The sequence below is a fragment of the Panthera tigris genome, chromosome X, assembly GCF_018350195.1.
Source record: "Panthera tigris isolate Pti1 chromosome X, P.tigris_Pti1_mat1.1, whole genome shotgun sequence".
Lineage (NCBI taxonomy): Eukaryota > Metazoa > Chordata > Mammalia > Carnivora > Felidae > Panthera > Panthera tigris.
The window spans coordinates 92,715,881-92,787,969 of NC_056677.1; the positions used below are offsets into that span (position 1 = coordinate 92,715,881).

Here is a 72,089-nt window from a genome sequence, read left to right on the forward strand (position 1 = left end):
GAATATGCCTGTTTTCTTTTTCTTTTGCCTAGTGCCTAGAACAGAACTGTGTCAGGCTGCATAAATATCCCTTGGTGGTAAAGAATGTAGTTATTTCCCCGGAATATGTTTATAACAAATTTAAACCTGTAACAGGGAGTCAGGTGTGTCTTAGCGAATTTCTAATTATCTTGGGCTAAATCTAAAGACTTCAGGTGAGAAATAGGAAAAAGAAAATCAAAGACTACAAGTCATTCTTTTTTCGTTTTTTATTTTTTTGGAAAACTTTAAATTGCAATTATTGTTTGCATTTTCCTGATGTAAAAAAATGAAACTCAGGGAGATTTAGAGTTTTTTAATGTGTCTATAGTCAACCATTCCAATTGTTTAATGCGTAGTTTTGTTTGTATTCTTACAAAATGTGTATTTTTATGTGTGCATAGATTTTTATGTATTTGAAGTTTAAGTAAATGGTACTGTATTACACATCACATTCTCTTTCTTACTTTTGCTACCCAGGATTATGTTTATCTGTATATCAGATTCATTACTTCTAAATGATGCACAGTACTCCTGGGTGTATCTCTTACCATCATTTTACTCCTCCAGCTCTCTGCCATCAGAAAAATATTTGCCATCTTAAGGACATATATGATAGCTTTTTAGGAATATGTGCTTAGGAATAGAATTGATGGGTCCTTGGGATACATCCTTTATAATTACTTCAGCCACAGGCACAAATTAATCCTTAAAGTTTTATCTAGGACCTGTGGCTAAAAACCCTGTATATTTTGATTGGCCACGGGGTAGGTAGAGGAAGCAACCTTTGAATTGCATTTCAATTTTATCAAAAATTGTTAATTTATGTTTTCTTTTTTTTTTTTTTTTTGAGAGAGAGGGCATGAGCAGGAGAGAGGGGCAGAGGGAGAGGAAGAGAGAGAATCTTAAGCAGGTTCCACACTCAGCAAGGAGCCCGACACAGGGCTTGATCACCACTGTGAGAGCCTGACCTGGGCTGAAATCAAGAGTTGGATGTTTAATCGACTGAGCCACCCAGGCTCCCCTCAATTCTATTTCATTTGGAGTTATTCTGATCATCGGTTTGTTTCCTTGCATCATCATCTCCTTCATCAATTTTTTTCATACTCCCTTCATCACAAGCAGTCTTTTAATGTGTTTGTTTTCTCTAATTATTTAGATGTGCTCTCACAGAATGAAGAGTACAGTTTTGTGCATATTTCTATTTACATGGATGGATTTGATCTCTCTCTTTTACATTTCTTTTTCACTAAGCACTATGCATTTCATATCTGTTTATGTTGCTATGTGTACACTTAATTTGTTGCTTCTAAATGATGTGTCATATTTTGTGTGGTTCCTTATCCCACTTTACTTATTCACTCACCCATTAATGGACATTCAGTTGCATCAAACTCCCCAGCACCCACAAATACCATAGCAAAGGATATAGAAGTATAGGTCTTTTTATGAACCTATGTGAACATTTCTTTGTGTCCTATACCCAGGAGTGTAATTGTTGAATCATAGTTTGTGGATATACATACACATGTATATGCACACACACCTATTTGATTAAATATTACTAGATTGCTTTTTAGAATACATGTACCAGTGCACTCTCCCACTAACAGTGATTGGCCATATTTGCACATATACAGCGTTCTACTTTTTTAATTTTTATTTTATTTTAAAAATTTTTTAATATTAAATATACTTTATTGTCAAATTGGTTTCCATACAACACCCAGTGCTCATCCCAGCAGGTGCCCATCACCCGCTTTCCCCTCTCCCCCACCCCCCATCAACCCTCAGTTTGTTCTCAGTATTTAATAGTCTCTTATGGTTTGCCTCCTTCCCTCCCTGTAACTTTTTTTCCCCCCTTCCTCTCCCCCATGGTCTTCTGTTAAGTTTCTCAGGAACCACATATGAGTGAAAACATATGGCATCTGTCTTTCTCTGTATGGCTTATTTCACTTAGCATAACACTCTCCAGTTCCATCCACGTTGCTACAAATGGCCAGATTTCATTCTTCTCATTGCCAAGTAGTATTCCATTGTGTATATAAACCACATCTTCTTTATCCATTCGTCAGTTGATAGACATTTAGGCTCTTTCCATAATTTGGCTATTGTTGAAAGTGCTGCTATAAACATTGGGGTACAAGTGCCCCTATGCATCAGTTCTCCTCTATCCCTTGGGGTAAATTCCTAGCATTGCTATTGCTGGGTCATAGGGTAGGTCTATTTTTAATTTTTTGAGGAACCTCCATACTGTTTTCCAGAGTGGCTGCACCAGTTTGCATTCCCACCAACAGTGCAAGAGGGTTCCCGTTTCTCCACATCCTCACCAGCATCTATAATCTCCTGATTTGTTCATTTTAGCTACTCTGACCGGCATGAGGTGGTCTCAGTGTGGTTTGAATTTGTATTTCCCTGATGAGGAGCGACGTCGAGCATCTTTTCATGTGCCTGTTGGCCATCTGGTGTCTTCTTTAGAAAAGTGTCTATTCATGTCTTCTGCCCATTTCTTCACTGGATTATTTATTTTTTGGGTGTGGAGTTTGGTGAGTTCTTTATAGATTTTGGATACTAGCCCTTTGTCCAATACGTCATTTGCAAATATCTTTTCCCATCCGTCAGTTGCCTTTTAGTTTTATTGACTGTTTCCTTTGCCGTGCAGAAGCTTTTTATCTTGATGAGGTCCCAATAGTTCATTTTTGCTTTTAACTCCCTTGCCTTTGGAGATGTGTCAAGCAAGAAATTGCTACGGCTGAGGTCAGAGAGGTTTTATCCTGCTTTCTCCTCTAGGGTTTTGATGGTTTCCTGTCTCACATTCAGGTCCTTCATCCATTTTGACTTCATTTTTGTGAATGGTGTAAGAAAGTCATCTAGTTTCATTCTTCTGCATGTTGCTGTCCAGTTCTCCCAGCACCATTTGTTAAAGAGACTGTCTTTTTTCCATTGGATATTCTTTCCTGCTTTGTCAAAGATTAGTTAGCCATACATTTGTGGGTCCAGTTCTGGGTTCTCTATTCTATTCCATTGGTCTATGTGTCTGTTTTTGTGCCAATACCATACTGTCTTGATTATTACATCAGTGTTTTAATTGACATTTTTCTGATTATTAATAAGTTTGGAAACTACTGAGTATGTTTATTAGGCTTTTTAGAATTCATTCTCCCATTTTGTCTCCTTTGCCTATTTTTTTTTTACTTTTATTCCTGTATTTTAATGGTTGGATTTTATTATTTTTTATTTATTTAAAAAATTTTTTTAATGTTTATTTATTTTTGAAGGAGAGAGAGAGAGACAGAGTGTGAGCAGGGGAGGGGCAGAGAGAGAGGGAGACACAGAATCGGAAGCAGGCTCCAGGCTCTGAGCCGTCAGCATAGAGCCCCACACGGGGCTCGAACTCAGAAACCGTGAGATCATGACCTGAGCCGAAGTCAGACGCTTAACCGACTGAGCCACCCAGGTGCCCCTTAATGGTTGGATTTTAAAAGAATCACATATATTCCAGATATTAATCCCTCATTAGTTTTAGACATTGCTAATAAATTTTTTCTATTCTATCATCTGTCTACTAACTTTGTCAATATCATTGGACAGAAATCAAATTACTGAATTCATAAATTTAGCTTTATTGTATGTGCTTCTGAATCATGTTCTAAGAGCGTCCCCAGACCTAGGGAACACAAAATATTCACCTACATTTAATATGATGAACTGTATATTATTTTGTTTTATAAATGGAACTTCAGTGAATAGTCCATCTTTTATTTTTTTTTTATTTAAAAAAAAATTTTTTTTAACGTTTATTTATTTTTGAGACAGAGAGAGACAGAGCATGAACAGGGGAGGGGCAGAGAGAGAGGGAGACACAGAATCTGAAACAGGCTCCAGGCTCTGAGCTGTCAGCACAGAGCCCGACGCGGGGCTCGAACTCACAGATCGTGAGATCATGACCTGAGCCGAAGTCGGATGCTTAACCGACCAAGCCACCCAGGCGCCCCAATAGTCCATCTTTTAAAGTATTTTTAAGAGATACAGGTTTATATTTTGCTTACAATGAGACGGACCTTCCTACATAATTTGCTGAACCAATTTTTTCTTTTGATTTGTGCTGTTAATTCTGTCATGTATTATGTTATATTCACATTCTTACACATATGTGAATCTATTCGTATTTGCTTTCCTTATTCTGTTCCATCAGAGTATTTGGTTTTTCATTTTTTTCCCTTTCTGAGTACAGTTTACATTATTGGTGGTACATGACAATGCAGGGGTCCCCAAGCCCCTCCCCTTCTTCAGGGGATCTGGGATGGAAACTGTGTAGAGGTCAGGAGATTCTCAGTGTGTTGAGGGATGAGTTGGGGAGAGGACTCCCCAGTAACTGAGGGCCTCTGTTCTTCTTGTCACTGGGGTCTCTCACTCCTTGGAGGCCTTTTGTACCATAAGGTCTACCACCTGGTTGCTTTAGCAAAATTCATCGTCATACTTGACAAAGTGGTCATTGAGAGCAATGCCAGTCCCTGCATTGAAGGTGGAAGAATGGGTGTCACTGTTGATGTTACAGGAGATACCTGGTCCTCAGTGTAGCACAGGATGCCCTTGAGGGAATCCTCTGATGCCTGCTTCACCACCTTCTTGATGTCATCATATTTGTAGCTTTCTCCAGGTGTCAGTTGGGATCCATGACTGACAGGTTGGGGGTGGGGACACGGAAGGCCACGTCAGTGAGCTTCCTGTGCAGCTCAGGGATGACCTTTCCTGCAGCCTTGGCAGTTCCAGTAAAATCAGGGATGATGTTCTGGGAAGCCCCTCAGACATCATGCCACAACTTCTCAGAGGGGCCGTCCAAGGTTTTCTGGGTGGGAGTGATGGCGTGGACTGTGGTCATGGGTCCCTCCACAGTGCCAAAGTTGTCAGAGATGACCTTGGCCAGAGGACAATGCCAAAGTCGTCACAGATGACTTTGGCCAGAAAGACCAAGCAGTTGGTGGTTCAGGAGGCATTGCTGACGATATTGGGGGAGTTGGCATACTTCTCATGGTTCATGTTCCTCACAAACATGGGAGCATCAGCACATGGGGCAGAGATGATGACCCTCTTGGCCCCACCCTTCAGGTGAGCCCCAGCCTTCTCCATGGTGGTGAAGACCCCAGTGGATTCCACAACATACTCAGCACCAGCATCACCCCACTTGGTGTTGGCGGGATCTCCTAGAAGTTGGAGATGGGCCTTCCGATGATGACAAGTTTCCCATTATCAGCCTTGATTGTGCTGTGGAATTTGCCATGGGTAGAATCATACTAGAATATGTAGACCATGTAGTTGAGGTCAAGGAAAGCGTCATTGATGGTGACAATAACCACCTTGCCGAAGTTAAAAGCAGCTGTGGTGACCAGGCACCCAATAGGGCCAAATTGGCTTTCTCCAACCCTCACCGTTATGTTAAGCAACATGGTTAGCACTGCACCCAAAGATGTGGCTATCTGTCAAATGAGGAGGTGCAGAGCACCTGGAGTATTTCTTTAATATGTGTTCTTATACCAATGCTATCCTGTGTTGATTGCAATGATCCTGTACTCTGTTTTAAGACATCAGAAGGCAAGAACTTTAGTTTCTCCTTTACAAGATTGACTTGCCTACTTATAAATCTCTACTTTTTCCTATAAATTCTACTGTAATTTTACTGTTGTTAAAACACAACTGCAATTTTTTGGGGGGCTTGAACTCTATAGATTAATGAGAACTGATTTTTTAATTGAGGCATAATTGACATAAAACACTATATTAGTTTTAGGTGTACAATGTAATGATTTGAAACTTGTATACACTGTAAAATAATCACCACAATCAGTCTAGTTACCATCCATCACCATAAAGTTATAAAATTTTTTTCTTATAATGAGAACTTTTAAAATTTACTCCCATTGGCAACTTTCGAACATACACTATAGTATTATTAACCATAGTCACCATGCTGCACGTTGCATCCCATGACTTATTTTTACATGGAAGATTGTACCTCTTGACCTACTTCATTCATTTGACCCAACTCCTAACCCCCTGCCCTGTGACAGCCACCATTTTTTTTTCTCTATGAGCTTTGCTTTTGTTTTTGTTTTGTTTGTTCATTCATTTTGCTTTTGAGATTTCACGTGTAAGTGAGATCATGTGGTATTTGTCTTTCTCTGATTTATTTCACTTAATACACTCAAGGCCCATCCATGTTGCTACAAATGGCAAGATTTCATTCTTTATTTGTGGCTCAGTAGTAGTCCATTATGTATGTGTACATCTTCTTCATCCATTCATCCATCAATGAACACTTAGGTTGTTTTCATATCTTGGCTATTATAAATAATGATTCAATGAACATAGGGGGTGCATACATCTTTTTGCCTTAGCAATTTTGTTTTCTTCAGGTGACTACCCAGAAATGGAATTGCTGGATCATATGGTGGTTCTGTTTTATTTTTTTGAGGAACTTCCCTACTGTTATCCAGAGTGGCTGTACCAATTTACATTCTTACCAACAGGACACAAAGTTTCCCTTTCCTCCACATCCTTAACAACACTTAATTTTCTTGTATTTTTGGTAATAGCCATTCTGACAGGTGTGAGGTGCTATCTCATTTTGGTTTTGATTTGCATTTCTCTGATGATTAGTGTGGTGTTGAGCATCTTTCAAGTGCCTGTTGGCCATTTGTATGTCTTCTTTGGAAAAATGTCTATTCAGGCCCTCTACTCATTTTTATATCAGACTGATGGTTTCCTTACTATTAAGTTCTATGAGTTCTTTATATATTTTGGATATCAACCCTGCATCAGATAGATGGTTTGCAAATATTTCCTCCCATTTAGTATGTTGCCTTTTCATTTGGTTGATGGTTCCCTTTGCTGTGCAAAAACTTTAAATCTGTTATGTTTCTATATGCTAACAGCAAAGTATCAGAACAAGAAATTAAGAAAACAATCCCATTTACCATTGCACCAAAAAGAATAAGGTACCTAGGAATAAATTTAACCAAAGAGGTGAAAGACCTGTACACTGAAAACTGTAATACATTGATGAAAGAAAGTGAATAAGACACAAATAAATGGAAAGATATTCTGTGCTCATGGATTCAAAGAATTAATATTGTTAAAATATGCATATTACCCAAAGCAACAAATTCAATGCAATACCTATCAAAATCTCAACAGTATTTTTCACAGAAGTAGAACAAACAGTCCTAAAATTTGTATGGAAACACAAAAGACCCTAGGTAGCCAAAGCAATCTTGAAAATAAAGAACAAAGTGGTTAAGATAGTAAGTATTCTATAAGTATGCTATACTTATAGTATTCTATGCTTTAGATGTAAGAATAAGTCCATTCCATACTCCAGAGTGTGGGAAATTAAGATCTAGCTTTCCAGGGAATACTTATGCATATTTAGAATTCTTATCTAAGGATTTGTCCCATGTAGCCGGCTTATTTATTTATCCAATAACTTATTTATGTCAGTATAGGATCATGTATATTTATTTTATACTTTTGATTAAAATCTAATGTTGTTTTGCTATTCCAAATAAATTTATATAATATATAAAACATAATACTGTATATAATGATCCCTAATTTATATTTTATATAATAAAACATAAATATTAAAATATTTTTGTACATAGTACTATACTGTTTTTTTTTAACTTGTTTTTTTTAAATTTTTTTCTAAAATTTACTTCCAAATTACTTAGCATACAGGGCAACAATGATTTCAGGAGTAGATTCCTTAGTGCCCCTGACCCATTTAGCCCATCCCCCCTCCCACAACCCCTCCCACAACCCTCAGTTTGTTCTCCATATTTATGAGTCTCTTCTGTTTTGTATACTGTTTATTTTATCCCAATTTTGGCCATTTGGAGTTCCTTGAGATTGATTCCTGTGTTCCTTTGACATGCTTCCATCCTTGTGTTTCTTGAGCACAATCTTGTTTTCTGGCACTATAAGATGCTACAAGCCCATTTTCACTTTCACTTACTGCAGACATAAAATCAGCCATTTCTCCAATGAGCTCTAGTTTCTTTCATTGGAAAGTGGTATTTAGAAAGCAAGATCTAGGCCAAGGGTATGCTTTGCTACTGGGTTGTCATTGTGTCTACGTCTTGTCAAAGGACCCAATTAGGAAATGTCCATATTTATACTGACCCATGCTTATGTTTTTTAAAAAAAATAAGCTTAGTGCCCTGTTCCCCTGTTTTCTTATTTAACCCTTCACTCTCTGGTTTGGTAGTTTGCATTTTTGGTTTGTTGGTTTTGGTTTTGTGTGTGTGTGTGTGTGTGTGTGTGTGTGTGTGTTTTTCTCCAGTGTTCTTTAAAACCCACCCATGCTATACAACTATAAGCATTTTCTATTTTCCTTTTTCCTCTCTCTTTTATTTTTTAGATGCATAATTTTAATTGTTTTGTAATACATAACATTTATAAATTAATTTTTTACCTTCATCTTCACTCAGGTTTAGTTTTATATGTATGTTTTAAAATATTCAACATTAGTCCTTTTGCTGAAGTTATCTCTGTCATCACTTGTATAAAAATTCATCCTCTAGTAGATGCCTCAAGAAAGGCTAATGGGCGCAGAATTCCTTAAATTCTTTTTAAAAATGTTTCCATTTTTATTGTGGTATACTTGGCAAATAAACATTGTAAATATTTAAAATATAAAATATCATGGTTTGGTATATGTATTCATTGTAAAATGATTACCACGGTCAAGCAAATTAACACATCTATTGCCTTTCATAATTACCTTTTTTTTTTTTTGATGTGGTGAGAAAACTTAAAATCTAGTGTCTTAGTAAAGTTCAAGTGTACAATTCAGTATTATTAACCATAGTCACCATGATCTACATTAGGTCTTTAGAACTTATTCATCTTATGACTGAAAGTTTGTGTCCTTTGACCAACCCCTCCCCATTTTCCCTGACCCCTAGCCCCTGGCAACCATGGTTTTATGTTTATTCTTTTATGTTGAAATTTTATTTTAGTAACATTGATATTTAAAGAAAACCTTGGCTGGATATACAATCCTTGAGTCATACTTTCTTTGTTAAATAGCTTAGTACTTTAAATAAACCTTATATCTTATGGGTGTTTTAAATTTATAGCAAAATTAGGGAAATAGTATGGAGTTCCTATAAATCCCATACCCAGTTTCCTGGTGTTATATCTTTCTGTACCATGGTATATTTGTCATTGTTAATAAGCCAATATTATTACATTATTATTAAAAGAAATCAATACTTTATTTATATTCCCTTAATTTTTATTTAACATTCTTTCTATATTCCCAGATCACATCCAGAATACCATAATATATTTAGTTTTCATGGCTCTTTAGGTCTGATCTTAACCTCAGCCACCTAGCTGAATTAGCTTTTGTCATGGTTCTCCACTGGAAAGTTACTCCTTTTTTTTCTTTTTTAGAAAGAAGTAATTATGTGCAGTCCACTCTCAGGAGGGGGGAGTAAAGTCATTCTCTGCCCCTCCTTCACAAAAGTCCTGTGGTTCAGCTATTCAACCCTCCCCACGGTAAACACATGGCAACCACTGATCCACTTGCTATCTCTAGAATTTTGCTTTTATTCAGCATGTCATATAAATGGAATCATACAGTATGTAGCCTTTTAAAGAGTGGCTTCTTTTACTTAATAATGTGTACTTAAGGTTTATCCATGTTTTTGTATAGCTTCATGGCTCATTTCTTTTTATTGCTGAATAGTATTCTATTATAAAGATAGAGCACAATTTGTTTCTCCATTCATGTATTGAAGGACTGCTTGATTCCTTATAAGCTTTAGAGATTTTAAGTAAAGCTGCTATAAACATGTGCGTGTAGGTTTTTGTATGGACATAAGTTTTCAAATCAGTTGAAACCTAGGATCGTGATTGCTAGATTGTATGACAAGACTATGTTTACCTTAGTAAGAAATGGCTAAATCACCTTCCGAAGTGGCCATATCATTCCATTTTTCATTCCAAGCAGCAAAGCATGAGATTTCCTGTTGCTCATGTTTGATTTTTTTCGTATTCTTAAGTGCTTGTTTTAATATATTTAATTCTTTTTGTAGTGTAGACTTAGACTTCTATTCTGCTTCAAGGGTGTTTTTCAGGGTTAATATACTCAGTTGAGTGAAATTTCATTCCTAATTTTGTAAATATTTCGGCATGGATATTACTTTCCTCTTGCCCGCTTTTATGGCATTGGGGTGATTTATAAGATTCCTAGTTTAACATTGCCCTTTATTGTCAGTCTAGCAAAGTCTAGGTTCTGTAGTAGTGTTTTATTTCTCCATTATTTCTCTATTTTATTTTATTTACTTTGATGGCGAGAGAGGGGTTTTGAATGTTGTGAATCTTTGGTTTTAAGTTTACCTTGTATTTTTCAGGACTTTAAATTTCCATTTTTTCTTTCTTCATTCCCAACGTCATGTAGTTGCCACGGACTGATTTTTCCTTCCCTGTAGCCTTTATTCTCCCCCCAGGAGCTAAGGGATTGTAAAACTGTCCTTTTTAAATATTACGTAGTTCTACAAATTGCCTCTGGCCCTTGAAACCAAATTTATGTTGAAATTTCCTACCTGTACTCCGTACTCTGACTTCCCTGAACCCTTTATCACTGTGTTCAGACTTAGAGCTGGTTTAATCTGGCGACAGGTTGTCGCGTCACGACAATCTGTCGCCGTCGTGAGGCGGCCAGTGCACCTAAAGGTGCACATTCCAAATCGCGCTGAGGCCTCTCTAGCCACAGTACCCCTCACAGCTTTCCCCAGTCTGCACTGCTCATCACAAAGCCTTGTGGCAGGGAAGAGTCATGGAGGCGTGAGTGTAAGTAACTGTGTGCTCAGTATTGTTGATTTCACTTTGCTTCCCTTGGTCATTTTGTAATTTCAGCATTCCGTCTTGAAGTGATGCTGAGCTGTGATTTTGGTGTCAAATCTTCATAGTTCTGAACTCACTTCACATATGTAGAGGAGGAAATTTTGGGAGTTGATAACGACACATTCTTTTCAGCTCTCTGGAAGTTCCGGCTCTTTCTACCCGTCTCTCTGTCTGTCTCTGTTATTAATGCCCATTGCAGAGTATTGCACTTTTCAGAGATAATTTTAAGATAAAGAATGCAGTTTAGAAGTTGTGAGCAGGAAGCTTGGAGTCAGGTTTGAATTATAGTTTTGGCTTTCCTATTTATCTTGGGCAAGTTATTTAAATGAATCTGTTTTGTAATGTTATTGTGAGGAATAATAAGAAAAATATAGGAAATGCCAAGTGTAAAGTATGCCACCTGTAGGAGTTTAGTGAATATCAAATCTTAGTGGCAACACATCAGTGTGACAGTTATACTTGGGTTGCATTTCTTCTAGTGTTGGATTATCTCTACATGAAGAACTCATAAGATGCATTTAGTAAGTCCATCCATTCCTAAAATATTGTATTAGAGTCCAAAATGCATGTTGCATTGTAGATAGAAAACATTATAGGTTTGTGAACCATAGGAAACTTTGTATTTAAATTTAATTTCATAGACTAAACTACAAAATGATAGTAATAATCAGCCATTACCATGAGAAGTAAAATCTGTTAAAACCAAATTTCTTAGGAGGGAGTAAGACGGCGACAGAGTAGGAGAACCCTAGGCTCACCTCATCCCACGAGTACAACTACATAACTACCAAATCATCCGAAATACCCAGAAATTGACCTAAATACTGACAACAAACTCCATAGCTAAATAGCCAAAGCGACCTTGAAAAAGAAAAGCAAATCTGCAAGCATCAGAATTCCAGACTTTATATTACAAAGCTGTCGTCATCACAACAGTATGCTAAAACTGGCATAAAAAATAGACACATAGATCAGTAGATAAAATATAAAATGCAGAAATGAACCCACAGCTATATGGTTAATTAATCTTTGGCAGAGAATGAAAGAATGTCCAGTGGGAAAACACCACTTTCTTATACCATACACAAAAATAAATTAAAATTGGATGAAAGACCTAAATGTGAGACAGGAAACCATCAAAATCGTAGAAGAGACCACAAGCAGTAACTTCTCTCTAGATATTTCTCCTGAGGCGAAAGATAACAAAAGCAAAAATGAACTATTGGGACTTCATCAAAATGAAAAAGCTTGTTCACAGCTAAGGAAACAATCAACAAACTAAAAGGCAGCATACAGAATGGGAGAAGATATTTATAAATGATAGATTTGGTAAAGGTTTAGTATCCAAAATATTATAAAGAACTTACAACACTCAACACCCATAATGGAATACTCCAATCAATAAATGGACAGAAGGCATTAATAGACATTTTTCCAAGGAAGACATACAGACGGCCAGTAGACACATGAAAAGATGCTCGACATCACCATCACTCATCATCAGGGAAATGCAAATCAAAACTACAATGAAATATCACCTCACACCTGTCAGAATGGCTAAAATCAACAACAGATAAAACAACAGGTGTCGGTGAGGATGTGGAGAATGGGGAACCTCCTTGCACTGTTGGTGGGAATGCCAACTGGTGCAGCCACTGTGGAAAACAGGATGGAGGTTCCTCAAAAAGTTAAAAATAGAACTACCCCACGATCCAGCAATTGCACTACCAAGTATTTGCCCAGAAAATAGAAAGATACTTCAAAGGGATACATGCACCCTGATGTTTATAACAACATTATGTATAATAGCCAAAGTATTATTCATTGATTGATGAATGGATTAAGAAAAGGAGGTACACACACACACACACACACACACACACACACACACACACACATACTGGAATATTACTCAGGCATAAAAAAATGAAATCTTGCCATTGGAAATCTTGCAATGGCATGAATGGAACTGGAAAGCATTATGCTAAGTGAAATAAGTCAGAGAAAATCAAATACCGTATGAGACAAGGGGGAAAAAAGAGAGGGAAACCAAGAAGTAAACTCTTAAATATAGTGAACAAACTGATGGTTACCAGAGGGGAGGTGGTTGGGGAGATGGGTTAAATAGGTGATGGGGATTAAGGAGGGGTCTTGTGATGAGCACTGGGTGATGTATGGGAGTATTGAATCACTATATTGTACACCTGAAGCTAATATTACACTGTATGTTAACTAACTGGAATTTAAGTGAAAACCTGAAAAATATAAAGTGATCTAGCAAACAAACAAGCAAGAAACCAGTTTCTTCCAGTAGATGCTTAACTGGAAAAATAGAATAGATTATTGATATAAAACATTTATTATTTGTTTTCATTCTATGTCTTTGGAATCAATATTTACATGAAAAATTGACCAAGAGAAAATTTCAGAGCCTCTTCCTATTTGACTAATGTTCTGGGACTGAAATTTCCTGTTCATGGATAAATTTGTTCTGACTTTTTATTTATCCTAGTTCATTTGAAATTAGCATCATTTTGCTTTACTGATTTTATTTAAATTCTTATTCATGCAGTAAGGAAATAAGTAATGTCCTAGTTCCACAATTTTGTTATTTGGTTCACTAATAGTTCAACAACTAAAATATTTTTTTTCTAAGGGCACTTACGTGGCTCAGTCAGTTAAGCATCTAACTCTTGGTTTTGGCTCAGGTCATGATCTCACAGTTTGTGTGTTTGAGCCCCACCTTGGGCTCCTTGCTGACAGTGTGGAGCCTCTTTGGGATTCTCTCCCCACCCCCACTCTGTCCCTCCCCCACCCTCTCAAAATAAATAAACATTAGAAAAATAAAACAGGCACTACTAAATATTTGTGACTCTAAGCTAAGGCTTTATTGCCTACCCCATGAAGGTATAACAAAGTACTTGGATGTGATGTGTTCTATGAACACAGCACAAAGAAGATAATTCCGTAGGATATTGCTAAGTAACTTACTAAGTCATGGTACTGAAGGGCAACATGGCAAAATTGTGAACATTGTAACCCTGTTCTCATATTAATAGCTTCCATTTGTTTTTTGTTTGTTTGTTTGCTTATTTCATTTTAAATCCTGTCGTCAGTGACCTCATGATACCTGCTCTGCGCCAAAGTTTCTTCAGTAAACCAAACTTCCATTGGGAATTCCATAGAAGAGCCTGAATAATGTCCCTTTTTAATGAGTGCATATTTAACAATTAGAGTACAACCCTATTGACATAAAGAAGTTGCAATTAATTACCTCTCAAGTTGTAGCTTCTTCTGCCGGTTTATGTCCCTGCACTTTTCAAAGTTGCATTGTATTTCAATTAACTGGATCTGTTTGAAATGAAAGATCTGGTCTGATTTGCTGCTAAGAAAGCTAGGTTTTCCCTGTTGCCGGTAAACTATGCCAAATGAGATGGGAAAAAAATGAAAAGCAGGTGGTGGGGGGAGCTGCCATCTGTCAGGTTTAAAAGTCAAACACTTAGTTTTAGAACTTTAGTAAAGACTAGCAAGAACATTTAAACATGTTTATTTTTTTCAAAAGATACATTAATAAGAATTCTGTTTTATTTTGTTCCCCAAAGAAAATGTTTTATATATGTATATGTGTATGTATATATGTATGTGTATATATATAATACAGCAGAAAATCATATTCATTAGCCTGAATATATCATGAATGAATTACCTTATCCAAAGCAAAATAAAGCTCTTTCTGCAATTTATAACATGAAAAATTTTGTTGGCACTCTAATAAGAATGATACCGATTTCGATTTGGCAGCTGACTTAAGATCCTACTAGCACCATTAAGGTTGTGACTTTTATCAGTATCTTGCCCTATTGTGAGATAAAAAAAAATAATCTGCATTTTTTTTTGTGGGCTGAACTTGTACTTTAAGGAAAAGTTGAATGTATATTACTGAATGCCAACCTTTGTGGTTAAATAGATGCTATGTGTAAAAATAGAAGCTAGCTAGCACTGGTTGCAATTTTAATTTTTTTTTGTTTTTCTTTTACAATTTCCTGAACAGTGATGAAATTTTGGGAAAATTACCAAAGGTACAAGCCAATTCTCTTTAGAATATCTCTCAACTCCTTCACAGACTAACCCAGTTAATGGAGTACTCCAAATCCTGATTCAAATGTTCACTAATAATTGATGTGACTACAACCAAAATATATTTCCAAGCTAATAAGGAGTAAAGTACATCTTCTAACTTGATTTTTCCCTACATAAAGATTTGAGCATATGAAGTAGCAGGTGGTTCAATGCCTAATAACTGTTTTGGGGCCAGGAGATCTTAATTTGGAGTTCATGGATCCTGGGTTTCTGCTAATTAAATTCAACTGGTATGTGAATTTGGGAAGGGAAAATTACATCTCTTTTTCCCCCATCTCCAAAAAATTAGCATTTCCTTTGATTTTGAAAGTAGGCAACAGAGCACTAGAATAAAGAGACCATACCTATGACTTTGTCAGCAATAGACAACGCAGATAATTCCATGTGCATAAAAAAGTGGTAATTATAGTGAAATAAAATTTGAGCTCATCTTATGTCAAATTTATGATCCTTGTAGACCTGATGATCATCTTGTACCAAATTTGTTATAAGGAAGAAAATATATTACTGTATTGTATAAATTTGAAAATATTTTGACAACTATTTCAATATAACTGTTTTTTTCATTTGTGAATATATTAAAAGTACCTACTTCAACTGGTTATTCTAAGAATAAGTGGGATAATATATATGAAGTGCTTAGAACAGGGTCTGAGACACAGTATATGCTGTCGTTACCTGCTTTTAGAGATTTCATAATTCTACTGGAAATACAGAGCATGCTTCCATGAAACTTACATATATGTGACAGGAGGTAATGTGTACCAAAATAAATAATAGAAATGAAAAGTATTTTAGGAATTCAAATAAAGGGAGAAATTAGAGTTGTCTAGGATTCTTCTAAGATGGTCATGGAGGAAAGAGATTGAGTTTAGCTGGGTTTGCCTTCCAACTCATAAAGGTTGATTATAGTGTATGTGAGCATTGCTGAGTGTAAGCAGGGGCTCTGGAGTGGATTTTAGGACCGCTCTGGGAGACGCTTGCGATGGCACAAAAAGATGAATTACTTCATCGACAGTCTTAAAGTTTACCTACGTGATTCCTGCTGGTGCTGTTATGGAAAGTGGATACAGTTCCACAGGCAAACAAGAAAAGCGATGTGGCAGCGTGTGGAAAGCATGGGCTCCTGAAGCAGGTTCGGCTTTCCATCCTGCCTCTGCAGCTTTTGGAAAATTTCTTAAATTCTCTGCGGTTTTTTTTTTCGCATGAGATTCTGTTTGCTTACTCATGAAGCAAATGCTTATCGCTTGTTTATTTTGTGCCAGGTACTATGCTAGATTCTGAGGATAAGGCAAATAAGATACATAACTCCTTGTGGAATTTAAAGTCTCTAAAATGAGAAAATTATACCTACCTCATAGGGTTCTGTTGAAGATTAGGGATGTTATGAATTCATGTTCTAATATTGTAAAATGTAAAGAAAACAATATATGTAAACCGTGTGTTACCATCCCTGACCTATAGCAGGTCCCCAGTACGTGCCCGCTGGTTCTGGAACAAACTCTGAAAGGTATTCAGGTGAGTCTAACACAGTCAGATTTGACGACCGCTAATCTAGAGCAGCAGTTCTCAAACGTGATTGCATGTTGGAATCACCTGGGGAGGTTACAAATTACTGATCATGGGTCCCACACCCAGAAATTCTGATTTACTTTGTCTCCAGTATAGCTTGGGCGTTGGGATCTTTAAAAGTTCCTCAGGTAATTAGAATCTGCAGCCAAGGCGGGGAACAACCAAGGAAAATACCAAGCGTCCAAATATGCCAAATTTAAAGCTTTTGACTTTTTATTTTCACTCTCCGTCCTAAATTTTTGGTGATAGCACTCACTAGGGATTTCGCCAAATGCAATTTTACAATGGCCAGACTCCTTCTGTGACATAAAATTGGAGAAAAGTAAGCAACGTGAAGATGTTCGTTTATCACATATTTTATAGTGCTACAATGGAGGAATGTGTGAAGCCAGGCTATTTATTGGGTTTTACAGCCAGACATTAAGGAAGTGTGTGCGTGTGTGTGTTTGCATACTTCTCGTAACTACCCTCTGGTACAATATTATCCCATTTAGATATGCGTAAAAAGAGGTTTACGATAAGTAACTTGACTGTCGTAATAAAGCTAGTATGTTTCAGTACCTTGGTTTAAAACCAATTCTGCCAGACTCCAAAACATACGCGTTTAACTAGTTAGTCCTGTCTCATAAAGAGGTGACTCTTGGCTTGTATTTTAGAACTCTTTCCTTGCTTTGGCCAGAAAATATTCCCTCGGGCTCTTGGTTGTCATTTGGCTTTTGACTTGTTGCTTTTCTAGAGTCCCAATGTCTGTGTACTGTTTATGTATGCTATCATTGTGGCTCTCAACCTAGTTCTGACCTGCAACTTTATCCGACAGTTAGTATCTCCTTTAATACTTACACCGTGGTAAACACAGTGATTGTGTATTACAGATGAGAAAACTGAGGCTCACCAGTTAGGTAATTTGCCAGAGGGAACAACTAGTTAGTACTGAAGCCAGTACGAGAATTCAGGAATACCAAAGTGCATTCTTTCAACGACCACAATGGAACCCTCCCACTAGTCCACTCTGCTCTCCTTTCCCTATCATTCCCCATCTCCCTCCATGGCATCCAACAGCTATCTGCAACATAACTACACATTCAAGGGGGGAAACCTCTCCATCAAGACCTCAGCAGCCGCTTAGGAGAAACTAAAGCCCGTCGATTTAAGATCACATGCAAATTAAAGTTAACTTGATAGGGAAGCATTGAACCCGACGTTCTCAGAAAAGACACCTGCTCAGAAGAAAGGAAATAGTAGGCATAGTGGCAATAGTGATATTGTCAAATAGTGATATCACTCATTTTGTGCCTCAAGTAATCAAGAAAAAGGTGTAATACAATTTGTTAAACGAGTTGAATTCTAGGAAGATTCATTCCAGAGATGACTAAATAAGGGGGAGAAATAGTTTTGGAGCTTAAATGTATAAGTTTCTGTCATTTAGAAAATTATATATACCACTTTATTCTCTAATAAAAAAATAAAAATAATAAAATAAGCATATGTGTAATTCACCAGCTCCCTTTTGGTAGATTGTTATCTCTGAATTGGAATTTAATGTTGTCTGCCCAGCTTTTATCTGAAGATGCTATTAAAAACAATTCACAACTATACTTGCTCTGGTATTTTTCTGGAGGACATATCCACAACGTTATTTAATGTGCTGTATAAAGGCACTCATTTCTAGTTTAGTCAAAGCTAGGCTTCCCTTAAATAATAGTATGGTTTATAATCATGAAACTGTCTCACATTTAGCTCAAAATTGTTTAAAATGCCAGCAGTATCAAAAGTGATTTATTAGAGACGCAAGTTCGCCCATGGAACGTACGGATGGCTTTTCAATAAAGTGATAATAAAGTAATTAGACCCTCATATCCCATAGCTCCTACTAGAGAACATTAATTTCATGGGATATTTAAAATTGGTATGCAAAAAAATTTTCTTAGTAAGCTTGAAAACACTGGGTTCAATGAATGTATATCCATTTTTTTCTTATAGGACTTCTCAGTGCCTTTAATGTGCTTTTGATTTCCCCAAAGGAGAATATATTCTGCAACATTTCCCAAGCTTATTTGACCATTTAACCATTTGTTTACAGGGTATCCCATAAACACAGCAAATGTGCATTAGATATTTTAATGAAAAATGAAGGTTTGGGGAATCTGTAATTATGCTGAATTAAAGGGAAAGAAAGGAACTAGAATTATAGCAAGGCTTGCCTAGCCTGCTCCTCTCTAGTCTGAAACAGCTGGATTAATGGTTTTGAGGGGCATTAAGATGTTTGGTGGGGGCTGATCTGGATAAAAGCCAGATCACAGGTCCATATGGGATAGACACAACATAGGAATGAAAAACATCACAGGACTTCATCTCAAAAGAATGGAAGGAACATTTCTAAATACAGATTTCCCTTTTTTTTTTTCCTTTTTCTTTATTCACTATGTGATTCAATTTATATAATGAGCAAGTCAGAAAAAAGCTAATCTATCACGGGGATAGAGGTTAGGCTAGTAGTTCCCTCTGGGGGTTAGGTATTGACTGGGAAGGATGCAAAGGGAACATCTAGTTAATGGAAATACCCTATATCTTGATCTAGGTGAAGATTATATATATAAACAGCTATATATATATTATATATATTATACTATATATATTGTATAAACAGCTTGATACATTTTTCCATGTATATGTTTATACTGATACATATACATGGAAAACTGTATCAGGCTGTTTACTGAAGATGTATATACATTATAGGCTGTAACATTTACACCAATAAAGAGGAAAATTTTTAAGTGTAGGTAATAAGTATTGATCTATATACACCTCCTCTATATTTTTGCTGCCTATTCAATACAGATTTCTTCATAGAAATTCCTTTTTAAAAATTTTTTAATGTTGATTTTTGAAAGAGCACAAGCGAGTGGGGGAGGGGCAGAGAGAGAGGGAGACACAGAATCCAAAGCAGGCTCCCGACTCTGAGCTGTCAGCACGGAGCCCAACACAGGGCTGGAACCCATGAACCGCGAGATCATGACCTGAGGCAAAGTTGGATACTTAACCAACTGAGCCCCCGAGATGCTCCTAGAAATTTCTTAATACAGATATTTCTTTTTTTTTAATATGAAATTTATTGTCAACTTGGTTTCCATACAACACCCAGTGCTCATCCTAACAGGTGCCCTCCTCAATGCCCATCACCCACCCCCCTCCCACCCCCTATCAACCCTCAGTTCATTCTCAGTTTTTAAGAGTCTCTTATGGTTTGGCTCCCTCCCTCTCTAACTTTTTTTTCCTTCCCCTCCCCCATGGTCTTCTGTTAATTTTCTCGGAATCCACATAAGAGTGAAAACATATGGTATCTGTCTTTCTCTGTAATACAGCTATTTCAAGGGAACTCTGCACTGCCCTGGCAACCATATCAACACAAAGGATGGAAGGATGGCTGTACATTCATAAGTAATATTTACAAGTTAGCACAAATATTTACCACTTACTGTTAGAGAGTAGCATTCTAAAGGAAGGATAGGCAATGGGAGCAGTCTGGCTCAGGAAGATTTTATCACTGATGTCATTCATAATCTCCGGTGCATGGTGATATTAGAAAAAAATAACTTTGGGGAATTTTATCGTTATTTTTAAATTCTCCTACAGCGGTATGTTCCCTCGGTGCCTGCACCTGGAGTGAACCACTTCTATACCCCATACTCAGTATCTTGCTGCTATTAGAAGTTATCTGTAAATAGATCCCCACGTAAGACATTAAATTGCTAGCAAACTTTTACAAAACAATGATTCATTCGCATGTCTTTTGAAAACATCTAAAACAGATTTCTGCCAATACCGGACATTTTCACGTGTGCTAAGATTTATTCAAAACTAAATATACATATATATTTGGAAAAAGAATTCAGTAGAGTTTCTAAAATGTGGCATGAGTATGGCCATAGAAATGAGTAGTTATAAACCTTGGCAGGCTTATTTTGAAATTCACTCAATAAATCTATTAAAATCAAGTGCCCTGGAAATTTCAGTTGCATAAATTTACCTCCAGCTGATCATCTTCTTCATTAAAGTCATACTGAAATTGATTATAACCTGCGTCTCTTATCTCTTGTATTTTGAATGTGCAACATATTTAAAGTGAACCAAAATGATGTCCACCAAATTAAAAGGGCCGTTATTAACTGGACTCCTCTAGGATTTCTATTTCTACCTTGTCTCTGTTACAACTCTAATTCTGCTTGGAGAACTTATATTTCTTTCTCTCTCCAGAGGTTTTCCCTGGCTTTGTGTTATGCCCTCCAGCCTCTGATCCAAAATTACTTGTGCCCCTATGAGTGTATCCTCGTCTTTGCATCTCAGAAAGAAATGACACACTATAAGCTTATGACTCCTTTTATCTGCTGAAAATGGAAATAACACCCAAACCACCTCAGGGCCTGTTAGAGAAATAGAGGGTTCAAATGTCTTTCAGCAACATAACCCATAACCCAGAATGTGAAAGGGCATTAGTGGTACTTTACTGGAGGCAGTAGAAATGTAGAAAATATCATTGCTAATTGATGATGGGATGACGGCCAATGATCACTAAAATAAGACAAAAATTCATGTGTATTCTGCATTTCATTTCTTGTATTGCTATTAAAAGAATGAAAATTCTGTCTGGTCTACTTAGATCTAATATTAACATATTATTATCTAATAGATCAATATTATAATGATTTCCAAGAGAGCATACTCCAGATATTTATCAAGTTAAGGAACTTGGCATTTAAAAAGTTTTGAGCCCAACTTGCAACAGTATACAAAAACTAAGGTATATTAGAAACTGATAATTATGCTTTCAGATTCTAGATGCAATTGACAGAGGTAACGCTATTTGGAAAATAGCAGGATAAATTGCTTCTAAATTACCACACACATGGGAAACCTGGGTGGCTCAGTCGGTTAAACGTCTGACTTCAGCTCGGGTCATGATCTCGCAGCTCGTGGGTGGGTTCGAGCCCCGCGTCGGGCTCTGTGCTGACAGCTCAGAACCTGGAGCCTGCTTGGGATTCTCTGTCTCCCTCTCTCTCTGCCCCTCCCCAACTTAGTCTCTCTCTCTCTCAAAAATAAATAAATATTAAAAAATGTAAATTACCACACACACATAACATAGATATCATCATTTAAAATAATTCAATAAAACAATAATAAAATGTCAACTATTCAAAAACACAAATAATCACTTCTTAAAAGACGATTGAACTGAGCAAGTGTGGTTCTAAACATTCTGTCTGTAACCAGCTGTGGGACCTTGGTCTTTTAACTGCTCTGGCTTTCAACTTTCTTATCTATAAACGAAAGGGTTTGAGTAGACCATCCTTAAAGTCATTTTCAATATGTCATTTGTAATGTGACCACTGTTTGACCTGCTTAAAGAAAAGGCTGCCACCTCCTTACATCTGTGATTTCAATTGTGAAACTTCACAAGGGACACGAAGCTAATCCAACTACAAATCTTCCATGTGCTTTAGAGGTGGCATGGCTTAATTCTTCATACCTACCACCTTGACGGTTAATGATATCTGGCTTAAGTGTCCTTCAATTCAGAAATTCCATCAGACTCAAAATTGTCTTTATTAGCAATCAACTTTTTTTTTAATGTTTTTTTTTTTTTTAATTTTGAGAGAGAGAGAGCGCACAAGCGGGGTAGGGGCAGAGAGAGAGGAAGACACAGAATCCGAAGCAGGCTCCAGGCTCCGAGCTGTCAGCACAGAGCCCCGACGCGGGGCTCGAACCCACGAACTGTGAGGTCATGACCCGAGCCGAAGTCGGACGCTCAACCGGCTGAGCCACCCAGGCGCCCCTCAACTTTTTTTTTTAAGTTAGGTCTTTCTCATGTACTTGTGGGAGAAGTGTGTTTTATCAAAATGTTGGCAATATGAACATACGTATTAGAAATATCGCTCTTCGTAGCTTTGGTTCAATGTAGCAAGCAATTACTGAAGATCTTTCTGAGACCCTGGGGAAGCTCCAGTGGTAAATGCAGGTATGTCCTGCGACTGCACATTTTCTCTCTAGCCATTGCATCGAGTTGAGGTGTTCCCTCTACTGCGAACGTCGGTGTTAGGAATCATAATTCTCCCAGCTGTCCACTTACGTTTTGAGCACCAACCAATTGCTATTGCTGCATCTTCGGATGACGTTAAGGTGGAAACTTTACTCAAAGAATCAGATCTTAATATAGCTTCTAATGGGGAGTATTCAAATTTCCTGGTAATTATTGTTGTATTTATATAAGAATATGCTCAGAAAACATCTGGAAGTTGTTAACAACCCCTCTTCAATTAGAAGTCATAGCTTAGGATTCTGTGAGCATGCTTGTCAAGTGTTTTCTCTCCCTCGGAGAATAGTAGTATGTGGAAACAGAAACCCAAACCAAACAAACAAAGCGTGAATTTTTCACTAAATTCCGGGGGTAGAAAAAAAAGTGATGGTTATTGGCTTCAATTCTATAAGTTACTGGCAATACACTTCTCTAGATAAGTGAAAGTGACTTCTTTTGCAGATCCAGGCTTTGGGATATTTCCTAATCAAGTAGGATAGGATATATAAGTAGAAACACACACACACACACACATGCACACACACACATCACAGCATAGGTCTTTGGCATCAGAGTTTGATTCTGTTCTTGGATCTGTGATTTTCCAGCTTCAAGTAACTTTATTCATCATTAGTTTTCCAATCTATAAAATGGAGACAATGAATGATACCTAGTTCATTGGGTTATAATGAAAAGTAAACTAAACAAAATATGTGTAGCAGAGTGAAAATACACCATTTAAATAGTTGGTAACAGAATTCTTCTTATTAAGGGAACTGTTTTTAATTAGAAAAATAAGCTATTTAGGCTGGGTACAGTATACTTTGTTGGTGGCCCATGACAAAGTAGGGCTCCCTAAGCCTTTCCCCTTCATGAGTCTGGGATAGAAACAGTGTCAAAGTCGGGATATTCGCTGTGTGATGTCGGATCCAGTTGAGACAAGGACTCCCCAGCAGGTGAGGGACTCTTCTGTGCTCTTAATGGGGCCGGTGGTACGAGAAGCATTGCTGACAGTCTTGAGGGAGTTTTCATTCTTCTCACGGTTCATGCCCATCACAACCATGGGACATCACTAGAAAGGACAGCAAGGATGACCCTTTGGCTCCACCCTTCAAGTGAGCCCTCCAGCCTTCTCCGAGGTAGTGAAGACCCCAGATTCAGCACGAGCATTACCCCATTTAACGTTGACAGGATCTTGTTCCTGGAAAATGGAGATGGACTTTCCACTGATGACAAGCCTCCCATTCTGAGCCCTGACTGTGCCATTGAACTTGCCACATGAAGAGTCATACAGTAACATGGAGACCATGTAGTTGAGGTCATTGATGGTGACAGTATCTACTCTGTCCGTTAAAAGCAGTCCTGGTGACCAGGTGCCCAATATGGCCAAATGTATTTACTCTCACTTTCACCATTGTGTCTCAGAGGTGCGGCTGGCATTGCACAAGAAGGTACTCCTGTCTGTTGAATGGGGCAGAGCAGAGAGCCTGAATTATTTAGCTATGGAATTATGGTCCTGAAACCATGGTTTAGGAAAAGTAGGAAATACTTAACTTCTCTGCTTGAGAATTGAATAGGATTTTTAGTCATGAGGAGAAGGAAGAGAGAGAGATAAGTGAAATTTTGCAAGTCTGAACTATGAATAAATAAGTGGCTGGAAGTGTTCCGTATTAGGGTGGCTGAAGGCTTAATACCACAAATGAGTACTTTTGATTTCTTGGTATTCTTGCAATGTAAAATTCTTCTACCTGCTCATATGCTACCCACACAAATGTCTTTTGTAAATAGTTCTTATAAATGGTTTAGTACAAAGAAGAGAAGGGTGGTATGATATTAGAGAATAAGGTTCAGACATGAGTGAAATCAGGGGCTTGGAGCTAAAAGTGAAAAAGTAAGTCCCTAGAAGAGCAGAAATCTTGGGGAGAACGATAGGCTGCAAGGAATGAGTAATACGTGCTTAAATTAATTTATCTAAATGTCAAAAGCCAGAGTTACCTCTGCCAGTATTCGGGTCAGTTGTATAATTATTCTGTAGAGCGGCATATATTAAGTGCTCAGTAAATATCAACTGCTATTGTATAAGACGTAAGTAAATGTTGCATTGTGTTCTAGGAGTGATTGAACTAAAAGGAGAAAAAAGATGAGTAGAGTTTCAAATACTACCTCCTGTTTACCCCATAGTTGAAATTAATTACTCTTTCCTTGACACTTCCAAAGGAAAATTCATATGCGTGGCTGCCTTCTTCAGAACACTATGAGTTTCTTTTTTTCTTTTTTAATTTTTATTTAATTTATTTTTTTAATCTACATCCAAGTTAGTCAGCATATAGTGCAACAATGATTTCAGGAGTAGATTCCTTAATGCCCCTTACCCATTTAGCCCATGCCCTCTCCCACCACCCCTCCAGTAACCCTCTGTTTGTTCTTCATATTTAAGAGTCTCTTATGTTTTGTCCCCCTCCCTGCTTTTATATTATTTTTCCTTCCCTTCCCTTATATTCATCTGTTTTGTATTTTAAAGTCCTCATATGAGTGAAACCATATGATATTTGTCTTTCTCTATGTTCGCTGAGCATAATACCCTCCAGTTCCATCCACGTAGTTGTGAATGGCAATATTTCATTCTTTTTGATTGCTGATTAATACCACATCTTCTTTATCCATTCGTCAGTTGATGGACATTTGGGCCCTTTTCATACTTTGGCTATTGTTGCTAGTGCTGCTATCAAAATTGGGATGCATGTGTCCCTTCAAAACAGCACACCTGTGTCCCTTGGATAAATACCTAGTAGTGCATTTGCCGGGTTGTAAGGTAGTTCTATTTTTAGTTTTTTGAGGAACCTCCATACTGTTTTTCACAGTGGTTGCACCAGTTTGCATTCCCACCAGCAGTGCAAAAGAGATCCTCTTTCTCCACATCCTCGCCAACATCTGTTGTTGCCTGAGTTGTTGATGTTAGCCATTCTGACAGGTGTGAGGTGGTATCTCATTGTGGTTTTGATTTGTATTTCCCTGATGATGAGTGATGTTGAGCATTTTTTCATATGTCGGTTGGCCATCTGGATGTCTTCTTTGGAGACATCTTTTGCCCTTTCACTTCTTTTGCCCATTTCTTCACTTGGATTGTTTGGTTTTTGGGTGTTGAGTTTGATAACAGAACACTATGAGTTTCTTAAAGGTCGAGCGCATTCAATATTAATTGCTAGATTCCTATTTCTCACTGTAAGAGTTGGCCTGCAGTAGATAATCAAATGAAACACAGTGACCAAATGCTTAGAATGTTACCTCAACAACATGAAAAGATAGAGAAAACCTAGAAATGCAATGGTAAGAATATATCTTTATAATATATTATCTTTGCCTCTCATAGCAACACTGGAATGAGGTCATTTCCTTGGACTCTGAACCATAAACGCCATAGCCATCCTTTAGAGCCTGCCTTGGAAATGGAGGGAAGTGTAATCTTGTGACTTTTATTCATGGGTAATAAAAGAACAGTTACCTATGAAATACGTGGTAAAGGATAAATACTTTTATTCTTTTAATTTTAGGATCACCATTTTATTTATACTTTTGAATTATCTTCGTATTAGGTGAGTAAACCTGTGATATTTTGTCCCTTTTATATTTCATTTATGTGGCTTAAAACCTTGTTTCAGTGGTGGCTCCAGTACTCAGATTAAATCTTTTCAATATTGAAGTGCCATTTTAGCCTGGCTGTCAGAGAAAGTTAAACACATGTATTGAGAATATGCAGGAAGTGATTTATAACTACTTCAAATTTTGCTTGTCATGTGTTTGGACTAATTAAAATAAATTATCAAGGTAATTAAAAAAATCTTCCAACAAAGAGAAGCTCAGGACCAGATGGCTTCATTAGTGAATTCTTCCAGAAAATTAAAAAAAACAAAAAGAATTAATATCAATCCTTTTCAAACTTTTCCAAAAATCTTTAAGAAGAGAGAACACTTCCAAACCTATTTTATGAGACCAGAATTATCTTGATATCAAAGCCAGACAAAAATACTACAAGAAAAAAAAAAAAAACTACAGGCCAATATTCCTGATGAATATTAACACAAAAGTCTTTAACAAAATACTAGCAAACCAAAGTCAGCAGCACATTAAAATAATCATACACCATGACCAAGTGGGATATATCCCTGTGATGCAAGAATGGTTCAACATATACAAATCAATCAATGTGATATACCACATTAACAAAACAAAGAGTAAATATCACATGAGCATCTCAACAGAAAACACCATTTGACAAAATTCAATATCTTTTCATGATAAAAACACTTAAACTACTATAAAAGGAAATTATCTCAATGTAATAATGAAAATATATTAAAAGTCTGTAGCTAATTTATACTCAATAATGAAAGACTAAAAGCTTTTCCTGTAAAATCAGAAACAAGGCAAGGATGCCCACTCTTGCCATCTTTAATATAGTACTGGAAGTCTTAGCCACAGCAATTAGGGAAGGAAAGGAAATAAAAGGCATCCAAACGGGAAGAGGTATAATCATCTCTTTTCAAGATGGCGTGATCTTGAATGTAGAAATCCCTACAAATTTATGAAAAAACCTCTTAGAACTAATAATTCAATAAAGTTGCAGGATAGAAATCAACACTCAAAAATCAGTTGCATTTTTATAAACTAACAACAATCTGAAAAAAAATTAAAGTAACAATCCCATTTATAATAGCTATAAAAAGAATAAAATACTTAGGAATAAAGTTAACCAAAGAGGAGAAAGAGTTGTCAACTAGAAACTAAAATCAATCAGTCAATCAATTACGCTGAAAGAAATTAACAAACACAAATAAATGGAAAGATATCACATGTTCATGGATTAGAAGATTTAATACCGTTAGAATGTCTGAAGTACCCAAAGCAATCTACGGAGTCAACATAATCCCTATCAAAATTCCAGTGACTTTTTTAAAAAATAGAAGACAAATCCTAAAATTCATACAGAATCCCAATGGAACTCTGAAGGGCCAAAACAGTTTGAGAAAAAAGAACAAAGCTGGAGGCCTCACACTTCCTGATTTCAAAGCATATTATAAAGACAGGGTAGGAAAAACCATATGACATTGGATAAAGACAGACATCTCCACCATTGGAATAGAAGAGTGAAAACAGAAATAAACTCTCACACGTATGGTTAACTGATCTTCAACAAGAGTGCCACGACTGCCCAATGGGGAAAGGATAGTCTTTTGGGAAACTGGATATCTACATGACAAAGAATGGAACTGGGCCCTTGTATTATACCATATACAAAAATTAGCTCAAAAAAATGAATTAGGAACCTAAACATAAGCTCTGAAATGATAAAACCTCTAGAAGAAAACGGGGAGAAATCATCATGACACAGGAATGGGCAGTGATTTGTTTTTGGATATGACAACCAAAAGCACAAGTAACGGTAGCAAAAATAGACAAATGGGACTGCATCAAACTTTAAAACTTCTGCACAACAAAGGAAACACTCAAGAAAGTAAAAAGTCAACCTATGCGATGGGAGAAAATATTCGCAAACCATATACCAAATAAAGGGGTAACATCCATAGTATAAAAAGAATGTGTAAGATTCAATAACAAAAGATCAAAAGACCTGATTAAAAAGTTGGCGAACGAGTTGAATCAACATTTATGCAGTGAAGATCCACAAGGGGCCAACAGGTATATGAAAATGTGCTCATCATCAGCATCAGGGAAATGCAGAACAGGGGCACAATGATATATCAGCTCACACCCGTTAGCATGACCACTATAAAAAAAAAAAACAGGAAATAACAAGTGTTAGTGAGGATGTATAGAAATTTGAGCCCTTGCACAGTGTTGGTGGGGCTGCAGAATGGTACAGCTGCTTTGAAAACAGTACAGAGGATCTTTAAAAAATTAAAATTAGAACTACGGTTTGATCTGGCCATCCCATTTCTGGGTATGTATCCAAAAGAACTGAAAATAAGATCTTGAAGACAGATTTGCAACACTATTCACAGTAGCCAAGATGTGGACGTTGGAATCTAAATGTCCATTAATGGCTGAATGGAGAAAGATAATGTGGCATATATAGAGAATGGAATATTGTTCAGCTTTCAAAACAAGGGAAATTCTGTCATATGTTACAACATAGATTAACCTTAAAGACATTGTGATAAGTGAAATAAGCCACTCACAAAAAGACAAACATTACATGAACCCGCTAAGAGGAGTTATTTCTTTATTTATTTAATTTTAATTCCTGACTCTCCCCACATAAATGTAATTTTCATCAGAGCAAAGGTATTATATGTCTCGCTCAGTGTGTAAGTATTGAGTAAATCTTTGATGAATTAGTTTTTAATTTTTGCTGAAAAATAATCCATTGACTGGAAATATATTTATTCCTTTATTTGACATTATTTAAGAAACATTGCGGTCAACATCTTCTAGGTTTCTCTGTATTTGGAAATAGTCCACAGAAGTTGATGGATGTATCAAAGGACATTAATTTTTGAGTTCGAAAATCATTTAGCTTTTCAAAAATTTAGCATCTTTATGCATAAAATGTGTGAAAATGTATACCAACATCATCATCTGGTCTTATGAGATGTGCAAATGAGGTTAATAGGTGGGAAACGCCTTGTAAATTCTAGAGTAACATGATCATAGAAGTATGATTATTATGTCTTGAAAGTATTTATGAGCATATATTCCTTTCTATATGTGATATTGATGAGGTAAAATGGAACTGTGATACTGCAATATAGAAGGATCCCCCAGGATACCATGATTTAAAAAATCTTAACACTATTGCCTAATTAAAAGTTGTGGGTGGAGCAGGGGTCCATATTACAAAGTAGCTTATGGTCTTTTGAAAGAAGCACTGGTATCTGAATATATACTATTAGTGAGCCAAAGACTAACTGGTAGTAAGGCATCGGTATGTGACTGGGGCTGGTATGTTTATTGTTTTAGTGTCCATAGGAGAGAGTAAAAGGCTGTTGTATCGTTGGGCTCGTAGGAATGGATGGGTAGAACTGGCATGACATAGGGTTAGGGAAGCGTGGTTATTTAAATTTGTGGTCACAGCATGAGCTGAGATATTATTTCGTACTATCATGCGCTGAGAATTTGAAGGTGGGAACTATAGATGCACACGAGAAATGAAGAGGAAGGATTGGCAGGTCTAGATAACTGAATCATTAGCTAAGGACTGGACCAAATGGATGAGCTTCCCATCCCTGTCTGAGAGAAGTAGCAGGGTCACGGGAAAAATGAGGACGTTCGTAGGAATGTTCAGTAGACAATTGACGTCAGAGAACTTGAACTCTGATGAAGGAATAATTCAAACCTATAGATCTAGAGAAGATAACTGAGGGTATAAGAGTTCACCAGGATAGTTTAGAAGAGTAATTCCACGTTTAGGAACCACGGCCCTTAATAAATGCTTACATTTGGAGAACGTTTGGAGAAAGCTAAAACTACCAAGGATAAAAACAACCAGCAATTTGAGAAGTAGATCACGAAAGAGAATAATGAAATATCTTGCAGACTGAAAGAGTGAAAGCATTCCAAGGTAGCATTGAGGGGCCAGTCGATAGTATCAAAGGCTGCAGAAAATTTGAGTTAAAGTATGAAAAAGTAAAAGAATAAAATAAAGTACCAAAACATGGCTAGGTTTTATACTTATGACATGAATTGCCTTCAACAAAGCAGCTTTGTGGAACTGGAGGGTTAGAAAGAAATGTTTTTAGGAAGGTATGGTGTTGTGGTTTAATGAAGACAAGGAACATAGTCAATACTTATAAGAAGTATTTTAATATTTCAATTTAATATTCATACACACAAGCTAAATGAATTCTAAAGCTCTGGTAAGTGGTATGAGGGGGAAATATATGGTTTCAGGGGAGTGTTGGGTGTATAGAAATTTGAGTGAGGCTTGGAATGTTATACTAAACAGCAATGTCAGTTTACCTTATTTAATTTTTTTTAAATTTTTTTTAATGTTTATTCATTTTTGAGAGAGAGACAGAGCATGAACGGGGGAGGGTCAGAGAGAGAGAGGGAGACACAGAATCTGAAACAGGCTCCAGGCTCTGAGCTGTCAGCACAGAGCCCGACGCGGGGCTCGAACTCACGAACCGCGAGATCATGACCTGAGCTGAAGTTGGACGCTTAACTGACTGGCCACCCAGGCGCCCCAACCTTATTTAATTTTTAAATAAACATTGGGGAAGCTTATGCATGTTCAATGTAGAAGAAAAGGAGCTACTATGATATTTGTGTGTGTCTGTGTTTCACTGCTTTTAGAACCAGCCTCAAAGAGTATCTGCACTTCGATAGGATTTTCATAATTTCAGGGACAGAAACTCAACTGCATCAGTTTATCCGAGGAAACTCAATTCTTAGCGATTGCTAACTGAACTCCGAAAAGAATGATCCTGAAAAGCAAAGAGTATCAATATATTTGTTAACACTAAGCATTAAAACTGCCCAGTGGAATGGAAGATTCCTATTGGCTAACTTGTGTGATGCCTGTCGAGAGGGAAACCAAATTAATATCAGAGAGTTTCTTGGTGAGAGATCAATGCAATGATTTCAAAAGAGTATGCCCAAGTTTGAATTACCCACTGTGGAAATAGACTTCTGGAGGAGGTGGAAAGAGTAAGGAGAGAAAATACTCCGGCAGCAGAGTTTAAGAGCACTTTCAATAGATTAGGTTGTAGTAACACTTGATTCACTGAAATTTGCCTTTATTTCTAGTGCTGAGTAAAAGTGAATGTGAAATTGAGACTATAGGTTGAGAAAGATTTTCCCAGGGCAATAACTGATTATCACTTTAGGAAATATCAGTATTTGTGCTAACTTAAATTCCTACAGTGCTATTCAGTTTGAAGTATTCACACATAAGTACCCATTTTGTACTGATAATGCACATACACCCACATACATTCATTCCCACAGAACAGCCATAGAAGAAAAGTCCTGAATCTTTTATCTGAATACGTTTAGATCGCTGTTCTCCGTGCCTTTTAGAAGCGATTCAGCAGCATCAGGGCCTAAATGGAATGTAACCACGGACGCTTAAAATTATAAGAAATTCTGATGCTTATTTTTCTATTTCGACTTGAAAATGATAAGAAAATGATAAGACACTTATTTTTCTACTTCGACTTGGGATAACTCACCATTTCCCTCTATTTTGACTCTCTATCGTTGATCACAGGTATGCCAGAAGTCAAGTTCTCCCTTCTGTTAGATTTCCCAAACACGTGCCCAACAGGTATCACATTCACACAGATGGTATTCGTCGGCATACCATATGAGAAGCAAGTTACATTTGAAGAGTCTGTTCTCCCAGCTAAACTTCTCCATCTCATATTTCCTAGTCAAATGAGCTTTTTCTGAGTTTCTTTGGCCTTTGAGATCATAATTAGCTCTCTTTTATTCTAGCGAAGATAAGGAACCATGTCTTTTTTTTTCTTTACACTAGCAAGCACAATGTTGAAAATTTAAAGGAACAAAGAAACATCTGTGCAAAAATGAATTGATGATGTTACAGAATATCTCTCTCAGTAGCACACCTTAGATTGCATGTAGACTTTAGTACTCTTCTCATCCTGGCACCCTGTCTAGGCTGGGTGCAAAACATAAATAATAGAAAATGTATAAGAGAAATATGGGCAAACTCAACTAGGTAGGCTGATGTGAGCCACAGATCCTTCCACAGCCTCTTTATTACTCATATGTTAATGAATGAAAACGAGGATAGACACTAATTTAGCTCTGAACAGGTCTGCAAATGAACAGGTCCTACTTATACTCTAAAATCCCTCATTGTCAAGTTGTCAGAGGCATCCTTGGCTCTGAATCAGAAAAATTACCGCGAACTGAGTTTCAAACTGCCCTAATCTAATTTTCGGCATATTAGCCTTTTCCTTTCAGTAAAGTACTAGTGTCATGCAAATCCTGTCTCCTCAAATAAAATAAAATCAAATAAAATAAATCAAATAAAAATAAAAAGCCATGTTTCTCAACATGTGTCCCATAGACCCTCTAGGAGACAGAGTTGGTGCTCTACCCGGATCACCTTGGATCTCTTTCTCTCCCCCCAGCTTAAACGCGAGTTTGTTTATAAGGATCTTCAGGCAAAAGTCTTCTTTAGGGGACTGATTGGGTTACTAGAGCCACAGAAAACATACGCGTGCAGACAGGAAGTACCAGGGAGTTAATATCTCTCTTGGGTTGCCCCTAAACCTATGATTGAATGGGAGCAGAGTATGAAAACCTAGCTCTCTTGATTTAAGTTGGGACAGACGCTGAGGTATAATTTATGTTCCAGAGCTTTCCAGGGGATCAGACTGAGTCTGGAAGTTGGCCTCTTTTTTTTCTCCCGGGAGCACCTTCTTAATAAATGAATCCTTTACTTAGGGTCTATTTTGGGGACTAAAACCTAAGATAGACCATTTTATCACAGTCACCTGTGATGCCTGTCATAACTGTAGATTCCTGGCCCAACCCTAAAGAGTCACATCTACATTTTTTAACACAAATTCTGGATGCTTACGCACAATAAAAATTAAGAACCAGTGGTTTGAATTATAATTATTAGGCAGTTATAAGCAATTCTCAACCTGGGTTCCTAATCCAGCCTACTGATTTAGCTTCCCTAAATGATCAGCACCACCTTCCCCTAAATACCTGCCTTTAGATCACCCTCCCCAATATCCAGAATGACAAAGTTTAAACATTGTTTGACATATCTTATAAAATGAATTCCAAACTTCAAATCGTTTGCACACATTAGAGGCTTTAAAAATGAAATCTCTTACTCATTCTTGAATTTCTGAATTTATATAAAGTTATACAAAATATCATCTATAAAAGTAGAACAAATCCAGTCCTGATCTTGAATGTGCTTTCAGAGTAAAGTTTAAATTCCTGAGCTTGCTTACTTTTCAAGTTCTTATACAATCTAACATTAATCTAACAATACTATATCTGTATGTCAATCTAATCGTCTACGCATTACTTAGCGTCTTCTGAATTACCGGTGACGATGACCTGAGTTGTATTTCTTGTGAAATCTTTTCAACTACTCTTTGCATAGAGAACTATCAGTAGCCACAAAGTTCTCCAACAGAACATTAGAAAGTGGGAAGGACTATGTCTCAGTTTTGGGAGGATAGGATAACTCATGAGGCTGCAAGGTATGTGAATCTTTTACATGCTAGATTCAATTTAGGTGAAGGTAGCGGTGAATCTTGACCTTCCCCTAAGTATGAGCCTGTACATCATTTTGTAGGGTGAGTCACAAAGAACTTCAGTGGTAGAGAGTAATTTACTATGCTATAAAAAGTCCTTTTTAAAAAAAAAAATCATTTGAACTCTATTCTTTTAGGGAGCAAAACTCCATTCTCAAAGACTTGCAATTGCATTTATAATCAACACTTTTTAGATGGGTCTTGTCTATTTATCTATTCTGTCACCCTGTGTCTTTTGATTGGATTGCTTAGTCCATGTACATCCAAAGTCATTACTGATAAATACATTTATTGTCATTTTATTTGTCTTGTGGTTGTTTCTGAAGATTTTCTCTGATTCTTTCCTGTCTTTCTCTCTTTCATGGTTTGCCGGTTTTCTTGACTGATGTATTTTGATTTCTTTCTCTTCATTCTTTGCATATTTATTAGCGGTTTTTCATATAGATTACCATTTGGTTTGTATATAACCTCTTCTGCATATAGCAGTCTATATTGAGTTGATGGTTGTTTAAGTTTGAACCCATTCTTTATTCCTCTCCTCCCCATGTTTTAGGTATATGTTGTTATATTTTATATCCTTTTATATTGTGAGCTCCTTGACTGAATTTTACAGAAATATTCATTTTTTACTGCTTTTGTGTTTCCTGCCTTCATACTGTCTTTCTTGTTCTCTCCAAAGAGTCCCCTTTAATATTACTTTCAGGGCTGCTTTAGTGGTCACAAAGTCCTTTATGTTTTTGTTTGTCTGGGACACTCTTTATCTCTCCTTTTATTCTGAATGATAACCTTGCTGGATAGACGATTCTTGGCTGCAGATTTTTCCCATTCAGCACTTTGAATATATCATGCCACTCTCTTCCGGCTTGCAATATTTCTGTTGAAAAATCTGCTAGCTTTATGGGTTGTCCCTTGTAAATTACTATATTCTTTTGTCTTTCTGCATTAGAATTTTGTCTTTACCACTGTATTTTGTGAATTTAATTACAATATGTCTTGGTGTGGGTCTGCTTTTGTTGATTTTGATGGGATCTCTCTGTACCTCTGGGATCTGGATATCTGTTTTCTTGTCCAGGTTATGAAAGTGTTCAACTATTATTTCTGTAAATAAATTTTCTGGTAACTTTTCTCTCTCTTCTCCTTCTGGTACTCCTATAATATGAATGTTATTACATTTGATGGAGTCACTGAGTTCCCTAAGTATGTTCTCATTTTGCATAATTCTTTTTTCTCTCTTTTGGTCGGCTTGATTACTTTCCATTACTCTCTACTCTACATCACTAATTCCTTCCTCTGCTCCTTCCATCAAGTGTGTTTCTCAATTCATTTTTTGAGCCCTCTATCTCTACTCTGTTTTTCTTTATCTCTGTGTTAAGGGGTCACTCACTTCTTTCACTCTTTTTCAAATCTAGTGAGTATTGTCATGATTATTGCTTTAAATTCTCTATCAGGCATGTTCCTTATATGTGTCTTGCTTCGATTTCTGGCCATGGCCTTGTCCTGTTCTTTCATTTGGGATAAATATCTTTGTCTCCTCATTTCTTCTACCTCTGTGTGTCTGTTTCTCTGTGTTAAGAGAGCGAGGGATGTCTTCTGCTCTCACCAGTAGTGACTTTATGACGAAGAGGTCCTGGAGTGCCCTACGGTGTGCAGTGTCCCCTGTGACCAGAACCCGACACTTCAGGAGAGTCTCCTATGTGTGTTGTCTCTGCCCTGCTCTTATGTCTGAGTTACTTTTCCTTTTAGCGCCGTTGTTTTATTGACGCTCTCTGCTTGTTGAAGGCTGTGCGTGCTCTCTGTGCTATCAGTGGGACACAAGCAGGCCAGGTCTAAGGGCTGTGCCCACCAGGGGACTTGGGAGTGGCAGACGGTGTTGACAAAATTTGCACTTTCAGCCAATAGCCCTGTGCTGGGCCTGGCAGCAACTGTGTAACTGGCCCATGGGCACAGCACATGGTGAAAAGACATCATTGTTTTCAAACAAACTTCTAACCAGGTCTCGCTTTAAATTCTTTGGAATACTATATATATGTATATAAATATGCTATATACTATAATATAGTATATTATATATACTATATATACTATAAATATAAATATACTATATATAAATAAATATAAATATACTACTATAAATATATATGCATATATATATATTTATGTATATATATATATTTATGATGTTCATTTCCACACAGTGGCTTGATCAAGAGGCAACCACTGATCAGCACAATCGTTGGATCTTTTGGGGGAAGAGAAGAAAAGCCATATTGGATATTGGGCGCTGGCTTACTAATGGGGAGAATTGGGTTGATGAGAGACCAAAGAAATAGGAAGTTCATTGCTGCTTTGGCTTTGTACTTTTCATGCTGATGGCTTACAGCAGTTATAGGAAATAATTTATTTTTTTTTTATGAACAAAGGAGGGTCAGGAATCACCACTAGACAGTTATCTAATTATTAAATTCAACTTGAAGAGGTGAATGCATCACAGGTTTCTGCTTCCCCATTTATAAAGATTTATTACTCCCCAAATGGCCAATTCCTCTAGAAATTGTTCAGGGTTAGCTATATAACAAATTGCTAAAGAAAAGAATTCACTTGGTAGGTTTATTATCTACATGTTTTTATTCTAATTTTCTACGTGATGCCACTTTAAATAAAACCGTGTAGTTATGAGTTAAAACTTAAACACACTAGATTGTATTTGGGACAAGTGATCAGATTTATGATGACATCACTCTACTACACAGGAAATTTCCTATTTTCTGTATTTTAACTGCAGTGCTTTGAAACTGAGGGTAAGTAGGAGAAAGAATGTCCCAGAATGCAATTTTCTCCTTAAAGATAGTCAGGATTTAAATGATGGCAGTTTCTATGGTTTAAAAAAGAGATAATGATTGAAATGGATGACACGCTGGCATTGCCATCTTCAAAGTATCAATCAAATTATTTTATGTGCCATTTGTGGATGGTATAACAAAGTAAAATATAAACAAAGAAATTGATGATTTTTTTTCTGAAACCACAGATTATTGTTCTGTGTTCAGTCAATTCTTTATATGTCACTCTGAGGTTTGAGATTTACTGTGATGTACCTGGGATCCTGTAACTAGATCATGAGGTGCCTTCTCAGTCATTAAGGAATATAAATTGTGTTCAGTGTTGCCTTACGGTGAAATGCCATTTTGTTGAAACAGGGTAATCCATATAATGTATATATGGTAATTGTCACCTAAATAGAAGAGCAAATGAACTGAATCATCCAATTAACCATATAGACAAGTGAAGATATATTTGGGTCAAATAAAGGCACTCAGCTTACTCTCAGGAATCCCTTAGAGGGAGTTTTCTCACTGTGCTGTAAATGAGCACTTAATACTTTCAGAGGTGTCCCCTGAGATGATCTCCATGCTGTCTCAGCAAGGGGCTATATTTCTGTTGCTTAATTTAGATGACTAAAGGCTGTAAGGAGTAATTTGCCCTGAAGTAGCAGGGTAGCTTATTATTATCTATATTACAGTGAGGTTTTTAAAAAACAAAATTAATACTTTAATTTCCATCATTATATTATCCTGATGTCTTAAGCATCCGTCAACCCCTGTACAATGAGGAAAATGGTTTACTCTTTTAAAATACACCTAAGACTAAAATAAAGTTACATAAAATTCCTTTATATTGAACTATTATGGTAACTTCCCAAACTCTGAATGAATGAACGAATGAATGCATGAATGAATGAACAGCAAATTAAACATAGCATATAAGACTGATTGCGTGTGGAAAATAAGGTTTAAAAATTCTGGCAAAAAAAAATATCGTAGAGAGTCATCCCTTCCCATTTCCCCCAGAATTTAGAGACTGCCGAAGAGTGATTATTTTTATGATCGCGTTATTTTATTTTGTGAGTCTTCTTACCAATCTAAATCTCATCTCCTCTCAGATTCACAGTGCTTTTTAAAAATAAGTATGTTATTCCAGGATCAATTTAAGTACTCTGAGAGCCTTTATGTATCTGGCTATTATAGACTGAATGCTTGTGTCCCCTCAAAATTCATTTGTCAAAGCCCTAACCCTCAGTGTGATGGTATTAGAAGGTGGGTTCTTTGGGAGGTAATTAGGTTTAAATGGGGTCATGAGAGAGGGGTCCTTCTGATGGGGTTAATACCCTTATGAGAGATCAGAGATTGCTTTTGTTTGCATACCCTTTCTCTTGCTTGCTCTCTCTCTCTCTTTCCCCACTGCGGCCACTGTGTGAGATGACCATCCATACGTCAGGAAAAGGGTCCCCAGCAAGATCTGAATCAGCTAGCACCTTGATTTGGGACTTCCCACCTTGCAGAATTATGAGAAATAAATGTCTGCTGTTTTAAGTCACCCAGTTTATGGTGTTTTGTTACAGCAGCCTGAGAAGACGAAGACACTAACTTTATTTTCTCGTGATGCAAAGTATATGTCAATTAATTCATTTATTGATTAAGTGCAAAATTTTTTTTTCTAGGAAGTCTGGTAGTTACTGAGAATGCAAAATAACTTAAACATAGTTCTTCACCTTGGGGAACGTACAGATTAACAGGAATGACGGGCAATGACAAATCCAATGTGAGAAGTTATATGATAGGAAAATAGAACATTCTATGAGAATATATAAATCGGGCACATACGTTGAACTGCACTGTATAAATGAATCTATTGTCCCATCTAGCAAGGTCAAAACTGTCTCACATATGTGAGACTGTCTCCACCTCCACACCTTGTAACTGCCCATCAACAGATTCTGGAACTTGTGGTTTTTGCAATTATTTAACTTAACTGAAAAGTTAAGACCATATGAAAATCACAGATAATTCAAAGTCGGTCCTGAAAAGTTAATTTTTGGATAGCAAAGGGTAGTATTTGATATCTGGAATTAATGTTGCGGTGGTATTAAATGGTAGTGTATCCAGATAATTTAGGGCTACCTAAATCCTGCCTTTGGTCCAGCTCATCCCTGGAGATTTACTAGAAAGCCATACGCATGTGTGAAAATGCTGAATTAGATCTGAACTGCCACTGTTTGTTATTATCCAGGCCTTTACAAACCGAAATGCAAGGCTCTGTCATAAGACTAAATTAAAACATGTAACTTAGAAGTGTAGAAAAGACCATACATCTGCCTCATTTCAAATCCTTGGTTTACAACCAGCCTTTGACTAAACTCAAAGTACCATGAAGGCCTAAATTCCAGAAAGCCCATGAGAGAGAATATGCTATGTATCTTTCTATTGATGCTACAGACAAAATGAGGAAGAAGGATACAGAAATTCATGACCATTTATGACAAAATCACTGCTCGTCAGTAATTGCAACCTATTCGGTTCCCTAATCAGATAATTATTTCACGCTCTTTGGCTTTGGGAGTTGTGTCGGAAGGATGTACGGACAAAAGTGGACAGGAAAGCGACCAAAAGGATAAGAGGTTTCTCCCTGATTCTCCTACTTTCCTTTCTTGGTTAAACCATTAAGCTTGATGGGCAAGCCCATGATGTGGTTGTTTCCCTCTGGAAAATGGAGATGAAATATAGAAATCCTATTTCTGGCAGGCCTTTTGCTTATAATTTACCACAGCTTCTCTTGATCCTTCTTTTTTTTAAAAAAAAAATTTTTTTTTAACGTTTATTTATTTTTGAGACAGAGAGAGACAGAGCGTGAACGGGGGAGGGTCACAGAGAGAGGGAGACACAGAATCTGAAACAGGCTCCAGGCTCTGAGCTGTCAGCACAGAGCCCGACACGGGGCTCGAACCCACGGACCGTGAGATCGTGACCTGAGCTGAGTCGGACGCTCAACCGACCAAGCCACCCAGGCGCCCCTCTTGATCCTTCTTGAACTACTACGATAGACATTCTAGTTGTTTGTCCTCTGAGGTTTCAGACATTGGTCAGGACAGGACCTCTGAGGCCTCCCTGTTCCTGGAGCTGAATGGTTAATTCCTATTCTTTAGGCCAACAAATAAAAAGTAAAGTTATACTATCTTACCTAATTCTTCATAAAGGATTTTACAATAGAATAGAAGAGGGCTGGGTTTTAAATACAATCAACCTCTAGCACATTATTATAGTTTCCCAAAGAGACTTTAAAAACCCAAAAATTAATCTGGAAGAAATCCTGTACATAAATGAAACTTCCGCAGAGGTCAAAACCCAGTCATCTCCTCTTTTGTAATTTTTATTCTGGGACTCTGAGCCAGGTTTAGGCATCTCGCCGACCTGCCTAAGGGGACGTGGGCAGAAGCCTGGGTTATCTTCCAATGAAACTGTTGTCCCCTTAGAAATTTGAAATTGTGATTAGCCAGCCCCTTATTACTGAACATTTGCACTTTAAGTGTTTTGTTCCACAAAACGTTACACCTGATCTATTAGAAGCATTTTTCTTTCTTGTGACTATTTCCTCAGCATAAATCTCTTGAAATTAAATTTCTCTGTGTAAAGCTATTCATATTGTCTTAGCCTGGGTTTCTTTCACACAAAGTTAGAACAGGGGCTTACATGAGAATGTTTTCATGGAAAGTGAACTGAGGTTGTGGGATTGAGGGTCCATGGAGAGTGAAACCTAGGACAAAGGAAAAACAATTCTTGGTCGCCTGGTGCTTAGTTCCACGGAAACTTCTGAGAAGTCCGTACCAGATGCATTTCTAAAGCTTCTGCTTGAAGGTAAAGGGCAAAAGCACCTATCCATGGACTCCCATCTTCTTTTGGTTAACAGTTGTCCCATGGGGTGTTAATTCTCCCACATTTCTTGGTAGCGTATATACAAGTGTTGAGGGTTCTCCCGTAGGTGACCCACGCTATAGCATCAGACAAATCCTAGGGACATAAATGAGAGAAATGTGGGACCCTCTTAAGGAAGTAGGATGAAGCCTGTACAAAACTGTTTGCCAGAGGTGTGGCTAGGCTCAGAATTGATGTTGAGACTTAAGTGAGGTGATACACAAGCAGTGCCTGATACTATTATGCCCTCTATTTTAAAAAAAATTTTTAACGTTTATTTATTTTTGAGACAGAGAGAGACAGAGCATGAATGGGGAGGGTCAGAGAGAGGGAGACACAGAATCCGAAGCAGGCTCCAGCTCTGAGCTGTCAGCACAGAGCCCGACGCGGGGCTCGAACTCATGGACCGTGAGATCATGACCTGAGCCGAAGTCGGCCGCTTAACCGACTGAGCCACCCAGGCGCCCCCTATTATGCCCTTTATTAATGTCAATTAGTCTCGAAGTTGATGGCCAGTCACAATCTCTAAAAAGGTTTTCATACAGGAGGGGTAGTGGAAGAAGCTACAAGTCTCACTTGTTGTCATGGATTCTAAGGATGTAATTAACATTCACCCTCGTCCTTTGCTACACATTCTAAATTTCTCTCACCCACCACCAACCCTTCAGCAACTCTAATTTTCTTGTCTGGGGGTGGTAGTGATGAAGATATTCACCCCTGAGGCAACTGAGACATTAGTTTCTTCATCCTTGTTGGGTCATGTTTGTTATAATTACCTATTTGTTATGAAGTGTTTTCCTTTTTATTAATCACCAGAGAGAGAGAGAGAGAGAGAGAGAGAGATAAAAACTATGCCACCCTACATTACTATCAAAAGTGATGAGGGTGCATTTCCCAAACTCTTATCAGTAACACATGTTGCTAGTGAAAACAAAATTGCCAATATCATTGATGAAAAATAGGATCTTCTTACTTTCGTCCTGTTATTTGACTTCTAGGGAGTTGAGTATCTTTTCACACAGTTGTCACTCTTTTGCATTTCTTCATTTTTGCAGATCCTATTTCTCTCCTATTATTCTGTTGTGCATTTATATAAGTTGTATTGCTTTTTTAAGAGCTCAAAATATTTTATAAACACCATGATAAGCCTCAACATGTGGATGACCCTCAGTAAAGGTGTTTGGGGCAATAGCAATTTTCTGGTGCCCTATAAATCATATTGGGTAGATTGTTACTCACTTATCTGCACCAGTTGTAAAATAGACTGTTATAATGAAGAACTCTTAACCATCAAACCTTAGTTTGAAACCCTAGGATTACAGTGAGGAGAGCACTGTTCCTATCAAAACTAAAAAAGCATTGGTTTGAAGTGTTTGCCTAAATTCCAGTTAGTGAACATCAGAGTAATATTAGTCTCAGGTGTACAATATAGTGATTCAACCCTTTCGTACAACTGGCGCTCTTCATAACAAGGAGAGCGCTTTAAGGGTAGATTATATTGATATTTCTCCACTAAAGTGTTATTAATTACTTGAAAATATTTTCTGGTCCTGCTTAGATAAAAGAATCAAAGTGTGTGAATGAGATATGCTCATGCATATTAGTCTAACTCTCCCCGCTGGTTATTACCAAGGTGGGGCATCAATTCGGTTTACAGGTTTATCAGTCACTTGCAGCACTGTTTACATTATAAGGGCTCCCTTAAAACCCATGTCATAGAACAGATTTAATTTTCTGCTCAAGAGCACTGTTCAATTTACATTCAGTGTGGCCTGTTGTTTAGGATTTAGACTTTTTCAGAGAACAGTTTCAACAGAACACTTCCTGAGGCAGGTTATAAATTCTAGGTTGTGGAATATCACTGAAGAAACTTAGACAAGTGCCTTTTCATTAGTGAAGCCCAGTACGTAAATTAGCTTGTGAGTAGAGATTATAAAAGGCACGTTTGGGTTCAAAACCACGAAGAATAGCTTAATAATTTTAACTACCTAAAGATGGAGAACACCACCTCAAAAGAGAGTGAGTTCTCGATCACTCTCACTGTTAAATGTCCAGACACTCCATTGTTTTAGAGGCATATCATACTGCAAGGGAGAGGTTGACCTAACCCCGTGTCTGTACAAGGATAGACCAGACTCTACCACATTAACAAACCACCCTAAAAGTAGGTTGAGGACAATAAGTTGTCTCACATGCTAAGAGTCCAAGGAATGTTGGGAGGTAGTCACTGTTGGCTCTGCTCATCATCGTGAAACAAGGACTCGGGTTGATGGAGGCTTCCCGTTGGCACGAGCTGCTATTATCCCTAGAGCCCTGGAAAGGGAAGGTAGTGAATCATGCAATATCGCTTAAAGTTTCCCCTGTAAATGCCACTCCGTTTTATTGGCCAAATGAAAACACATTACCTAACTTCAAAAGAGCCTGGGAGTGCCATCTTGCCATGTCACTAGAGAGAAAACTAGATTTGTGAATAGCCCAAGGAGGAATCTCGGTGCCCAACTATTGGTCAACGCTCCTGTACGATACCCGTTCCTCATCACAAAAAAGAGGACATTGTACAACGTGATTTGATATTTGGATACATTGTGAAATGATTACCATGTAAGTACAGTTAAAATCCTTTTCCGTACATAGTTACAAAAAGTTCTTTTCTTTAATGAGAACTTTTTACAAGGATCTCCTTTCTTAGAAACGTTCAAATATTCAATATGGTATTATTAACTATAGTCACAATGCTGTACATTATATCCTATGACTCATTTATTTTATAATTGGAAGTTTGTACCTTTAACTTCCTTTCTTAACACACCTCTCTTCTCTTAACCCCCCTTCCCATATGTTCATCTGTTTTGTTTTTTAGATTCCATGGGAGTGAAACAGTATGGTATTTGTCTTTCTCTGATGGACTTATTTCACTTAGCGTAATACATCCTAGCTCCATCCACCTCGTTGCAAATGGCAAGATTTCATTCTTTTTGATGGCTGAGTAATATTCCATTGCCTGTGTATGCCACATCTTCTTTGTCCATTCATCAGTTGATGGACATTTGGGCTCTGTATTTGGCTATTGTTGATGATGCTTCTAAAAACATTGGGGTGCATGTACCCCTTTGGATCTGTATTTTTATATCCTTTGGAATGATACCTAATAGTGTGCAATTGCTGGATTGTAGAGTAGTTCTAATTTTAGGAGTTTTTTTGAGGAAACTCCATACTGTTCTCCAGAGTGGCTGCACCAATTTGCCTCTGCCAGGTTTTTAATTGGATTGTTTGTGGGATTTTGTTTTGTTTTGTTTTGTTTTGGTGTTGTGTAAGTTCTTTATTTTGGATATAAATCTCTTATCAGATCTATGATTTACAAATATTTTCTTCCCTTTAGTAGGTTGTTTTTTCATTTAGTTGATGATTTCTTTTACTGTGTGAAAGATTTTTACTTTGGTGTAGTCCCAGTGTTTATTTTTGCTTTTGTTTTCCTTGCCTGAGGGGAGACCTATCTAGAAAAATGTTGCCAAGGCTGATGTCAAAGAGATTACTGCCTATATCTTCTTTTAGGGGTTTTATGGTTTCAGGTTTCATATTTAGTTCCTTAATCCATTTTGAGTTTATCTGCTGATGATGTGATTTTGGACTTTTTAGTCTCTAGGACTATGGAAAATAAATTTCTGTTGTTTGCAAATCACCTAGTCTATGGTCTTCTGTAAGAACAGCCTGAATGGACTAAGGCAATCTTGATACTAATTATAAATATTTGCAGAACACATTTAAGGAAAAGCCATTTATTTTAATATTTTTCAGTATGCAATCACTTCTATATATGAAGTTCCTCTCAAAATTAATTGCCATAATTATCTATTGTAGATTAATTCAACTGCAGATATCCCCAGAAATCTTTGCTGTAGACAGAAACATTAATTTGCTTTTAGCTATTGTACTATGAATAACGGAACTTTTTCATAAATTATGACTGCTAAGAGTAATACTTTTTTTTTTCAGTTGCAATTGCTTTCACAGTTTGTGCTTTCTTCAATTAAGATATCTTGCTGGGCTATCACAATTTAAATACCTGGTGGTTATTTATTTATTGGTTGATTTACTGATATATTTACTCATTTCACCGTTTGTTGAACATCAACTTTGTGTTAGGCACATTGCTAGGATGCTGTTTATATAGTACAGAGTGAGACAGGGAGACAAACAACTGAAAAGCAACGTTAATGCCATAAATGAGAAATGTGCATGGTATAAAAGGAGCAATGGAAAAGAAACTAACTCTGACTAGGGAAGTCAAGGGAGGATTCACAGAGCATAATTTGCCTTTGAACCAGGCTTTGAAAAATCCTTAGGAATTTTCAAGTCTCATGCGCCCTACGGAATCACACAAAATGGTTGCTAAATTGTACCTTGAGAGAGACCTTGAAAAGAGTATTAGTGCTTAGGATGTGAAAAGCGCCCAGAGCTGGAGGGAGAATAATAACACTGAAGGATTCTGATCAATTCAGCATGACTGGAACTTGAGGGTGGGGTAGTGATGGTGGTTGTAAAGCAGGAAAAATGGTGAGAAATAAGGCTGGTGAGAAAAGCATCAGTATGATGACTCTTAAAGGCCATGATCACAAATTTGGCCTTCACTTTGTGGGAAAGGGATAGTCTTTAAAAAGGTTTAAACAGGGGTATAACATGATCATATTTATATGACAGAAAGATAATTCTGCCTCCTAGAGAATGGTTGGAGAGGGCAAGGCTTAGAGGCATGAAGTCAGGAGACAGTTGCAGTGATCTAAGAGCAAGTTTTGAGCATGGTAGGAAGAATGGAACAAGGGAGATGATAAGCCAACTGCTATCTTTATTCCAATATCACATCTGGCTCTATCCATATTTCTTTTTCTTTTCCCATCTGTAACCAGAACCCTCTAGTCCACCTCCTTTCCAGTGAAAAGAATATTTAACTGGCAACTGTATTTCTGTTTTGCTCTCTCAAAGTAATTCCTATGATGACACTTTTCAAATACCTAATTTCACTGAAAAATAAACAGGTTCTTATTTAAATTTTGGTAAAGTTTAAGTATTTTAACTATTTCACTTCAAATATGTTAATTCACATTTGCATAGGACGGATTTTACGAAGAGTTTTACAACGTGGATGATTCACAAATACATTCAAGCTATGATGAGGCTTAATTTTGTTAATATATTCTAAATCCTGCAATATGAACACAGACAGTTTTTCTGTCTCATCTATGCATATATTTCACATAAAAGACATTTCAAATTCATCTTAAAATACAAACCAGAGAAATGATTTAATGAAAAAAACCAAACTGTACTCAGAAGGGAAACAATAAATGACCCAAAGGGAAGAAAAAGCTTTCATTTTTAAAAAATGTCACTGATCAACTCATTAATTATATGAATAACTCATACTTCTAAAGGACTTTATAATTTAAAATGGTTTCACATTTACTTTCTATTTTTAATGAAAAGAAAAACACTTGTAAACATTTGGTCAATAACAGGGCTGTACAAATCATAATGCGGAGCTAATATTCATTATTTTCAGAATTCTTCGTTTAATTATAGGAGACCCTTGCTGAGCACCTACCATATATCCATGATGATTCTAAATGCACTGGAAAATAGTAAGGGATTTGTATAAAGTCTCTCCCTTGATTATGTTACAATTTTATTTACCACCTGGGGAAGGACAAATAGTTGAATAAACATATAATTTAGTGTTAGCAGGAAAAAGAGTTTGCATATCTAGAGACACCGGTTTTATTAAGTTTGGGATTTTGAGTCTAGAAAAATTCCGGATTTATAACATAGATTTTCATTTCTAAGCAATGCCTAGGGAGAAAAATCCCTCCCCCATTTTAAGAGAACTGCTCTAATTTTAATGTACGATATTGCCAAGAGAGAGTTTTAGTACATGACATTGTGTATGACAGTGTATTTTATTTCTAAAATAATACCATATTGTTATGCCTCATGGAAATATTAACTCTAATATTTGGGACAGATCTCGTTTTGTTCAGGAACTGATTAACCGAGTATGATTTTCTTATGGCCTTTTATTGCATCACTTCTGGCCATCTTCCTGTTTATTATTACATAGTTCTTCTACCAAATGGTTGGAAAAATGAGAAAAGTTTTAAGAAATCAGTTATATTGCATGCCTTCCAATATTTTTTCGTTTCTTTTTACTTTATTTTTTTTATTTAAAAAAATTTTTTTTAACGTTTATTTATTTTTGAGACAGAGAGAAACAGAGCATGAACAGGGGAGGGACAGAGAGAGGGAGACACAGAATCTGAAACAGGCTCCGGGCTGTGAGCTGTCAGCACAGAGCCCGACGCGGGGCTCGAACCCACAGACCGTGAGATCATGACCTGAGCCGAAGTCGGACGCTTAACTGACCGAGCCACCCAGGCGCCCCACCTTTTCTTTTTACTTTAAACAATGCATATTCCACCGAGGGGTGAACGGATTTGGGAGCATCTGGGACCTTGTCAGCTGCCACCTGTGACAACCTGCATTAATCTTTAAATCCTTTCTCTGTTTCCTGAAAAACAGTGACAAAGTTAATCAGTCACAAAGTTAATTAGAATTCAGTTCCCCTAAAACGGCTCATCATCTTCAGCAATTCTCTGTACCATTGGAAGATACGGTTTAGAGAGAACAGGTGCAGTGATGCTTATCGCAGTAATTGAAAAATGGGGGGGGGGAGGAATTTTAGATTAAATCATTTTTTGAGTTCCAACTTTGGAGTATGTTGTGAATTAAACTCTGTAACACAAAAAGGTACGCTGAAGTCTTAACCTCCAGTACCTGTAAGTGGGATCTTATTTGGAAATAGGGACTTTGCAGATATAATCAAGTAAAGATTAGGTCATTAGGGTGGGTCCTAATTCAATATGACTGGTGTCTTTATAAGAAGAAAAGACATGGAGACGATACAGAGACAATGTCATATGAAAACAGAGGCATGGGGCACCTGGGTGGCTCAGTCAGTTAAGCGTCTGACTCTTGATTTTGGCTCAGGTCATGATCTCATGGCCGTGAGTTCGAGCCCCTCCCTGGGCTCTGCACTGACAGTGCAGAGCCTGCTTGGGATTCTCTCTCTCCCTCACTTTCTTCCCCTCCTCCACTTGAGTGCTCTCTCTCTTTCTCTCTCTCAAATTCGATAAGTGAACATGAAAAAAAAAAAACTGAACACAGAGGCATAAATGGGAATAATACAGTTAGCTGAAGGACCAGGAATGCTAAGGATTGTTGGTCACCAGCAGAAGGTAAAGAATTTCACCCAGAGTCACAGAGGGAACATGGCCCTGTTGACTCCTTGATTTTAGACTTATAAGCTTCTAGAACACTAAGGATAAATTTCTGTTGTTTTACACCACCTAGTTTGTATACTTTATTATAATAGTCATAGGAACTAACATAGAATGTAAGCATATCTTTTTTCTTTAAGGGAATAAACATGTAGACATGTGACTGTATGACACAGGATTGAGGGGCGCCTGGGTGGCTCAGTTGGTTAAGGGTCCAACATCAGCTCAGGTCGTGATTTCACAGTCCATGGGTCTGAGCCCCACTTCAGGCTCTGTGCTGACAGCTCAGAGCCTGGAGTCTGCTTCGGATTCTGTGTCTCCCTTTCTCTCTGCTCCTCCCCAGATTTCTCTCCCTCTCAATAATAGTAAACACTAAATAAAAAAAAAAAAATTAAAAATTTTTAACGTTTTTTATTTATTTTTGAGACAGAGAGAGACAGAGCATGAACAGGGGAGGGGCAGAGAGAGAGGGAGACACAGAATCGGAAGCAGGCTCCAGGCTCTGAGCCATCAGCCCAGAGCCCGACGTGGGGCTCGAACTCACAGACCGCGAGATCGTGACCTGAGATGAAGTCGGACGCTTAACCGACTGAGCCACCCGGGCACCCCCCCAATTTTTTTTTTTTTTAAAGATACAGGGTTGAATGACACCAAGAGGCCAACTATCATTGACCCTGTACTTCAAAAAATATAGTCCAGTTCAAGTAAAGGAGTGACTGTTATTTTCTAATTAGCTGCAAGGAAGTGCATAACCCTTATTTTTTTCTAGCTCACTTTTTCTTTAAATTGTTCATTTTTATGATAATTGTAGATTCACATGCAATTGAAATATTTGGATACCACTGTATTTCTTTGTATTTCAAAAAGAAAGGGACCAAAGAGTTAAGCACGAATGTACGTCTGATCCCATTATGTGACACTCTAATATATAAGATAATGATTAGAGAGGGAAAAATGTTTTCAAAAATTGACTTATGCCAATGATCATGAATAACGATATGAAGGAAGAAAAGGGAAAAACACCCAAAGCAATCAGTGAAACTACAAATGAAGCTTTTTTTGAAGCTAGATTTATAAAGTTTTCTGATTGTATCAAGAGAGACTGTGAGAAGAGTGTTTAGGCAGTTAATGCCCAAAATTAACTGGTTTGAGGTTGATCGTTATATTGATGAGTGAGAACAAAAAAGAGAAAATCTTATTGTTAAAGCTTTGTTCTGTTCTTTCAAAATTTTCCAGCATCACAGAGCATTTTAAAATGTCATTAAAAGAATTAGAAAGAAATATGAGTGTATAAGGTGAGAAAGTTTCTATCTGCCCTGAACAAATTTGTCAGTGGAACTGCCAGATTTCATTGTTTGTATATCAGGAATCACCGGGAAATATATAGGTGTTGCCAGGCATTAAGATTGTAATTGATGAGGGGCGCCCGGGTGGCTCAGTTGATTCAGCTTCTGACTCTTGATTTTGGCTCAGGTGTCTTGCGGTTGGTGAGTTCGAGTCCCGCATTGGGTTCTGTGCTGACAGCTCAGCCTGGAGCCTGCTTGCAATTCTGAATCTCCCTCTCTCTCTGCCCCTCCCCTTGCTCATGGGCACATGCACTTGCTCTCTCTCTCTCTCTCTCTCTCTCAACTATAAATAAACTTAAAAAAAGAGTATAATTGATAAAAGCAGCAATAGCCTAGAAAACAGAAGGGAGGCATAATAGCTTTTAAAAATCTTGGAATTTGGGGCTTTAGAAAGGTGGTAGAGCAAGAAAGCTCTAAGCACTTATTGCCCCACAGAAAGAAAAATTTTAAAAGACCCTACGTATTGGCTGAAAAAACTTTATGGGAGCTCTTAAAAAAATTAAAAGATTATCAGATATATAAGATTTCGAATGGTACCAGATAAATGGTTTGCAAATGTTTTCTTCTATAAGTTGCCTTTTCATGTTCATGATAGTGTCATTTGATGCACAAAAGTTTTGAATTTTAATGAAGCCAGATTTATCGTTTTTGGTGGGGAGGGTTTACACATGCTTTAGCTGTCATGTCTAATAAATTATTGCCCAACCCAAGATCACAAAGATTTATACCTCTTTTTCTTCTAAGAAGTTTACAGATTTAGCTCTTACATTTAAGTCTTTAAACAAATTTGAGTTAATTTGGTATATGGTGTGAGGTAGGAGTCTAACTTCCTTTGTTTGTATGCAGATATCCAGTTGTCCCAGCGCCTTTGTTAAAAAGATCATTTTTTCCCTAATGAATAGTCTTAATACCATTGCCAAAAATCAGGTGGCCGTAAATGTTCATTTCTAGATCTCCCGGTGTTCCATATGTCTATCATTATGCCAGTAAAACACTCTTAATTACTGTAACTTTGTAGTAGGTTTTAAAATCAGGAAGTGTGAGGCTTTCAATTTTGTTCTACTTTCTCAAGATTGCTTTTGCTATTCTGAGGGTCTTACATTTCATATGACTTTTTTAGAATCAGTATTTCAACTTTTGCAAAGGACAGCTGTGATTTTGATAAGAATAGCATTCAATCTACTTACCACTTTTGAGGATTCTTGCCAGTTTAACAATATTAAGTATTCCAATCTACAAACACAGGATGTCTTGACATTTATTTAGGTTTTTAAAAAAAAATTCTTTCATTGATTCTTTTTTGTTTTCAGTGTACAAGTTTTGCATTTTTTGTTCAGATTTATTCTAAGTGTTTTACTCTTTTTCATACTATTGTAAATTGATTTTTAAATTAGTTTTCTGATAGTTAATTCCTAGCATATAGAAATACAATCAATTTGGGTATATTGATCTTAAATTCTGCAATCTTACTGAAGTCATTTGTAAGCTCTAATATGGTTTTGAGAATTTTGGGGATTTTCCGTCTACCAGATCATGTCATCTATAATAGATATACTTTGACTTCTTCCTTTCCAGTCGATTTTTAAAATTTCTTTTCTTTTTTTAAATAATTTTTTAATGTGTATTTATTATTGAGAGACAGAGAGCGACAGAGCATGAGCATGGGAGGGGCAGAGAGAGGGGGAGATACAGAATCTGAAGCAGGTTCCAGGCTCTGAGTTGTCAGCACAGAGCCCGACGTGGGGCTTGAACTCACGAACCGCGAGATCATGACCTGAGCCCAAGTCAGACACTTCACCTACTGAGCCACCCAGGCACCCCTTGATGTTTTTTTGTTTCTTTTCTCACCTAATTGCTCTGGATGGAACCTCAAGTACAATGTAGACTGAAATGTCATGAGCAGACATCCTTGTCTGGTTTATAATCATAAGGTTAAGTGTTCTATTTCAGCCAAAAATATGATGTTACATATGCATTTTTATAGCTGCCCTTTTCAGTTTGAAGCAGTCCTTTTCTGTTTCTAATTTATTCATTGGTTTTGTCATGACAGAGTGTTAGAATTTTCAAGTTCTTTTTTCTGCAGCTATTGATTTGATTGGCTATTTTTTCCTTTTTCTATTAATACGGCATATTATGATTTTCATATGTTAAATCAGCATTGCTTTCCTAAAATAAATCCCATTTGTTCACGATGTATTATCCTTTTAATGACGTATAATTCCACTGCTAGATTCAGTTTGCTAGTATCATCTTGATGATTTTACGTGTAAATTCAGAAGGAAACTGGTTTATAATTTTCTTGTGATACCTTTATCTGGTGTTGGTATCAGGGTAATGTTGGCCTTCATAGAATGAGCTAGTAAATATTCTTCTGTTTTTTGGGAAGAGTTTGGAAAGGGTTGGTGTTAATTCTTTTTAAATGTTTGGTAGAATTAGCCAGGGAAGCCATCTGTTTCTAAGCTTCTTTGAGGGGGTAGGAGATTTTTTGATAATTGATTTCAGCTCTTTACTTGATATAGATCTATTTAGATTCTTCTTGATGTAGTTTCAGTAGTTTTGCATTTCTAGGGATTTGTCCATTTCATCTAAGCTGTGTAATTTGTTGGCATATCATCATTGATAGTATTCCCTTATAACTTTTTTTCCCCACTATGTGGTTGGTAGTAAAACCCCTACTTTCATTCTTGGTTCTACTTGATTCTAGAAGCATTGCCTTCCTCTTTTTGTATTGGTCAGTCTTAGCTGTAGGTTTGCTAAACCTGTTAATCTTTTCAAAGGACCATGTTTTCAGTTAGTTTTCTCTACTGTTTTTCCTTCTTTATCTCATTTATTTCCACTCTAATATTTATTATGTATTTTCCCTGCTTCCTCTGTCTTTAGTTACCTCTTTACTTTCTGGTGTCCTGAGGTAAGACGGTAGGTTATTTTTGAGATCTTCTCTTTTTCTCCTCCTCCTTCTATTTTAATGAAGGTGTTTTCAGCTCTAAATTTTCCTCTAAGTACTGCTGTCACTATAGTCCCTACATTTCATGTGGAATGTTTGTTTTCACTTATCACAAAATGTTTCTAACATCCCTTGTGATTTTAGTTTGACTCGGTGGTTATATGGGAGTATATTGCTTAATTTCTACATATTTACGAATGTATCAAATTTCCTTTTGATTTCTTTTTTTTTTAAACATTTATTTTTGAGACAGGGAGAGACAGCATGAATGGGGGAGGGTCAGAGAGAGAGGGAGACACAGAATCTGAAACAGGCTCCAGGCTCTGAGCTGTTAGCACAGACCCTGATGCGGGGCACGAACTCACGGACCGCGAGATCATGACCTGAGCCGAAGTCGGATGCTTAACCGACTGAGCCACCCAGGCGCCCCTCCTTTTGATTTCTAATGTAACTCCATTTTGATCCAAGAATGATTTGTATGCATTCAGTCATTTTAAATTTCTTGAAAAATATTTCATGGTCTCATATATGGTCTGTTCTTGAGACTGTTCCATGTGTACTTGAGAAAAACATATGTTTTGCTGTTTTTAGTTAGAGTATTCAATAGATGTCTATTAGGCCTAGTTGCTTTAGAGTGTTGTTCAAACCTTTATTTTCTCATTGCTCTTCTGTCTAGTTGTTACTAGTTCTATCCATTATTATAAGTGCTGGTATTGAAATGTCCAGCTATTATGGTGAATTGTCTATCCCCCCCTCCCTTGAAACTGTCAAATTGAAATCTGTCAGTTTTTAATCTTATGCATTACGGGGCTCTGTGTTTAGGTCATATATGTTTATACTTATTAGGGCTCTGCATTTAGGTCGTATATGTTTATAATTATTTATAACTTCTCGATGAGCTGACCCTTTTATCATTATAAAATGTGTTTCATTTTCTCTGTATTAATTTTTGTTTTATTTATTCATGATTTTTATTATTTTTTTGAATATGAAATGTATTGTCAGTTTGGTTTCCCTACAACACCCAGTGCTCCTCCCAACAGGTGCCCTCCTCAATGCCCATCACCCACCCTCCCCTCCCTCCCACCCCCCATCAACCCTCAGTTTGTTCTCAGTTTTTAAGAGTCTCTTATGGTTTGGCTCCCTCCCTCTCTAACCTTTTTTTTTCCTTCCCCTCCCCCATACCATATGTTTTCACTCTTATGTGGATCCTGAGAAACTTAATTTTTTTTAAAGTCTATTTTGTTTCATATTAGCATAGGCCTTTCCAGGTCTCATTTGGCTGTCTCCGTGGTAAATAATTTTCTCTTCCTTCCAACCCATTTATGTCTTTGAGTCTAAAGTGTGTTTTTTATAGAAGGCATAGAGCACATTGTTTTTTCACTTTGCTCTGCCAACCTTTGCCTTTGTTTGAAATGTTTGATTTATTTACAGTGAATGTAATTACTCATAAATAACAGTTGCATCTTTCATTCTTTGTTCTCTGTCTTACATCTTTTTGCTTTTCTCCCATTACCATCTCCTGTTCTTTTAAATTTTTCTTAATTTGTTTTTATTTATTATTTTTGAGACAGAAGAGAGACAGAGCGTGAGTGGGGGAGGGGCAGAGAGAGAGGGAGATGCAGAATCCGAAGCAGGCTCCAGGCTCCAGGCTCTGAGCTGTGAGCACAGAGCCGGACGCGAGGCTCGAACTCACAAACCGTGAGATCATGACCTGAGCCGAAGTTGGAAGCCCAACCAACCGAGCCACCCAGGCGCCCCTCCTGTTCTTTTAAATAATACTTTCTAACACATTATTTTAATTCCCTTACTGCTTTTAGTATATTTTTAAAATTTATTTTTGTAGTTACTCTGAATATTACAATAAACATCTTAACTCATGATAATCTGTGTCAGATTAACACCAATTTAAATTCAGTAATATACACAAATGTTTCCCCTATATATCTTCATTCCCATTTCCTTTCTTTCCCTTCTGTGTGTTACTCTCACAGAAATTAATTCTTTATACACTCTATGCCCATCAACATACATTTGTAAGTATTGCTTTATTGAGGTGTCTTTAAAAATTTTTTTTAATGTTTATTTATTTTTGAAAGAGAGATAGAGCGTGAGTGGGGGAGGGGCAAGGCGAGGGGGAGACACAGAATCTGAAACAGGCTCCAGGCTCTGAGCTGTCAGCACAGAGCCCAACGCGGGGCTCGAACCCTCAAACCGTGGGATCATGACCTGAGCCGAAGGCGAACGCTCAACCAACTGAGCCACCCAGGTGCCCTGAGTTGTCTTTGTATACATCTGATAAAATAAGAAAAGTGTTATAAGTAAAAATGTATTTATATTGTCTCTTAGTAGTTACCTTTACCAATACTCCTCATTTATTCATATCGATTCAAGTTACTAATATCCTTTCATTTCAGCCTGATTTGAATTACTGTCTGAGTTCATTTGCTTTTAGCCTGAAGAACTACCTTTAGTATTTTTTTACAGTTGGCTGTTAATAATTTTTTTTTTTTCTGGGACAGTTTTAAGTTCTCCTTTATTTATTTCATTCATAGTTTAAAATCTCTCTCTTTTTTTTTTATCATCTTAAGTATATCACCCCATTCCTCTATTCCATGGTTTCTGGTGACAAAACAGCAGTTAATTTTACTGAGGATTCCTTGTAAATAATGACTCTCTTTTCCACTGCTTCATTAAAGATTCCCCCTTTATCCCTGGCGTTTGACCATTTTACTATGATGTATCTGTAGATCTCTTCGAGTTTATCCTATTTCTTTGTTGGGTTTATTGGATGCGTTTACTAACAGCTTTCATCAAATTTACGAAGATTTGGGCCACGATTTATTCAAGTGGTCTTTCTGATCATTTTTTCTTTCTCTCTTTTTTTTTTTTCCTGAGAATCCCATTATGTTTCTGCCCTTAATGGTGTCCCACAGATCTCTAAGCTTCTGTTCATTTTGCTTCATTCCTTCTATTTCTTTGATTGGATAATTTCAATTGACCTCCTTCAAGTTTGCTTTTTTCTGTTTGGGTTTGCTCAAATCTTTTGTTGAACCCCTCTAGTGAATTTTTCACAAGTGAAGAAGTTTTATTTTTTAATAATTTCTTTTAATTGATATTCTTAGTTTGAGGTATCATTCTCATATTTATTATTAGTTTTTAAAACCTGGTTCCCTTTAGTTCTTTGGACATACTTAAAATAGCTGTTTTCGAGTCTTTGTACAACATCTGGGTATTCCCAAGGTGCATTTCTATTAATTGCCTTCTTTCCTGTATATGGAGCATACTTTCTTGTTTCTTTGCTCATCTCATAATTTGTTGCTGAAAATCAAATTTTTCAAATGATACAGAAACTGTGGTAATCAGATTATCTTTCCTATCCAGGGTGTGTTGCTATTGATGTTTGTGGCTTGTTTATTTTATTTGTGGTTCAGTTACTTTTTAAGCTAATTCTATGAAGTCTTTGTTGTTTGTAGCTGCTGAAGTTTCTGCTCAATTACTTTAATCTTTTCCGTAGAGCTCTTTGTGTTGGTCGGGCCGCCGTTTAACAATCAGCCAGGTAACTGAAAAGTCCAGTTGATTGTATTCCTCTAAAATTCATATTTTACCTCCTGCTTGTGCAAAGTCTCAAGGTTAGCCAGAGGTGAGAGCTGAAGGCCTTCTCCTGTCTTTCTTGGACATTCACACAAGCTGTACACACAAGTATCTACATTCCCAGGCCAGGAATGCCTCTGAACTTTTCAAACCTTCCTTGGATATCTTAATTTCTAGATTTTTTAAAAAGCTCTTTGAATGGGCTGGCTCAGGCAACTACAAGTTAATCATTTTACTCAAATAGTTTTCTTTCCTGTCCTTTGTGTGTGTGTGTGTGTGTGTGTGTGTGTGTGTGTGTGTGTGTTTGACATATGCCCCCAGGGAAAAGTCTTTTCATGCTGGGCAAGTTCCATGTATGATCAAATAAAAACAGCTTTGCAAGTGGGGTCTTTCAGGAAACTACCGGATAGGTGGAATAATGACATTTCTCTGGGAATGAGGCTTTGAAGGGGCTCCAGTCCCATTCTGCTGCCTCTCGTGGTTGCATGGCTGTTCCTTTTCGCCAAGATTCAGGGCTGTTGGCTTTCAAAGTGAATGTGGAACTGGAGGGGTGAAAAGATGGTAATAAGGCAAGTGAAAATCCACAAAAGTTACTCTTTTTTTTTTTTTTTTTTTTTTTTTTTTTTTTTTTTTACCGAGACTTAGCTGTGTGTTTGTTTTTCATTCTTGAGTAAACATTCTTCAGAGTGTTGCAAGATTTGGGTGAATTTCCAGAATTCTGAGAAAGTTGAGTCTGTGTATTTTTGCCTCTTGTTTTTTTTCATTGCTTTTATGAAGACGAGAACTCTCAGAGGTTCTTCCTCTACCATTTTTGGTGACTTTCCTTTGTCTGGTTTTGTATGTATTTTTGTTTCTTGGGGCACAACCATGCTTATTTATTTCTATCTTGTCTGTGTATTATTTCACATTATAGTGGCAGAGCTAAGGAGTCATGAGAGAGACTGTGTGAGAGAGACTTTTGCCGACAACGTCAAAGATATTTACTATCTGGCCCCTTACCGAACAAGTTTGTTTTTAAGAAACTTTTATATTACGTTGGAGGTTAAACTAATTCCGTTGTTTCTAACCTGTATTCCCATCAGGATCGAAATTTTAATACTGGCTTAAAATTCAGACAAAAGCTTCCACACCCAAAAGTATGATTCAGTGGATGTGGGGTATTACCAGTGAGTCTATATGTCTAAAAAATAATCAGGAATTCTGATGAAGGCAGTCCTCTTACTGGGAACAACTTAAAACTGATTTTTAGTGTCCTTTCTAAATGTATGATTCTATATGTTAGACTTCATGTATCAAGGCCTAGTGACAGTGAATGGAGAGAACAGTAAATGTTCAGTTCAGCATCTTGTTTTTACTTCTATTGTCAACCGTAGTTCCGTTTTCTTTGAATTGATTCATCTCTAGTTTGCCATAGTTATTAGCCCATGGAAGAAGAATTAATAGACCTGAAAGCATGCATTTTTACAAGTATGTGTAAATTGCCCTTTACTAATATTTGCTTTCAAGGGCCCGGACTTACTCAATTTTCTTACTTGATTGACAGATCTCAGGAAGGCTTAGGGCCCTATTTAAGCTTATAAACTGTTCCTTTTTACACAGTAGGATTATAATGAAGGTTCTAATTGATGAAATTTGCAGTGGACACTCTGTGGACCCATCCCATATTTATGGCATACACATAATTACTTCATTTGACGAATGAACTCTAACAGAGGGACTTACCCACATATAAGCATAGTTAGTCCACTCAAAGTTACCTGTTCATGTATATGAAACACTTTTTCAATGTCTTTTTGTTCCTAAAAGTTTTTACTAATAAAATTGACAGACATTTACTCTTCCAGCAAAAAAAGAGAAAAATCTCTAAGAATAAATGCTTCCGTGTGGTTTGAAGGCTTAATGAATTTTTATTCCCTTAGTCTACAACTACCGAAGGAGGAAAGTGCATTAATTAGCCAGAAAGGTTAATTTTTGCTCAACGGAAGATAAAACAACAAAACCCCAAATACCTGACATTCACCTCTTTCAGAAGGAGAATTCAGCCAGCTGTGACATCAAAGGTAGCTTTTAGTTGGTCAATAATAAAAATTGCTACCAAGGATAATGGGGTAGTCCCTAAGTAATTCAACAAAATACAACAGATTGGAGGGCTTAAGTAACAGAAATTAATTTCCTCACAGTTTGAGAGGCTGGAAGTCTTAAGATCAAGATGCCAGAAGGTTGGTTTCCCCTGAGGCCTCTCTTTGGCTTGCCTAGAGCTCCCTTCTTGTTGCCTTTTTCTGTGGTTAACCCTTCGTGCACAAATGTCCCTGATGTCCCTTCCTATTTTTATAAGGACCCTCGTCATATTAGATTAGTGCCTTACAATAATAGCCTCATTTTAACTTAGTCATCTCTTCATATACTCTATTTCCAAATACAGTTACATTCTGAGGTACTAGAGGTTAGGGCTCCATCATATGGATTTTGGTGGAAGACAATTCAGCCCTTAGCACGGATGAAGACTGAGTAAAGTATAATTTACAATACTCATGTTTATCTGAGTTTGTGGGTCTTTAAGAAATTATGTAACTGAAAAACAATGTAGAAAAACTAGAGGGGAAATGAGGTCAGGTCACAGAGAAATGGCGGCAGCAGAAGAATGAATATTCACAGAAGGTTAGAATGAAAATCTATGTAACACAGCAACAGCAGGAGGAACAGTATAGACATAATAAAGTCCATGAGCTGAGTGGTGCTTTAGCTGCATTCCACAAGCGATGTGTAGATTTTTTATTTGTCATCCACTTCAAATTATATGCTCACTTCCATTTTCATTGTCTGTAATCCGCTAATTACATGAAACATTTTTTTTTAAATTTCTTTTTTATGTTTTAAAGGTTATTTATTTATTTTGAGAGAGAGAGAGAGAGCACAAGGTGGGGGCAGGGCAGAGAGAGAGAGAGAGAGAGAGAGAGAGAGAGAGAATCCCAAGCAGGCTCCACACTGTCAGCGCAGAGCCCGGTGTGGGGCCCGAACTCGTGAACTGTGAGATCATGACCTGACCTGAAATCGGGAGTCAGATGCTTAACTGACAGAGCCACCCAGGAGCCACTATTCTTTTAAATTTTGACACATGTGAGATTTTAATTATCTTTCCATTACTGATTCTGAATTTTAATACATTGTGGTGACAGACTGTGGTCAATATGCAGTTGACCCTTGAAGAATCCAGAGGCTGGGGTGCCGACCCCCTGTCGAAAATCTGCATATAACTTTTGACTCCCCCAAAACTTAACTAATAGCCTACTGTTGACAAGAAGCCTTACCAGTAACATAGACAGCAAGTCACATGTATTTTGTATGTTATATGTATTATATACTGCATTCTTACAATAAAGTAAGCCAGGAAAGGAAAATGTTATTACGATCATTAGGAAGAGACAATACATTTACAGTACAGTTGTTCAAGAGCCAACTGTAGTATTTACCTTTGGTATTTGTTGAAAACTGTTTTTATGTACTACTAGGCGGTCAGATGTTAAAAATAGTCTATGTGGGGTTGAAAATAATAGATATTTTTGGATTATTGGGTACACATTTTTATATATGCCCACTAGCTTAAACTGGTTAATTAGATCAATTAAATATTTTATACTGTTAGGATTTGTTGGTATGTTCAATCCTTTGGTATCTGAGAGAGAGTAAAAATCTTCCAGTATGGTTATGGATATAATGTCTGCATGTATGTATAATAATTTTTCTTTATACACTTTAAGGCTACATTATTTAATGTACACAGGGCCAGGATTTTACTTCTCCCTAGTGAAACGCACCTTGTGATTTTTTTTTGTAAAGGTGCTGTTTATATTCTAAAATACCTTTAACATGTCTTTTAGTATTATTTTTGTTACAGCAACTTTCTTTTGGATTGCATCTGCCTTTTTTTAATTTCTTTTTACATTTACTTATGTATTTTGTTGTTTTTTAATATTTTATCTTTATTTTTTTAACATTTATTCATTTTTGAGAGTGAGAGAGACAGAGCACGAGTGGGGGAGGGGTAGAGAGAGTGGGAGACACAGAATCCGAAGCAGGCTCCAGGCTCTGAGCATCAGCACAGAGCCCGACACGGGGCTCGAACCCACAGACCATGAGATCATGACCTGAGCTGAAGTCGGATACTCAACCAACTGAGCCACCCAGGCACACCTATTTTGTTTATTTTTAAATTTTGTTATGAAAGTGTTCCCACTTGCAGAAAGAAATACAGTAGTCTAATGACTTGTCATGTAATCATCTCCATAATTCAATAATGATCAATATTTTGTAATTTTTTTCTTTTTAAATTTTTTTTTACTGTTTATTGCTGAAAGAGAGAGAGAGAGAAAGAGTGTGAGTAGGGGAGGGGCAGAGAGAGAGAGAGACCCAGAATGTGAAGTAGGGTCCAGGCTCTGAACTGTTAGCACAGAGCCTGACGCGGGGCTCAAACTCACAAACTGCGAGATCATGACATGAGCTGAAGTCAGAATCTTAACCGACTGAGCCACCCAGGCGCCCCTTTGTAAATTTTTACTATCTCATAGCTTCATTCTTGTCTAGCCTTCTCATAAGTTAAAGAAAAAAAAAAAACCCACAATATTTTATCCCAGATCCTACTCCTCCCAGCTTACATGTTTTTCTTAACATTTTAGCTCCCTTCTGGTGAATACCAAACTAGTTATTAATAATAGTGGTTTTCATAGTCAATTATAGCTTAGATTAACATACATATTTATGGGTAGATGGTCAACAGACACATGAAAAGACACTCAACATGACTCACCATCGGGGAAATGCAAATCAAAACCACAATGAGGTATCACCTCACACTTGTCACAATGGCTACAATCAGAAACACAAGAAATAACAAGTGTTGGTGTGGAGAAAAAGGAACCCTTGTGCACCTTTGGTGGGAATGCAAACTGGTACAGCCAACATGGAAAACTATACGGAAGTTCCTCCAAAAAATTAAAAATAAAAATACCCTATGATCCAGTCATTGTACTGCTGGATATTTACCCAAAGAATGCAAAAACACTAATTCGAAAGGATATGTTTATTGTGGCATTTACAATGACCAGCCAAGGAAGCAGCCCAAGTCTCTATCAATAGAGGAACTGAAAAAGAAGAAATGGTGTATACATACAGTGGAATGTTAATCAGCCCTAAAAAAAAAAAATGAAATCTTGCCATTTGCAACAACACGGATGGAGCTAGAGAGTATAATGCTAAGTGAAATAAGTCTGTCACAGAAAAATAGATACCTTATTATTTCACTCATATGTAGAATTTAAGAAACAAAACAAATAAAGGTTATAGAAAAAGAGAGAGAAAAACTGGAAAGCTGACTCTTGAACCATAGAGAATAAACAGATGGTTACCTGAGGGGAGGTGGGTGGGGGATGGGGGAAATAGGTAAAGGGGATTAAGAATACACCTACTTTTTTTCAAAATTTTAAATGTTTATTTTTGGGATGGAGGCAGAGTGCGAGTGGGGGAGGGGCAGAGAGAGAGGGAGACACAGAATCTGAAACAGGCTCCAGGCTCTGAGCTGTCAGCACAGAGCCCGATGCGGGGCTCGAACCCACGAGCTGTGAGATCATGACCTGAGCTGAAGTCGGATGCTTAACCAGGTGGCCTAAGAGTCCACCTACCTTGATGAGCACTGAGTAATGTATAGAATTGTTGAATCACTATATTGTATAGCTTTATAAATGAATATAACATTGTATGTTAACTATACTGGGATTAAAATTTTAAAACAATAAAATTAAACAAAATAAAAAATACATATTTATAAATGTCCTTATTCATCAGTACTTTTTACACTTAACTCATTCTTTCAGGATTCAACTTCCTGTTTCCCGAAGTAAAATGTTAGAAGTTTTAGAATGATATTTTGAGCTGAGATATTGGTTATTAATTAAAATGGACAGTAGAAATAGATTAAAAGTTTTCACATTATTGTTTTTAAAAATTTTTTTAAAATGTTTATTTTTGAGATAGAGCATGAGTGGGGGAGAGCCAGAGAGAGAGGGAGACACAGAATCTGAAGCAGGCTCCAGCTTCGAGCTGTCAGCACAGAGCCCCACACGGGACTCGAACCCATGAACCGTGAGATCATGACCTGAGTCGAAGTTGGATGCTTAACCAACTGAGCTAGCCAGGCTCCCCCATATTATTCTTGTTGCGAGAGAATAAAAGGCTGAATTAAGATGTTGCCAATGGAAATGGAAAAATGTGGTGAATCTGAGAGACCTTTCAGAAATAACCAATTAGATATATGTTGTGAAATAGGGGTATGAGTAGGCTAGGCTAAATTAGGATTCTATGCAGACTTCATAGATTCCTGGGGAAGCCATAAACTCTATTTGGAAGTATACAACGAAAAATGTTAATTCTGGACATGTTAAATTGGAATAGTTTTGGAGATACCTGGATGGGAACGTTCACCGGACATTTGAAAATTTGAGTCTCGCATGGTAGAAATTAGAACATGGAGATCTGGAATTCGTAACAGGAGCTTATTGTAGAAATCCAATATTCTAAATCCATCCCCATATTTTCCCTCTGCCAAATTTGTACATAAATCTTGGAAGGGGGGCTTTGCTAGTTTAGCTCTGGTAATCTAGTATATAGTAATTTGGTAATGGTTTTAAGCATTGCTATTCAAAATGTCTGCAGGGACAATTAGAAATGAACAAACATACATGAACAAATTGGACAACCTGGAAGAAACGGATAAATTCCCGGAAACACACAACCTATCAACACTGAATCGTGAAGACCTAGAAAATCTGAACAGACCAAAAATAAGTAAGAGGTTAAAGCAGTAATCAACAATCTTCCAAAAAAGAAAAATGAAGGATCAGATGGCATCACTGTGAATTCTACCATACATTTAAGGAAGATTTAATGTGAATCGTTTTCAGAGCTTCAGAAAAACTGAAGAGGCAACGTGACTTTCAAAGTCATTTTTTTGAGGCCAGCATTACCCTGACACTAAAGCCAGATTTGAATTCTATAAGAAAAGAAAATTATAGGCAGATTTTTCTCTCTGTTGATCATAGATGCAAGAGTCCTCAATGAAGTACTAACAAACCAAATTTAATAGTGCATTAAAAGGATCATTAAAATGATTAGTGGGATTTATTCTGGGGATGCAAAGATGACTCACCGCATGCCTATCAATCAATGTGATATATCGCGGTTTTAGAATGAAGAAAAAAAGTCATATGATTACTTCAAGGGATGCAGAAAGATAGCATTTGATCAAATTTGACACCCTTTCCTGTCAAAGAAGAAATGTAGAGAATTTCTTCTCCTGTAGAGAAGAAATGTACCTCAACATAATAAAGGCCATGTATGACAGGTCCATAGCTAACATCATACTCAATGGTGGAAAACTAAACTCTTTTTCTGTAAGAGCAGAAACAAGCTAGAATGCCCACCCCTGCCACTTCTATTCAACATAGGACTAGAAGTTCTATCCAGAGCACTTAGGCTAGAAAAATAAATAAAATCATCCTTATCTGAGGGGAAGAAGCAAAATTGTCTCTCTACGCAGAAAACAGGATTACTGCATAGGAAACTCCAAATACTCCAACAAAAGCTATCAGAACTAATAAATTCAATAAAGTTGTAGGATACAAAATTAACCTAAGAAATCAGTGGTGTTTCGATACATTATCAATGAACTTCCCCCAAAAGAAATTAAGACATTAAGTCCTATTTACAATAGCATCAAAAAAGAATAAAACACTTGGGAATGAATTTAACCAAAAAACAGAAAAATCTGTACACTGAAAATTATAAAATGCTGTGAAAACTGGATATCTACCTGAAAAGGAATTCAATTTCACCCTTATCTTACCCTATATACAAAAAATCAGCTAAAATGGATTAAAGACTTAAACATAAGATCTGAAACCATAAGCATTTTTTATTATTTTTTTTAAATTTTTTTTAACGTTTATTTATTTTTGAGACAGAGACAGACATGAACGGGGGAGGGGCAGAGAGAGAGGGAGACACAGAATCGGAAGCAGGCTCCGGGCTCTGGGCCATCAGCCCAGAGCCCGACACGGGGCTCGAACTTGCGGACCGTGAGATCGTGACCTGAGCCGAAGTCGGACGCTTAACCGACTGAGCCACCCAGGCGCCCCTGAAACCATAAGCATTTAGAAGAAAACACAGAGGATAAGCTTTTCAAGTTTGGTCTTGGCAATATTTTGGGGGGGCAGAACACCAAAAGCCAGGGAACAAAAATGAACATCAATAAGTAAGACGACGTCAATTGAAAAGCATTTGCACAGCGAAGGAAATAATCACCACAATGAATAGGAAACCTACAGAATGAATGGTATTTTCAAACCATGTATCTGATAAGGGTCAATGTCCAAAATATCTAACTAACTCACAAGTCAAGAGCAAAAAAGCTAATAACTCCGTTAAAAAATGGATAAAGGGCTTTAAGAGCCATTTCTCTAAAGAAGACCTACAGAGAGTCAACAGGTATATGAAAAGGTACTGAATGTCATTAGTCTTAAAGGAAATGCAAATTCAAACCACAGTGTCACCTAACACCTGTTAGAATGGCTGGCATTAAAAATAAAGTGTGTCGAGGGCGTAGAGAAGAGGGAACCTCAGTAAGTTGTTGGTGGGAATGTAAATTTTTCTAGCCACCATTGACAGCAGTATTGAATTTTCTCCAAAAAATTAAAAATAAAGCAACCATATGACCCAACTGTCCTACTTCTGGGTATTTAGCCAGTGGAACTGAAATCAGGATCTGTTCATTCACAACCTCAGGAGCTAGGAACCCCACCAGATTCTCACATTGAAGATCCAAGGAAGAGTACTTAGGAAAGACCAAGGCAAGAGGGCAGGTGGAAATCTGGACAGCGGAGGAACTGAACGTTTCTGGCACTGATAGCTACAGCAAATATGAAACAAAGTGTACCTTTTAGACACATTAGCATCAGACTTCATACTTGAGGCTTATTTACCTCAGTTCCTGCCACGCCTTCAACCAAAAAATTATGAGGCATCCTGAGAGGCAAGTAAAAACGTGAAAGCGTGGTCTGAAGACGAAAAGCATCAGAACCAGATTCCGATACGACAGACACGTCAGAAATACCACAGAGAGACTTTTAAACAATTACGATTAATATGTTAAGGCCTTTAATGGAAAAAGTTGACGGCATGCAAGAACAGACGGATAATGTAAGCAGAGGCATGAAAAGTTGAAGAATGAAAAGGGAACGCTATAAATCAAAAACACTGCAGCAAAAATGAATAATGCCTTTGATGAGCTCATCAGTAGACTGGAAACAGCTGAGGAAATCATCAGTGAGCTTTAAGATATGTCAATAGAAATTTTCCAAACTGAAATACAAAAAAATTAAGGAGTGGAGCAACTGAACATTCAGGACATGTGGGGCGATTTCAAAAGAAATCGTCATGAGTAGAATGCGAAGAGAGAATATAGCAGAAGAAATATTTGAAAGAACCGTAATCAAGAACTATCCAAAATTAATGACAGACACCAAACCAAAGACCAATAAATTTCAGAGAACACCGAGAAGAATGAACACCTAAAGTACTAGACCGAAACATCCTATTCACATTTCAGAAAAGCAAATACAAAGAGAACGACTTGCAAGGAAGTGAGAGAGAGGTGAGAGGAGGAGGGGACACAATATGCATATTGGAACGAGCATAAGAATGACACAAAATTTCTCATTAGAGACCATGAAAGCAAGAGCCGAGTGGAACAAAATATTTAGAGTATTGAAAGAAACAGACTAATAACCAAGAATTCAATATCCAGTGAGATAATTCTTCAAAGTGAAGGAGAAAGAAAGACTTTCTCAGACAAACGAAAACTGAAATAATCCATCACCAGTAGACCTTCTCCGCAAGAAATGTTAGATTATTTTCTTCAGGCAGAAAAAAAAAATATTACATAGGTCAGAAACTTGGATCTGCACAAAGGAAGAAAGAGGGCATATTAGAGAAAGAATGAATGAACACAGAATATAAGCTCTTAGTTTTCTCATTCGTAAATTATCCACGGTTCTAAGACGCTTCATTCGTTTTTTTAAATTGTGTATCAATTTGAGTCGTGTTTATCGTCTTAACATCTAATTCATTGATTTATTTTTCTCAGTTAGCTTGAGTCTACCTAAAGAATTATCAAAAGCATTCTTTATCTCTATTACCATCTTTTTTAGGTCCAGCATTTCCATTTGTTTTGTATAGTTTCCACCCATCTGCTGAAAATTCCCCTTTATTCACATTTTATGCCTTTTCCACTAGAGCATTTAATATAATTGATCCTGGTTACTTGCAGGTTTTTATTTTATAATCCCAATATTAAGTTCATCTCTGAGGCTGGTTTGGTTGACTGCCCTGAAACTTGTTAGCTTCCCCCACTTTTTTACACGGTCTTATTTTCAATTGAGTGCCAAATATCCTGTGTACAGCATTACATTTATTGATGGAAATGTAAGTTATTTTTTGAAATGGTCATTCTTCTTCCTCTGCTAGACCTGTATTGTGTAGGGTTAAGTCAGTCTTGTCAGGAGTTGAGCTGGGTTTTGTGTTTGTTGTTGCTATGGAGACAAAAGACAAATGGTTGCTAGGTACTAGAAATGAGGAGGTTTTAAATACAAAGGGCATGCTCTCGTCTCAATGTGTGTCTCTCTCCCCACCCCCCACCCCGCCCCTGTCAAATTCATATGTTAAAATACTAACTCTCAAGGTAATGGTCTTAGGATGTGGCGTCCCTTTGGGAAATGATTAGAGCATAAGGGCAGAGCCTTGCTGAATGGAATTAGCACCCTTATAAAAGGGACCTAAGAAAGCCCTCTTGCCCCTTCTACCTTGTGAGGTTACAATGAAAAGACAGCCATATAGGAAACAGGATCTCATCAAACACTGAACTAGCTGACACATTGAATTTGGACTGTGAGAACTGTATTTATGTTGTTTATAAGCCACCCAGTCTGTGGTATTTTGTTACAGTAGCCCAGAAAGACTGGAACAAGGCAGGAAGGAACTTTCTGAGCTAATAGAAATGTTGGCTATCTTGATTTTGATGAAGTTTCCAGAAGAATGTGTATTTGTCAAAATCGGTAGGACTGTATACTAAAAGAAGTGTATTATACTTCAGAAAACAAAATTTTAAATTTTTTTGATGTTTATTTTTGAGAGAGAGACAGAGAGCACGAGCAGGGGAGGGGCAGAGAGAGAGGGAGACACAGAATCTGAAGCAGGCTCCAGGCTCTGAGCTGTCAGCACAGAGTCTGACGCGGGGCTCGAACTTAAAGACCGTGAGATCATGACCTGAGCTGAAGTCCAATGCTTAAGCAATTGAGCCCCCCAGGTGCCCCTTCAATAAACACATTTTTAAATATATACCTTGTATACCTAGACCTTGAAAGACGCTGCTAGGTACCATAAGGACTGTAGAAAAGAAGTGTTTAGGAAGTTTTCAGCCAAAATGTGTAGTAAAAATGTATAATAAAAGTGTGCCAAGCAGTTAATTAATATAAATATTTTCATATTTTCTGAATTTGTTATTTTTATAGTATTTATCAGTGCAGTGGTTAATTTTATGTATCAAATTGACTAGGCTAAGGGATACCCAGAGAGCTATGAACCATTATTTCTGGTTGTGTCTGTGAAGGTGTTTCTGGAAAAAGTTAGCATTTGGATGAGTAGACTGAGTAAACACTCACCCTCACTAGGGTGGATGGGCATCATCCAATCTGTGAAACCCGGAATAGGAGAAAAAGGAATGGAAAGGTGAATTCCCTCTCTCTTCTTGATTGGGGACATCAGCTTCTCTTGCTTTCAGATATTAGAGTTCCTTTGAACTCTGAGATTTATACCAGCAACCACCTCCCCTAATTGTCAAGCTTTTGGCCTCAGGCCGGAAGTTACAGCATCAGCTCCACTGGTCCTCAGGCCTTTGAACTTGGGACCCAATTATATATCATCAGTTTTCCTGGTGGTCTAGCTTGCACACAGCAGATTATACGACTTCTTGCCTTCTTAAACCATGTTAGCCAATTTCTATAATAAATCTCCTGATTATCTCTATCTCTCTTCTTCTGTTTCCCTGGAGAACCCTGATTAATACAGTCAATTTTTTAACATTTATAATTTCTGTTGACTTCTTTCTCTTTCTTCTTATTATAAAAGCTAATTTCCAGAATGTTTTCATTTTTATTTTTAGTTCTGTATTATTTTTCTTAAAAAAGTGACTCCTCCAAAGTGTATACGCTTCAGGCACTACAAAAAAACCTGTATTCACTTCTGTCCACATGACATGGTTATCCCATAAGAACCTCAACGTGACCATCTCAGTCACTAACATGGAGCACCCAAAGATTGGGCTTTTTTGCGACTTATCTCTGACATCAAGAAAGGCATTACCATTCATGCTATGCTAATTTTGTGTGTGTGTATGCATGCATGCGTGTATCTATCCATCGTTTACAGCTACGCAGTATTTTGAAGTATTAAACAATATATATCTCCCTTGCCCCCAGACGTCATTTTACTACATGGTTTCCCAGCCTAGGAAACTATAACATTCCACCCTCATTGTCTCAGAAAAGTAGGGCTAAACCATAATATCTTGATCCAAGAGTTCAAGTGTGGAGGGGACCTCTGTTCTCCTCCCTATCCGGAACCCTAAAAGGTAGTATGAGAACAGTGGATAAAAAGTGGGTGCCTGGTAAGATAGTTCCGGGGTGGTCCCAGTGAGGTTATTTTTTAAGATTCAAATTCGAAGGACAAAGATGCCAACTTTTCCCGTGTCTGAAGATACAGAGGAATATCGTGTGGAGCAGAGAGGAGTGAGGACATCTGGACACATGCCAGTGTGGAAGAAGTAATGACAGACAAGAACTCAACCAGATGACCTCAGAGAATGAAGTAGGAAAAAATGCCAACTAGGGCCAGACTTCATGATATTACATAAGCTTCCTGGACATAGATGTCATTAAGAAGAAAGGAGGAGGGGAAACTCAGGAATTAGCTAAGATTTAGCAGGATATTAAGCAGTTTAGACAGAACTGACTAAGATTATGTTTTCTATTCCCATTGACATGGGAACTCAAACTATAGATTACCTTGAGTCGTAAAGATTACACGTTTTTGCCCACCTTAGCTCTATGGCTTAAGAAATTTGTATTCTCTCCCTGTATTTGGAGAGATACGTGTGTACAGTGAAAGCGTAGAGCTCACACTGAATTTCACTGGTGGGCGACACATCCCTTAAGGAATGTCTATTGCCAAAATTAGGGGAACTGAGTAAATTTGGAACTGGTTTCCTTCAACCAACCTATCTCACTGTGTTACATTTCACTGATACCTATTCACGCAGAACCTATTTATAAAATGCATAATATGTACTATCCCTCTTTTAGAAGTTGCGAAAATATGGGGCACCTGGGTGGCTCAGTCGGTTAAGCGTCTGACTTAGGCTCAGGTCACGATCTAACAGTTCATAAGTTCAAGCCCCGCATCGGGCTCGGTGCTGACAGCTCAGAGCCTGGAGCCTGCTTGGGATTCTGTGTCTCCCTCTCTCTCTGCCCCTCCCCCGCCGTCATTCTGTCTCTGTCTCTCTGTCTCAAAAATGAATAAACATTAAAAACATTTAAAAAAATAACAGTAAGAACAACATGGCACAAACATAGTAAACAAAGGAAAGAGTGTCAGGAAAGCAGGGTCGAAAGACATACAGGAATGCGATTATGTAGACTTTTATAAGCCAATGTATGATATTTAGATTTTATTCTAAATGAGAAACCATGAATCAAGATATTGTCCAATTTATGTTCATATATATATTTGCTAATATTTTACTGAGGTGATATTTGCATAGAGCAAAAAATAAATCTGAAGTACGCATATCAATAAGTTTATATATATATACATATAGATATGTATCGATACATATATCTATATGTAGGTATGCATATATACATATATGTATACATATACATATGTATCGATACATATCTACATATAGATATATGTATATCTGTATATACATATATACATATAGATATATGTATATCTATATATCTATATGTATCTATACATATATCTATCTGTATATAGATATACATATATCTATATGTATAGATGTATACATATATACATCTATATGTATATGTGTGCATATGTGTGTATGTGTGTGTACATATATATAATATATATATCATATATATTATATGTATATAATCTTACTCTCACCCAGATCAAATACAGAATACTTCAATTATCCCAGAAAGTCCCCCACAAATATTCCCAGTCAATCACCCTGCCCTGCCACCCTCTACCACCATGCAGACAAATACTATTCTGATTTCTGTCACCAAGATTCATTCTGAATGTCAACATGATACATTGACTACATTCAAGATTTCCATGTCCCTACACATGCTGAATGGTATGATAAAATGCGGATGGGACGAGAGGTAAAAATCTGGACATTAAGGAGAAAGCAACACCCAAGAGGCATCTGAAATTCTTCGCCATCCTGATTAGAAGATGGCAGGGGCCTTGAAGAACATGAGAACCTTGTTCTAATTTGCTTCTCTTGGCAACTTCTTTTATCTCCCTTCCAGCACTACCATCTTCTTGTTTCCTGGTAGATTAGTTTCAAATGTGTAGCACGCATTGGAAAATGGACTTTTGTTTTTCGGATAGTTGGAGCTTTTCGAGAGAATGGCAATTTATATTACTCTACGGAAGAGCCAATTATCAGAAGCTGCAATATTAGAAATATCATTTTATTAAAGGTGGTGGGACTTTGGAAGCAGCAAGGCCCAGGTTTAGGTTTTGGAGGTGATTATTCCACAGAAATAATGGCAACAATAATCGTTATTTTCTACGTAAGGATTAACCTTCCTAAAATAATATAAAGGATCAGAAAAATATGATTCACTTGAATTCATATGAAGTATGTCAGTGGGGGAATTTAGAGACCTTTGGAGGTTCTTGTTGCAATTTAATATTCCAAAGGGTCTCTGAATCACCCAAGTTAATCTCTTAGGACTGGCTTGTAAGGAATTTTTTTCTTGTATAATATCTCTTTTAAACTTGATTTCGGCTGAGAAAAGAAGAGTAAGTGGTTCTTAATAAACGGTGGTAATTATAGTGCAGTTACTTGGAAATGTATTGAAATACATAGAAAACAGCATATTAAAAAATACACATTTTACTTAGCATCTCCATCTACGGCTGGATCCTTGGCTGTTCGGGTTCGGTGACTTTGTGACAATAATATTTTATCCCTAATCAAAGAAGGGAACAAATATCAAAGAAAATTTCCAATTTGGGTCAGAATGAAAAAAAAAAAAGAAGAAGCATGTAGATAGGTACTTGTGTGGATCACAGTATAACTAACCAGCGTCCTCTTCCTTTTTAACTTGGAAACAACAGCTCGTGTGTGGTATTTGCATACATAACCTATTGAACGGACTAAGAGATGAACATACTAACTAAAGGAGGGTGAATCAAGGTGACTTTAGAGTCAACTCCTACAATAATCTTTTAATTTTCTGGTATTCTTTTAATGTAGATTTGCCGGTAAACAGCATGCATAAAACATTAACAAATTTGAAGTGAACTCTGGCCAATCTCAGATATTACATTTTATAGTGGTTTATTTATATCTTAGTATGAAATATATGAAACATTTTATTACTTATGATTTATGGAAAAATAATCCTAAAAAGAGCACCGCGTACCCAACATGCAGCAAACAAAATACCAAGTAATGCATGCCTTTGAATCCCTTTGAATCCCTTTGAGTACCCCTCCTTGATCATATATTCCCCTCCCTCTTTCCCTTTCAGAGGTAACTGTCATCCTGAATATTGTTCATCATTCCTGTGCTTTTATTTTAATTTTACCACATGGATATGTATTCTAAAACAATATCCTCTTGAATTTTGCGTGTACATAAATTGCAGAAACAGAACCAGACTGTATATATTCTTCTGCAATTCACTTTGTTCATTCAACTTTGTGAGATGCATCCACATTGAGATGTATAGCTGCGGGTCTTGTGTCTTTCCATTCCACTGCTGTGTTGTTTTCC

The 72,089-nt window shown here is 37.1% G+C and overlaps 1 pseudogene; it reads right to left on the reverse strand.

The window, feature by feature from the left end:
• Window positions 1-4,428: 4,428 nt before the first annotated feature.
• LOC102962795 lies at window positions 4,429-24,132 on the reverse strand (annotated as a pseudogene).
• Window positions 24,133-72,089: the final 47,957 nt, after the last annotated feature.